At 36.2% G+C, this 72,089-nt stretch overlaps 2 pseudogenes; one reads left to right on the plus strand and one right to left on the minus strand.

Annotated features, from left to right (window-relative positions):
• Positions 1–2,272: 2,272 nt before the first annotated feature.
• LOC128588746 (neuromedin-K receptor-like) lies at positions 2,273–53,295 on the minus strand (annotated as a pseudogene).
• Positions 21,950–22,702, plus strand: LOC128589134 (polypeptide N-acetylgalactosaminyltransferase 1-like; annotated as a pseudogene).
• Positions 53,296–72,089: the final 18,794 nt, after the last annotated feature.

The following is a 72,089-nucleotide window of genomic DNA, read 5'->3' on the forward strand; positions in this document are numbered from 1 at the left end:
TTTGTTTTACCTATTTTCGGGTTCTATTGCTAAGTGCTTATATAGTTACTATTGTTATATCTCCCTGATGAATTGAGTCTTTGATATAAAGTGTCCTTTTTTGACTCTTGTAATAGTTTTTGACTGAAAGTCTATTCTGTCTGTCAGTATAGCTTCCTCAGTTCTCTTTGTGTTACTATATTAAATGAAACATATTTTATCCTACTTGTTTCTCTGGATCTAAAGTGAGAAATAGTGTAATTGGATCATTTTTTCCCTATTCCTTATGCCATTCTCAGTTTTTTGTTTAGAGAGTTTAATTTATTTACAATTAAAACAATTACCGATAAGAAAGGGCTAGTTTCAGCCATTTTACAATAGTTTTCTGTATATCTTATGCCATTTGGGATCAACAGATGTTAGAAACCTGAAAGACAAAACAAAACATAACAAAAACAAAAACAACAAAAAAATCCAACAAAAAATTTAAATAATATAGAGATTTATACAGAGAGAAAGAAGTAACATTATGCAGTTTTGAGATAATGAAAGGGAGGAAGAGATATTGCTAGACTGGGGACTCAGAGGAGGGACCCCAGTGCACTGCTGTTTGAGCATTTGAGAAGGCACCATGGTCTTCAGGTGAAGAAATGTGATGTGGTTGGTAATTTTATTACCAAAGGTGCACTGCATAATTGATACTGTTTTTTGGGAGATTACATGTAAAGCTAGTGCTGAGGATGTCAAAAGAAGATAGAGGTAGTTGTCAACTGTTCGCTGCTGCTGTAATGTCACTGGCCAGAACTGCTCGCCTTCATTCTGTCTTCCCTCCAGCGCCTCCTTCTGGTTACTTTATTGAAAATCAACTTGAGAGAGGGCATGGGGTGGAGGCTATTGTAAACAGTCCAGGTAGGAGATGACTGGAACTTGGATCAGGATTATAGCAGTTGATATAGCGTGAAGCAGTAGAGCCCTGAACGTATTTTAAGAGCTTGGAGGACTTCACAATACTTGGATGTGTGGTGGGCTATTATTGCTCCTTTCTTTCTTTTCCCTTTTGTGGTGAGTTGGTAAGGGATGCTTGGCTTGTATCTGAGTGGGGTTGAGACACTAGATCAGGGAACATGTCCCTGCAACTGGAGAAGTGTATGGGCAGTGTGGATCATTGCTCTGATGTGACATTGAAATGTTCCCGGTGACTCTTTTTCATAAGACCTGGGAGGAGATAGGGGTACCAGACTAGCATCAGGACTTCCATGGAAACCTTAAGAAATGCCCTGCTTTTTCTCCATCATCCATTATCCTCTGACATTTGACATTCTTGTTCCTCAACCTAAAAATTGCTACATTTAACTTCATCTTTTCCAAGTGAGTTCAGTTTCACATGATCAAAGCTATTCTTCCTGTTGATTAGCCATTTCTAATCCTGTTTTCCCCAAGTCAGGGCTCAGAGCCAGATAGCAAATTCCCATAACACTCATAAACAATCTTTGAGATCTTGTGGGAACTCTGGAGACAGCCCAGAACTAAATGATGGGAGTTGTAAGGCAAATTTTTGGCAGCCCAAAAAACTCTGGATGTGGGTGGAATGATAGGCAGAAGAGAGTTTCTCTAATGTTCTCTCCTATGTACAGAATAATATAAATAAAGAGGTTTTTCAATATTTATTCTTTGTTTGGCTCTACCCTACTCATGCCTTAGCTCACTGAAGCCTCACATCGGCTCTCTGAAAAATTATTACTTTCCCTTTTTTACTGATGACTTAAGTGAAGCTCAGAGCAGCAAACATATGCTTGAATTCCCCAACAAGCTGTTGGTGGAGCTCGCATTTAAATTCAAGTCTGTTAATTGGAATATCCCAGATCCCACAGCTCTAAAAAGCTATGCTCCGCACTCAGCTACATGCACCTTCCTCCCTACGTTCCAATTCATTTGCTCACTCTACAGAATAGTTTTCTGTGTTGTTTTGACAATTTTGCTTTCCTCTCTGAATCAAGCTAGCTTAGGAAAACCAGGCATTCATTCTTAAGAGGAAGGAAAAAGCACAACATAGTTTTTGAGGAATGATTTGGTATGTTTAGAAAAGATAGCCAATAAGAAAATACTAAGACTTCTTTTATTTTTAATATTATATTTAATATTTTTAAAGAAAAAATAGAAATGAAATCTGTCACGTTACCACATATGCAAAGGGTATAAATTTATTGTACATATTCAGTATAATTACTACAACATGAAAATATTTTATTTACTATCTACAAACTTAGTATACATTTACTACTTATGCACACAGATTTTCACAAATAGTTGTCAAACCACACAATTAATGACCTTTTATGGCCCTATTGGATTTATTCTGGATTCCTGCTTGGCCCTGAGGGAGGCTGTTTAAACCTTATTTTTCTACATGGTCAGTGTCATGCTTGATTTTCTTAACTTTTGGCACACTGTCAATGACAACTAGGGATTCCAGTTGTTACTCGTAGAAGTGTAAGAAATTGCAATTCTCCTGACTTTGTATTTGAGGGAATATTTTACCAGGTGCTAATCAGAAATTTTCAGAGGAAATTCTGCATTAACAAAAATTAAATGCAAATTTGGAGCTGAGCAGCATTGTTTTCTTATGTTTGTTTTGTGTTTCACAGGTTACTGTGAGGCTTCTTGGAATTCTCTGTGTGCTCTGTAAGGGTGGAAGTCACTTTGAAGTTTGGTTAGATCTCTGTTTTCAAGCAATTGGTAGGATCTGGAAAAGAACATGAATTCAGCTTCTGGGTCAGAAATGTCACCATCATGAGGTTGAAGATGAAATAATGCAGCAGTGTACTGAACTTGCCAAAAAAAGGTTAGATTGTAAGAATCAAGTTTGCTTTCAATTTTTTCCCATATAGGTAAGTTCAATATCTTGCATTTTGCCCAGATGCAAAATTATGAAAATACAATGTTTATTTTTTATTTGCTTTTGTCTTTTTTAAAAGAGTATGCTTTAGAAGATGCAAGACTTGATTTTTTTCAGATTTCTCTCAAAATATTTTGGATTTTTCTGGTCTTAATCAAAAATCTACAAAAACTTGAATGCTTTAACCATCTGTCTAGTATTCTAAGCCAGTGATTGCCTGCTAACAAGGAAAAAGATCCACACTGAACTTAAACACCAGGAGATAGAGTAGATTTTGAAGACAAATCCTTCCAAACCCTGGCAAATATGAAAACACTGGCGTAACTTTATTTACAATAAGTCCCACGAAAGCTGATTTCCATCTGCAATATTCTATAATTCTTACTGTCAAATGCAGACAAAAGGCTAAAATCTTACCTCTTTCATATTTTACTCTTATTTTATATTGTTGTTTAAATTTTTAAACTTATAAGAATCTGTCTATAAATTTTGGATTAAGGGCCATCATTATTCAATGAATGATGTCATTTTTTTCTTAAACAGCACTAAAAATAAACTATTTGTACCTCAGGCATTTCTTTCATATTAGAAGTGATGATGCTAGGTGAGTAAATCAACAATAAATCTACTAAAAAATAGTCCTGAACTAAATGAACAAAGCAATTAATTAGGGTGAAATTTGTCCTTATAAGTATTTTTACCAAATTCTCCCACATTTCCTTACCATGTGAGGAGGCCAGGAGTATTGTTTTTCAAATGTCCTTTGGGTGATGGTAACTGTATTAAATTGGAGGTCCCATCTTCATGTTAAGATTCTGCAGCTGAATATGGTCTCATATGTCTAGGACATTAATTAATGCTAGTATCATATAATTCATAAATTTAAGAAGAAAATAATACCTGTTTTTACATGTTAGGATTTTTCCTGACACTTTTACGTTGTATGATAAGCATTTACATTTTTGAGAATGAACATTCAAAAACATATTCATACAAGGAGATATGAAATAATAATGCATTTGCTTATCTAAAACATGCATGCAGGCTTCATAGCTGCATTGAGATGTTTGTGGCAACCTTGTAATGATCACTTACTATTTCAATATTTAATTTTTAATTTTAATTCTATGAAGTTGTCACATTCATTAAATTATTGTATGTATCTTCACACTTATAAGTGTTTATGAGTGTTTATGGGGTGTCACCCAAAGAAATTCAGCTCAAACACATATGGTTAGGCTGTTCAGACTTTTAAAACTTTGTAATAACTATATGGTTAAAAATAAAATGAGGTGAATTAGGAAATTAATGTAATAATAGACCATGACTTACCATTGAATAATTGCTTTTAGACTGTTCTTCAAAAAATATTTGGCTCTACTATTGATGAAGGCATAACAATCAAGCAAAGTGTTAGAGGAAATCATTTTAGAGAGACAGCTTTAAGAATTTAACAGTTTAAAGAAGTTTATACTACAAACCCATATTTTCAGAAGGTTTCTGCTTTCTTGAGTGGGATTGTTAGTATCTCTAAGTCAAGGAAAGGTGATTTATAAGCACTGAAGTCTGGAAAGTAAATTTTACACTTAAAGTGTTCCATGATCTGTTATATATCTCTGAAATGTGCAGGTACAGCTTTTTTCTTCTGGTAAAACGAGTGCTTTTTTGGGACTATTGCCATATTTCCTTTTGGTAAGCCTTCTGAATTATCTGAGCAGACAAAAGAGATGGTCTGTATGTGGAAGGCTGCGTGTTAGACTCACCCTCGCCTGGAATTAGTTCACATGTATCCAAACTATTGTGCAAGTTTTTTTCCTAACAGTTGGTACACATTTCTACACATAACCTGATTTACCTACATACCCTGTATATTGGTATTTCAACCACATTTTGTTTTGTATCACTTATGACTCTTTTCTCTATGGATCTGCATTTGAATATATTTTCTGATACTTTCCCCTACTGTTTATTTCTTTTTCAATGAGGGCAGAGGGAGAGGACACTATATAGTTGATAAAGTGCATATCCACCTTAAACTTTTTGCTTGGCTTAAAAGAAAAAAAAATCTTTGTTTGGAGCTAGGAGATTCCCCTGTCTACCTCAAAATAATGAATTACAACCTCAAAAAACTTAAAAAAAAAAACAAAACAAGTTTTTTTTTTTTTTTGCCTGAAGACTGATAGCCAGTTTCAGAGACAACCAAGATCCTTCCCTTCTGTATAGGAATGAATCTTTAAGGCCGGGCCTGTGGCTCAAGGGGTAGGGCGCTCCATATATCGGAGGTGGCGGGTTCAAACCCAGCCCCTGGCCAATAACTGCAAAAAAAAAAAAGGAATGCATCTTTAGTGTTTTATAATCTACCTATTTAAAAAAAAAATCTGTGAAAAATAAGGAATGGGAACTTTTTGTCTTTTTAATGTCCTGACTTTGACTATTTCCCAGCCTAGCATTTAAAGTATGTAATGTTTAAAAAGTGTCTGAATTTTTTTCCTTTGTGATCACTATCTCAGGAAAAATAATAAAGAGAATTACCTGTATACCTGCCTAATGATTTCAGTAGATTTTCTGTTCAGTTAAATGTCTTGGAATAAATTTATATGTTTTCCTACAAAATGAGTTTTCTTGAACAAAGATGTTTACTAATGCCTACCTTTTGTGGTTAATATTTGCTACTCTGGTAGGAAAATGGATCTTTTAACAATTTTCTGTCTTGTAGCTATAGATGAAAAAGTTCATTATGTACAGATTATATTTCTCTTCACTCACACTATTATATTTCAAAGCTTTTCAATCTTTTGGGAAAATCATATAAGATTTTAGTGTCACAATTACATATTGCAAATTTTAAATGAGATAAACTGGATGCTTTAAAAGACTTTTTCAGATGAATTTTCATGTGTGTATAATAATTTAGTGTTTTTAAGAAACCAATTTGAAGCCCGTCTTATTTTGGGGTGGGTATAGCGTATTAGGGTCTTCGTCACATTTATACTATGTGTGCTGCCTAAAAAATTCACTTCTGTTTCCAGAATGAATGTAGGAAAGGACGGATAAACGGGGGAGGGGGCCCTAAGCTGGCACCATGATGGCTGTACACTAACTTATCCCCTCAGGAAATGGATTTAAGAATATTCATCCACAGAGGTGTAGGGCAAGCTTAGGAAACTTGAAGTGGTGGAGGCGGATTTGGAATTCCCGCCGGAGCAGCCATTGAAGCTCGGGTCTCCTGGAAGGGCCCTTTTCTTCCGACTGGACTTGGCGCGGTCTGCATCATGAGGGTCAAACACCACGGTCATGGACTCCATCCTGGTCACTGTGTACAGGCTGCTTTGCTGAGTCGGATGAAATCTGGTGGTTTTGAGCTCTAGTTCATCATAGCTAGAAACTCTGATGAAGGGACACCAGCGAAATGCTCTCTTAAAGCCGGCTCGAAATCTGAGGAGAAGCAGGCCACAGAAAGAAGTTGTCAGGTTTTCAAGCAGGCATTTTCTGCAGCCGCCATAGAATACCCTACTTAAAGCAGAAATGCCAACTCAGTTTCTGATTTGATTTTCGAGTCAAAGGCTTGGAATTTGTGCCACAGTGTTGGTATTTGTTTTTAAAATTCTTGTTGTGTGAATTAAATCTTAATTTCCCATAAATTAGAAATCATTAAATAGCAAAAGTATAACACCAGGTAATTTACATGCCAAAGAAACTGTGTACTTTTCTGTCATAATTTTATACATTGATATAAGTCCAATTTAATTAGGCTGGCCTGTTAAGGCACTTAAAAATGACATTTCAAAATAGCTTCTTTCAGAAAGAATTATGAATTTATAAATGTAAGTCTTATTTATTTAATGTTAGAACTAATTGCTAATCTTGACTGTTTTTATATAATCTCTTAGAAGTGCAAAATCCTTATCTTTGTAAACCATTAAATGAAGTTGATTACCAGCAGATGCACTGAATTGAGATATGGCTTATGCAATTAGTACAAAATGTTAAGAATTAAGTAAGTATTTAACAAATCTGAAGGCTCAGAGTGATAAAGTCCCAACTGAGAAGAGAGCTTATTATTTAGCTCCTATAGTTACTTACAAGTCCTATTTCTACTCATGCACAAAACACGTTGGCTTATTAAGGGATTTATCAACCCTATGAAATTTAACTATTCCCCTCTATGTAGGGACAAACAACCAAAGTGTTTTTAATTGGAAACCACATCTTACCTTTTTTTCTAATCTTAAATTGGACTGAGCATACTCCTACTTTTTATTTTTTAACTTTATAAACATCTTTCCCCTAATGGCTCCACAAACCACCCCGTGGAGCCTGTCCTCTTTCTTACCCCACCTCACGATGCAGGAAGGATTGGTGTGCTCATCATCCTTACTTATCTTTACAAAATCATTTACTTTGAAGTCCAGCTACAATATATCCATTTAGAAGGCATCCACTCAGATTTGCCATCTTCTATCCTATATGCATTATTTATAAATTTCTAGGAAGTATCTTCATTTGCTTGAGGATTTGAGTATATTTTCAACCCTTAGGGCATTTCTTTTTCTTTGGCAGGTAAAATTCTGAAGGATTTGGAGGAAGAACATGGCCCATATTAATATTGCCCGGTTAGAATTTTTCAGATGGGATGTTTTATAAAGGATAAAGAATATTAAAAAAGTGAAGCTTTGTCCTCCTTTCAGTGAGTTTATAAATTTTCCCTTCCTCCTACTTTCTAAATTTGCATCATGAAGATGGAATAATATTTTGTGTTTCCAGATAAGGCAAGAATTGCAAGGAAGTTGGATTTGGTAGTTTTGTGTTTACCTCTTATTCAAACAGCAGTAGATGATGGGATTGTACATGGTTGAGCTCATTGCCAGCCAGAAGCTGGCCAGGTAGACCTGCTGGATGTATTTCCATCTATTTAATTGTTGATAGATTGCAGTGAGAATGAAGTAAATATGATAGGGCAGCCAGCAGATGGCGAATGTCATCACAACAATAATCGTCATTTTTACAACCTAGAAAGAAAAAAAAAAAGGGTCATTTTTTGAGAATTTATACAGGTCATTAAATATAATAGTTCCAATAGCTTACTACAAATCATACTTGGCTGCCAATTCAGTTAAATACACAGCCTGCCTAAGAAATAACCAATATATTTAATAGCAAAGCAATATAGGGACAGTCACCTACAGTTAAGTCTCAGGAAGTATGTTTGTGTTACCACTCATCTTCTCCCACCTAAGGCAGTGGGGAACACTAACACAAACATAGACAAATACATTTTGATTGTCTGGAAGAAAATGTAAGTGTTTACGAAGACCTAGTGAGCCTGAGGGAGAGCGAGGAAAGAGCTGGGATGTGGCTGTGTGCCTGCCCTGTATGAGAACGGAGACGGTCTGCCCAGGGAAACTCACTGTTAATTCACTATAGCGATATGCCAGGCTGCAAAGGCTGAGCTGCTTCCTCAGGATTCATTACAGCCCGGATAAAGCTTAAGACTCTCCAGACTTCTTTAATATCATGCTCACTAGGCAACCTATGAATATTAATTTGGTCTCCCTTGTAATCTTATATTAGGGAAGGTTTTCCCAAAGAATGATTGTAAATGTTCAAATTAACCTGAGAAAAAGTTACTAACTTTGCATTTGTAAATAAGCAATCGGCTTAAGCAACTGTTTTATACATCAGCTCTCTTATGGGTTTGGTAAGCGTAGGTCATTTCCTTTGATTTTACACTCTGGAATCTTAATATCCTAACCAAAGTAGAAAATCAACATCTATTTCTCCTCCACTGGGCCCTAAATTCCTGAAAGACAGAGAGAATGTCTCAATTATTTTAGTGATTTTTATTTTTATTTTTTTGAGACAGAGTCTCACTTTGTTGCCCTTGGTAGAGTGCTGTGGCATCATAGCTCACAGCAACTTCAGACTCTTGGGCTCAAGTGATAGTCTTGCCTCAGCCTCCCAAGTAACTGGGACTACAGGTGCCAGCCACAACGCCTGGCTATTTTTAGAGATGAGGTCTCTATCTGGCTCAGGCTGGTCTCAAACCATAAGCTCAGGCAATCCATCTGCCTTGGCCTTCCAGAGTGGTAGGGTTACAGCTGTGAGCCATAGCACCAAGCCTTCAATTATTTGAATACTCCTAGGATCTGGCATAGTCCAGTCTCTATTTTTCTTAGTAGCTGGAAATAGAGAAATATAGAATGAATGAATAATTGAATGGGAGATGTTTTTTCTGTCTCAGAATAAAATAAAATCTATGTCTGTTTATCAGAAAGGTAACATCAAAGAAAACAAACACTGAGCAGCTTGGTTTTATGTAAAAGGAAATTGATATAATATTCTCTGATTATCTCATTTAATATTTCTTGTCATTATTCTGTCTGCTATATTTGTTTACACTTCTTTTGGAAATTTGGAAATAGCAAAAATTGTTTAGAATAGCTAAATTAAAAAAAATAATGTTGAGGCTTGCCTACAGTCAAGTTAATACAAATTAGAGAAAGTCCTGACCCAATGTCCTATGAGGAATCTTAGAATTAGGAAAATACAACATTTATAAAATAGACTTAACATTCGTCTGGAAGTTTTGATTCAGATGAAAATTGACAAAATTGAATCATCATACTAGAAATAGACATAGCAAGAAATGGATCAATGTGAAAGGCAAAGCTCTCCTAAGGGCCTAATCACCGCGCCGTCCAGGTGACCAGCATGGAGCTGCTGGAAAATTGGCCAGCAGAGTTGAAAATTCAGGTCAATAGCTCACAAATGTCACCACTGGCAGCACTCTATAAAGAATTATGATTTTCTTAGTGTTTTTCAAATTGTATTGTTTTCTTCTGAAGAATTACATTCATGTTTATGCATCTTTTTTCTGGTATGTCTGACTTATATATTTGTGACATACAAGTAAAAGCCATACTATAATTTACATTTATGCCTATTTTACATATTTAGTAACTTATTATCTTTCAACTGCAAATTAGAAAACTGAGACAAAGACCAAAAGATTTGACCCCTGTGATTCATACAACTAAGTAAGGTGTTTAAAACTGAAACTTCTAGGTCCTTTTAAATTTCTCCTTAAAATTAAAAAAGTTATTGAATACCTCTTGGGTCTAGAAAATAATATTGGAGAAAAAAATGCTATGAAACCAATTCCTTACTCCCAAACTTAAAACAATGAAAAAAATATAAAATTTTGTAAAAATGCTTACATTGAAATGTGGTAAATATGAGCATGTGCCAATTAAATTAAAAATATTTATGAGAATGTAAGGATTTGTTGTAATAATAAATGATTCAATTCATGCGTGCTAACTGGATTCAGGGGATATTAGACTGAATGAAGTGAGTTCAACTGTTGTTTTCATTCTTTTTTTTTCTTTTTTACAGTTTTTGGCTTGGGCTGGGTTTGAACCCACCACCTCTGGCATATGGGGCCAGCGCCCTATCCCTTTGAGCCCTAGGCGCCACCCTGTTTTCATTCTTAAATATGTGAACATCCTACCATTCCTGAGCACTGCTGTGACCATTCTCCCTGGCTCCTCCCTGTACCTCCAGGATTCCTTTGACAATGATTTCCATTGCCTAACTCCCTCAGCTCCTTGAAGCCATGGTACAGCTGGCATTTTTTCTATGAATCCTATGCTGACTGATTTATTTCACATTGCAGTCTGCGCTTCCAACACTCCCAGAACCTTGGCTTGCTCTTTAATTTCAGTTTGTTATATTTATTCCTTACTTTCTGTCTCTTCATACTGGAATATAAAACAGCAAGAATTTTCTGCTTGTTTTGTTCATGTGTGTCTCTCCAGGCACTTAGAAGGGACTTCACACGTAACAGGTACTCAAAAATTTCTTAAATAAATGAAACTACTAAGTCATGTCCAAAATTTTACTCAGCCATTAACAAATGGTATCATTTGTTTTCCAAGTTTAAAATGGACATGTGCATATAAAAGGAGCATGTCATTTTCTGCCATTCCCCCTTTCAAGGCAAACAAATCCAGATAAAGAGGAGGAGTGTAAAAACAATACAACCATATTTGTTGTGAGTGCATAAAAGCTTTACATTTCATTCTGAATAATGTTAAGAGCAAGAAAAATACCTATGAGACCGTGAAAGTGGAGCTTATTTGAATCCTTTCAGACAGACTGATTACGAACCCCTACGCATAAAATTGTTTTCCAACAGCAAAGGAAGACCTACTAAAGCTCTTTTTAAGTGACTATCGGCTGTCAACATGGGAAATCCAGCTAAACATATACAAAATGGAAATGCACATGGAGAATGGAAGGGGGATTTTACATAACTTCTAACTCAAGTGTGCGGAGCCCGTATGACCTTGCTGCAAAAGATTTATAAGACCCTTAAAAATTCTTAAAAGACCCTTAACAAAGGAGTTCTTTAAGGTGAAAGAACTGCTATAATATAATTCCTTTACTTATTTCTATAACATACTGCCACCTTGACTCTCGGCTCACAAAATACTGTTGACTTATTTCAGATGTTGAACTCTGGGGACCTTAGGTATGATGTAAATGCAAAAGTAGACTCTTGGGTGGGAGAAATTGTCTTGCTTTGTAAAATGCTGAAATCACAAAATTGTAATCTTTTTCATAAAATGATAGGAAAAGAGCTCTTTGAAGTGCAAAGCTTGCGTGATGATGGATGTGCAAGTGCTGTGGGCAGTTATCACCACGGCACTCGCAGAGACAGGCTATGAATGCTGAACGGGAAAGGAAATTGGCTGGTAGAATTCTAGAAACGCCTGAGATGTTTCGGTGAGATGAGAGTATGGGATGGAGTGGATTCAAGTCTTTCATCGTGCCTTAAATTTTATTGTAAGTTGATATAAAGGCTGAATGATGTTTGACATGTCATAAAGCTGAAAGATGTTGCGTTTCTGAGGCAATGGGAGTTATTTTCCATGGCAGCATGTGGGGTTCTGGCCACCCATTGTCCTTAGTGTGGGAACTTACAAGCTGGAGAAAGGAGGGAAGTGGGGGCAAGGAATGTAGCCCTGAAAGCGATGATGCCTGTTTTTAGATGTTAAAAATGTACTTTGACCATACAGGCAGTCTGGAAAAGCCTGTCCTATGTTAGTGACAATAAGCTTTGGGCACTTTTCCTTCATGTATCAAAGGGGAATATAAACATTTCATTTTATATCCTGGACAGGTTATACTGAAATGCCTACAGCTGTTCTTATCTATCACATTAAATTATCATAGGGTGAATGACTTTGAGGTTTACATGGCAACAAAATTAGTGCAGGGAATTAAATAAACTACTGCCAACCATTTACAAAAATCTAGGTGTCCTATTTTTCAGTAAAGGATTTATTTATTCTTTTTTTACATGTCTGAAATAAAAATGATTGGTACTATGGGACAGAAAATTTCTTGTTCTCAGAGCGTATGTTTTAAAGACCCATCCGTGGATCCAACCCTACCACTCATCCATATTTTTCCTCTGTTCAGTTTTCTCAAATGTCATGGACCATGACATTTCTTTAAGTAGAAATCACAGACGAGCTTACTCTAAGCACCAATCAGAAGACTATTATAATATTTTCAAGAATAAGATTTACACCCCTGGCCAAAAACTGGGGGAAAAAATGAAATAAGAATAAGATTTACAAATTTTAATGAAAAGAACTAAAATTTATGGTTCTACTTCATGGGCCATTGAGATTTGGCTTTTTATGCTTCAGTTTGAAAGATGATGCGTAAGAATTTCAGTCACAAGGGAGAAAATAAGAACTAAGAACTACCTGTGAAAACAGCATAGGATGGCTCAGAAGACACATGGAATTCTGCTGGTAATTTCAGGATTGGGTGAGGACATAGACATATTATCCAAGTGTCATCCAAGAACTTGGGTGCTGTTGCCAAATCCAGCTCACATATACATTCAGTTAACATCAATCTAGAGAATTGCCTGTAAGAAATTATGCCAAGCCTATGTGCACATGTGTGCAAATATGAAAAATATTTGTGTGTATGTGTGTTTGTACTCTACTTCTTTGTATTTCATTGGTAACATTTTATTTTTAATGTGATTTTTTTGTTGTTGCAGTTTTTGGCTAAGGCCAGGTTTAAACCCACCACCTCCGGTATATGGGGCTGGTGCCCTACTCCTGGAGCCACAGGCGCTGCCTAATTTTTAATGTAATTTTACTGGAAACGATCTTTGAGAGCACTGGAAAATAATGAATGATCTGAAACCAAAGAGAAGAATGCAGCCACGAAGAGGAAGAAAAGGCTGATGACATTAGAAAGTTAAGTACCTTAAGACAGAAGGAATAAAGATTCACTTTATGGGATAATACAGAGAAAGAAAAACTTCGAGTGGCTTGTTATGACCTGAATTGTGTCCCCACTAGACTCAATATGTTAAAGTTCTGGCTCAGCACCTGTAGCTCAAGCAGTTGGGGCGCCAGCCACATACACTGGAGCTGGCAGATTCGAATCCAGCCCCAGCCTGCCAAACAGCAGTGGCAACTATAACCAAAAAATAGCTGGGCGTTGTGGCAGGGGCCTGTAGTCCCTGCTACGTGGGAGGCTGAAGCAAGAGGAGCACTTAAGCCCAAGAGTTTAAGGTCCTGTGAGCTGTGACGCCATGTACTCTACCTAAGGCGACTACTTGAGACTCTGTCTCAAAAAAAAAAATAAATAAATAAAATTAAAATTAAAAAAAAAAATGTTGAAGTTCTAACTCCCAAAACGCAAAGGTGTGACTATAATTAGAGATTGGGTGTTACAGTGAGGCTAGAAGTTGGGTCTTACAGTGAGGCTTATTATTGAACTCTAATTCAAGATCACTGGAGTCCTGACAAGAAGAAGAGATCATACTATAGATACACAAAGGGAAAGTCATGGGAAGACACAGGAGGAAAGACGGCCGTCTGGAGGCTAAGGAGCGATGCCTTGGAAGAAACCACCCCTGCTGCCACTTTGATCTTGCACTTTTAGCTTTCAGAATAGTCAGAAAGTAAACTACTGTTTAAGCCACCCAGCCTTTATTGGCATCCCTAAGGGAGTAAAATCAGGCTGGGCGCGGTGGCTCAGGCTTATAATCCTAGCACTCTGGGAGGCTGAAGTGGGTGGATTGCTTGAACTCAGGAGTTGGAGACAAGCCTGAGCAAGAGAGAGACCCTGTCTCTACTAAATCTAGAAAAGTTAGCTGGGCATTGTGACAGGTGCCTGCAGTCCCAGCTACTTGGGAGGCTGAGGCAAGAGGATTGCTCTAGCCTGGAGTTTGAGGGTACTGTGAGCTACAATGATGCCACGGCACTCTACTCAGGGTGACAGAGTGAGAATCTGTCTCAGAAAAACAAAGAAAAACTAAACAAACAGACAAATAACCCCCCCCCCAAAAGTAAAATCGACTTTGCTAATGGGATGCTGCTATATCAAATATCTAAACATGTGAAGGCAGCTTTGGAACTAGTTATAATACCCCAGATCTCTACCCTGAAGAGATTGGGTAGAAAAAAGGACATTTTTTTCTGGTGAGAGCTCAGAAAGGAAAGAGGAGAGCATAGAGGAAGAGTTTTACTGTCTTAGAGATCTATGTGTTGATAGAAATATGGACATTAACCTGCTTCAGATGAGGCCTTAGATGCAAATGAAGAACAAGTTACTGGACACTGGAGAAAATGCAGTTTTTGATATAAAACAAGAAAGAATTTGAACAAATTGTATTCTAATATTTTGTGTAAAGCAGAACTTGTAAGTGATGAATGTATATAGTTAGCTGAGATTTCCAAGCAAAATGTTGAAGGCATGGCCTGGTTTTTCCCTTGGTTCCTTTAGTAAAAAGTGTGAGGAGAGATAATTGAAGAACAAATTATTAAGCAAAAAGAAACCAGAACTTCAAGATTTGGAAAATTCTTAGCTTATCTATATTGTAAAAAATGAGACAAATGAGAAAATGCGTTCTGGAAGGAAGACTAAGGGAATGGACAATCACTTGGTGAAGAGATCACAGGTATGTGACAAAAGGATCAAACCAGGTAGCCCAGCAGAAGGCAGGGATAGAGGTGGGGTTATACTAGCAAAAGCTCTGCCTGCTTCGGACTAAAGGGGACAGGAACATGAAGAACTGAAGGAAGGCTGCCAGACTTCTATGCTTCTACAGGACAGGCCAACAGAGCCATCCAGCTGCAAGCACATTATCCTTCAAAAAAAGAGATCAGTCCTTTGATGGTGGTTCACAGGTTGGCAGGGATGCCAAAATTTAATGGAACTTGCCCTGGAAAATTTTCTGACTTGCTGAGAACCCATCACACCTTTTACCTCTCTGATCTCTCCCTTTAGGAAGGGGAATGTCTGTTCTATATCTTATCCACATTGTAATTTTGGAAGCAGGCAACTTGTCTGGTTTCAAAAGTTCACAGCTATAGAGGAATTTAGCTTTAGGATAAATCATATCTCAAGTCAGACCTCAGTTAGATGATGATATAAATGAACTTCTTGAACTGAGAGTTGATGCTGGAATGGGTTTGGAGTTTTGGGGCTCTTCAGATGAGGTGATCATGTTATGTTGCAGGTCAGAAGGACAGGGCTTTTGGAGAAACAGTGGCAGAGAATTAAATTCTAACATCTTAAAATTCATGTGTGGAAGTCTCAGTCCTCAGTACCTCAGAATGTGGTTGTATTTGAATGTAAACTCTTTTAAGGAGGTAAGTAAATTAAGATGCAGTTACTAGGGTAAGCCCTCATGCAATATAATGGGCCTACTTGCAAGGAGAAGAGATTAATGCACTGACGTGTTGAGGGAAGACCGTGTGAAGACAGGGGTCACAGACATCGGCAAACAAAGGAAGAGGCTTCAGAGAAACCAGCCCTGCAGACACATTGATCTCAGACTTCTAACCTTTGGAATTGTGAAACAGTAAATGTCTGTTGTTTAAGCCACTCAATTTATGGTATTTTGTGAAGGCAGCCTGAGCAGACATCTCAAATACAATGCTGGAGGTTCTGAGGATAGTGTATCACAGGGCTTCATTCCTGCAAAGTAAGCAGCATATTACTGTGCGTGGTTTCAGTGAACACAGACACTTCCAGAGTGGTTTGGATTCCCCCGTGGAATGGCTTTCAGTGACATAAGGCAGCAGTCCCCAAACTTTTTGGCACCAGGAACCAATTTCATGGAAGATAGTTTTTCCCTGGGGGGAGTGGTGGTGGTAATTTTGCTATGAGTCTGCAAACGATTGATTATGGTCTCTGCACAGTCAAACCTCTCTGCTATCGATAATCTGTATTTGCACTCATTCCCCAGTGCCTCGGCTCCACTTCAGCTCATCAGCCATCAGATTCTCATAAGGAGCACACAACCTAGAGCCCTTATTTGTACAGTTTATAGTATGGGTCACTCTACTCTGGGAACCTAATACACCCCCATATCACAGGAGGCGGAGTTCAGGTGTTGAGGCCAGCAGTGGGGAGGGACTGTAAGTACCTGAAGCTTTGCTCCCTGGCCTGCTGCTTACCAACTGCTCTAGGCATAGGGCCTAGTTCCTAACAGGCTGGGGACTGCAGATGTAAGGGATACATCAGGGCCCCCGTTCCTTTAGCTGAGGTTCTCTTAGGTTACATGTGGTTTTCCTCATAAGCACTATTTTTTATGCTAATTCCCTTGCAGTGGAAAGAATGACAAGCACAAAGAAATCATGCTTCCTGAGTGAGGTGATAGATTGGTTCTGGTTTTTATACAATTCAAAAATTCAACTGAATCTGTCACTTTAACTTAGACTGAAGAGTGTTCCCTTTGATTAAAGCAAAAGGCTTTCTGTTATCACACTGAGGTATTCACCTCTAAAGGAGTAGAGCTGATCTGACTTGCTTCTGGAGGAAGAGAATTAAAATAGAAAATATTCAGAAAACGACTTCTATACTTCCGTGAAACAACAGAAGTAGTGTATTCACTAGTTATTTCAGGTATCCAAATAATCAAGACCAATTTCAACAAGAATTTTTCAGAACAAATTCTCATATATAATGAATATTAGAGCCAATTCACAAGTTTTTATTTCAGTAGATTTAGGGGGTAAAGTTGGATTCTGCTACACACATACATACGTACATATGTATAGTGACGAAGTCTGGGCTTTCAGTGTACCCATCACTTGAATAGAGTACATTGTACCCAACAGGTAATTTTTCATCCCTCCTGCCTCCCTCCTTTTAAGTCTCCAGTGCCCACTATACCATTCTGCATGTCCTTGAGTAGTCGTAGTTCAGTTCACTTATAGTTCCTACTCATAACATGCAACATTTATTTTTCTGTTCCCGAGTTACTTAGGATAATAGCCTCCAGTTCTGTTCAAGTTGCTATACAAGGGGTTATTTCAGTCTTTCTCCTGGCTGAGTAGTACTTCACAGCATGTGTGCGTGCGTGTGTGTGTGTGTGTGTGTGTGTGTCTTTGTCTGATCATTGGTTGGTGGACACTTATGTTGATTTCATATTTTTGCAATTGTGAATTGTGCTGCAATAAACGTATGAGTACAGGTATCTTTAACTTTTCCTTTGGATAGATACCTAGCAGTAGGAGTGCAGGATCAAATGGTAGATTTACTTTTAGTCCTTTGAGAAATCTCCATGCTGATCTTCATGGAGGATGTACTAATTTACTTTCTCACCTAAAATATATAATTGATGTTTTTGAGGAATCTTAGAAAATGAAGGAAAGTAAATATGGTTAAATATGTTTATCTTAAAGTTATACATCTAGCAAATCAGCACAAAAATGTAACAGATACTTTTCACAACACGTAGACAAATATATATTCATAATAAACTATAAGAAAGTGGTCTTGTAATGGGAATGAAGTTTGGAATATTTATCTCCTACTCTTAATTTTGGAGATAGGCTGAGATATTACATTGTAGCTTGACTACAGTAGAGTTCACTCCTGCCTCTGCATTTCAAAGTTCTCTCTAGTAAATTCTAGGAGGTATAGTAGTGTTTTCAAATTTCAGATTTTCATCCTATGTTCTATTAAAACTTTTTCTTTTTTTCTTTCTTTTTTTTTTATGGTTAACTCGAAGCTGTGTACATTAGTGCAATCAAGGGGTACAATGTGCTGGTTTCATATACAATCTGAAATATTCTCATCAAACTGTTCAACGTAGCCTTCATGGCATTTTCTTAGTTATTGTATGTAGACATTTGTATTCTGCCTTTAGTAAGTTTCACCTGTACCCATTCTAAGATGCACCGTAGGTGTGGCCCCACCCATTACTCTCCCTCCACCCTAACCTCCCCACTCCCTTCCCCTCCTATTTACCAAACATCTATTTCTAGTTTTTTTTTTCTTTTTTTTTAAAGACAGAGTCTCACTTTATCATTCTCAGTAGGGTGCCGTGGTACCATAGCACACAGAAAACTCAAACTCTAAGGCTTAACTGATTTTCTTGCCTCAACCTCCCAAGTAGCTGGGACTACAGACATCTGCCTCAATGCCCAGCTGTTTTTTAGAGACAAGGTCTCTCTCTCTGGCTCAGGCTGGTCTTGAACTCATGAGCCACGGTCTCCCAGAGTGCTAGGATTATAGGTGGGAGCCAGGGCATCCGGCCTCAAACATCTATTTCTATTATCTTTCCTCTAACTACCTTTCTATGACCAATTTCTGTTGATACAGATCCTGTGTTACAGATTGCAATGCTAAGCACTTTGGAGTGTTTCACCCTATACCTCAGGAAGGTTGTTTGATATATGTATACATTGAACATTGATTACCATAATCATTTTTTTTCGGATTAATATAAGGGTACAAATGTTTAGGTTACATTGTTTTTATTTCTAAGGAGCAGTTCAACTTGTAGTTGATCCCTTCACCCAGGGGGGTGTGCTGAACACCCTCACATTGTGGCCATTAGGTGAGTTACCACCAATCACCCTCCTTCCTCTCCCCATAGGTCTCCCCTCCCCCTTGCTAGACTATACTTGTGTTTTTTCTTTTGTGTGGGTATGTAGTTGTTTATATATTGGTTTCATATTAATACTGCATACATTGGATACTTTCCACCCTAACTCCCCCCACCCCCCACCATTCTTGAGACACTTTACTAAGAAGAATATGTTTCAACTCCACCCAGGTAAACACAAAAGATGTAAAGTCTCCATCTTTTCTCATGCCTGAATAATACTCCGCGGTAGATATATAACATGGTTTGTTAATCCAGGCATGAGTTGATGGATGCTTGGGTTGATTCCATATCTTAGCCATTGTGAATTGAGCTGCATTAATCTACCACAGTCAGATTAATTAACATATTTATCACCACTTATTCTATTAGATCCTCAGAATTAGTCATCATAAAACTGAATGTTTGTACCCTTTGACCAACATCTTCCCATTTCCCCCACGGAAAGTATTGACTTAAAATATGCATTCCAGAGCCAGAGATATGTAGATGATATTTTAGTGTCATGGTAATGAATTAAATTACTCAGAGAATGAATAATAAGAAGTAGCCTAGCCCAAGCCCCGAATAACTCAGCTATTTTGAAGTCAGATAGAGGCAAAGACTTGGAAAGGATAGGAGGGAGGAACAGCTTTCCCCACTCCTTTAGGAAGGAGGATTGTCAATCTTGTGGAATGCAGCTCAGAGTTTTACTAAGAAATGGTAGTTTCTTATTTACTAAATTTCTCATTTACTATGAAATGACAGTTTCCATGGAAACAAGTGATGAACTGAATAAGAGCACCTCTGATGGAACTGTGGTGGCACAATCCAAAGTGAACAGTTTAAAGTGTGAACAAAATGTGAAGAAAGCACCTATAAGCAATTCTTCCAGTTATTTTGGTTGGTTATGATGGAGTGTTTCATTCAGGTTTGAATCTGGGTGAGGGAAGAATTAGAGGAACAAAAGATTAATTTATACAAGTAGACGTACTGAAAGATACTTGAATGCTATTGCAATAAGCCTTCTGTCATTGAGTACAACTGAAGGCTTATGCCTTCCAAGAGAATGTGAGAGAATGGAATCCCCGAATTTTGAGAGATAAGGCTTTCCTCACTATAATGAAATAGAAGAATGTGTAGGGTATATGTGGGTGGATTTGTGCATCACATGGTGGAAAATTTAGAGAACTTTTACCTTTTGCCTCTTTGTTTCTTAATGACTGGTGCTCAACATGCCTAGAGAGGTAGCTAACACACAGAATGTGCTCAATAACTATTTGTGAAATCAATGAATAAGTAAAGTATGAGGCAATGTCATTAGCTAAACTGCAGAGGAATGGATTTGGTCAGAAAACAGTATGTCCTCCACTAGATCATATATATTTTTTTTTTTTTTGTAGAGACAGAGTCTCACTTTATGGCCCTCGGTAGAGTGCCGTGGCCTCACACAGCTCACAACAACCTCCAACTCCTGGGCTTAAGCGATTCTCTTGCCTCAGCCTCCCGAGTAGCTGGGACTACAGGCGCCCGCCACAACGCCCGGCTATTTTTTGGTTGCAGTTTGGCCGGGGCCGGGTTTGAACCCGTCACCCTCGGTATATGGGGCCGGCGCCCTACCGACTGAGCCACAGGCGCCGCCCAGATCATATATATTTTTTATGAAAATGAAAGTGCTCAGAAATTGAGCTGCTTCTAGGGAGACCAAAAATATGAAGTTTATAAGAGGGAAGTGCACACTCTGATGGCTATCACAGCATAGGCTTCATTATGCTGCTGAGTTAGTTTGATTATGCTACTAATAAAGACACTTGGGTGCATTGTTCACCACATTCTGTTTCAGCAATGGGCACAAAAACTATTTCTGTTCACAAACTTAGTATATTTTTGTAGCATGTGATGTTGTATTAGTGTAGATTTATTTGCACCCTAAAGCAAACAGAAGTCAAAAAATATGTCCTAGAAGTATATGTTCTAGAAGGTTGTGCTGTTTTTTTAGTTAGTTTTTTTATTTTTTAGTGTACTGCAGTGCAAAGATAATTTGAGTCAAAGGCCTGTATTGAAATCTAAATCTGGGTCCTATTAGATTCAAGAGGCCTTTGCTAAATTACTTTATTTTTCTGAACATCAATAATCATATGATAAAGAAGAGACGGTGGTCCGAGAGTAGCGCCTGTGTTGAGATGTGAGACATATGGATTTGGGATATAATTGATTTAAAAAACCACTTTGGGGGTATGAAGGCGATTTCTGATGAAAATGGATTGCAATCATTTTCATGACCTTTGTATATTTGTATGTATATATTTTAAAATTTTGCATTTAACTTAAAGTGCTATGAGAAAATTGGCATATTGCAAGGCAGTTCTAGCCACCTCCTTGATTAGGGTACTCTTGGATATGTTCCTGCTGCTTTACTTCAGAGAATGCAACAAATGTCATGAGAAAAAGTAGAGGGGGCTTCCTGTGGGATGTTCTAGAACCAGTACAGAAGCTTCATGAAGGTCCTGGAGAAATGGAGAAGCCAGACGTCATTTCTAAAGAGCACCCAAAAAAGACGAAAGGGATGTTTAAAACCAGTAAGTTCAATTTAATGGTGAGTGAGATGATTGCTTTCAACAGATCTTCGCCAGATGTTAGGTTAGAAAGGTATAAAACAGGTGGATGCAGATAATCTTCCTACAACAAGTGTAGTGATTAGTTTCGCAATGAGGCTTGGAGCACACTTCTGCAAAGTGTCCGTGGTGTCACTGTTCGCTCTCCAAGACACATGGTAGAAGAAACTGTTCTAGTAGATGATGCCAGTGAAAGAGGCTTTTGGAAAAGGCCTCTAGAGAATTGTATGAAAAAAGTGAAAGTACCAGCTCATGTAATTCTAATAGAACAACGGTCTGGATTAATCAGGGCTAGATTAGAAGGAGCTGCCATGTCTAAAGGCCAAATGATCACCTTTCTGGATGCTCGTTCTGACTACCCAGTGGGGTGGCTGAAGACTCTCTTAGCCCAGGATCAAACATGACAGGAAAACAGTGGTATGTCCTATTACTGATGTGATCAGCAACAATACTTTTGAGTACATGGCAAGCTCTGACATGACCTATGGTAGATTCAAATGGAAGCACAATTTTCACCAGTATCCTGTTCCCTAAAGAGAAATGGACAGAAGGAAAGGTGATGGAACTCTTCCTGTCAGAACACCTACAATGGCAGGAGGCCTTTTCTCTATTGACAGAGATTACTTTCATTTGGAAAGCAATTTTTGTATACAAATTTCTTACCAGATTTTCAATTTGGAAAGGAAATTGGAGCATATGATGCTGGAACCAATATTTGGGGAGGGGAGCCTAGAAATTTCCTTTAGAACCTGGCCGTGGGGAGGGACTTTGGAAATTGTTACATGCTCACATGTGGGCCGTGTGTTTCAGAATGCTACACCTTACATGTTTCCACGAGGCACAGGGCAGATTATCGATAAAAATAACAGACGACTTGCAGAAGTGTGGATGGATGAAGTCAGGAATTTTTTCCATATAATTTATCCAGGCATTACAAAGGTAGATTATGGAGATACATCATCCAGACTTGGTCTAAGTAACACTACAATGCAGACCTTTCTCTTGGTACCTAGAGAATATTTATCCTGAGTCTCAAATTCCACATCATTATTTCTCATTGGGAGAGATACGAAATGTGGAAGTAAATCAATGTCTAGATGACATGGCTAGAAAAGAGAATGAAAAAATTGGAATTTTTAATAGTCACAGTATGGGAGATAATCAGGTTTTCTCTTAGACTGCCAACAGAGATATTAGAATGGATGACCTTTGCTTGAATTTTGCTAAACTTAATGGCCCAGTCATAATGCTCAAATGTCACCACCTAAAAGGCAATGAATGTTGGGAGTATGACCCAGGGAAGTTAACCTTGTAGCATGTGAACAGTAATCAGTGCTAGGATAAAGCCACAGAAGAGGACAGCCAGGTGCCCAGCATGAGGGGCTGCAATGGAAGCCAGTCCCAGCCGTGGCTTCTTTGAAATGTCACTCTGTCACTCTTCCAGAAATATTCTAAGACCAAATTTACAAAAAAAAAAAAAAAAAAGAAAGAAAGAAACGAGGATTGACTGGGCTACCTTAGCATACATTTCTGCCACAGTCTTAAATAACAAAAAAGGAAAAGTGCTTTCCTCCTTCCCAGGATGTAAGGTTTACAGCCATTAAAACTTGAACTTCTCTAGCATTTCACTAGCTGTGAACCAGCCTTCCTGTCCACGGATGTGAAACTGCATAGTAGTGAGAGTGTGCACTCTGATGTTTACAAGATTGAAAGAGTCTTTCACCAAGAATCATGGCAAAGAATATTTAGACAATGAAACAATCAACAGAATGTGCTTTCTGGGGAGCTGCATCTTTTATGGTTTGCTTGCACATCAGTAATTACTGCTGAACATGCTGTTGTAATGAAGAGATTTCCAAGAGTATTTTTTCCTGATTAGAACTGGTAGCCAGTATATTAAATATTGATATTAAAATAAGTGAAAAGAACTGGAACCAGATTCCAAATCATGAAAACATTTTTATAAAAATAAAAACTATATTAAACAGGGTTTAAAGAAAATTAAAATAGAACTATGAGAATTACAATTTGTTATAGTATAGTATCAAATTTCTTTCTTTTTTTTTTTGCAATCATGGGGCACCATATATTGGTTTTATATAGCATTTAAGATATTTTCATCTCACTAGTTAACATAGCCTTCCTGGCATTTTCTTAGTTATTGTGTTAAGACATTTATATTCTACATTTAGTAAGTTTCACATGTACCCTTGTAAGATGTACCGTAGGTGTGGTCCCACCAAACACCCCCCCTTCTCCTCCCTCCCTCTTCTTCTTCCCCATATTCTTTGGTTATAACTGGGTTATAGCTTTCATATGAAAGCCAAAATTAGTTTCATAGTAGGGCTGAGTACATTGGATTCTTTTCCTTCCATTCTTGGGTTACTGTACTAAGAATAAGTTCCAGGTCCATCCATATAAACATGAAAGAGGTAAAGCAGGGATCCTCAAACTTTTTAAACAAGGGGCCAGTTCACTGTCCCTCAGACCGTTGGAGGGCCGGATTATAGTTAAAAACAAACAAACAAACAACTATGAACAAATTCCTATGCACACTGCAAATATCTTATTTTGAAGTAAAAAAACAAAATGGTAACAAATACCATCACACCACCTCATGTGGCCCATGGGCCATAGTTTGAGGACCCCTGATAAAGTCTCCATCTTTCTTTAAGGTTGCATAATATTCCATGTGTACATATACCACAAATAATTAATCCATTCGTGGATGGATGGGCACTTGGGCAGTTTCCATGACTTAGCAATTATGAATTGGGCTGCAATAAACATTCTGGTACAAATATCTTTGTTATGATGTGATTTTTGATCTTCTGGGTATATACCTAGTAGAGAAATTATAGGATTGAATGGCAGGTCTATTTTTAGATCTCTAAGTGTTCTCCAAACATCTTTCCAAAATGAATGTATTAATTTGCATTCCCACCAGCAGTGTAGAAGTGTTCCCTTTTCTCCACATCCACGCGAACATCTCTGGTCTTGGGATTTTGTGATATGGGCTAATCTTACTGGAGTTAGATGATATTTCAAAGTAGTTTTGATGTACATTTCTCTGATAATTAAAGATGATGAGCATTTTTTTCGTATGTCTGTAGACCGTGCACCTGTCTTCTTCAGAGAAGTTTCTCTTCAAGTCCTTTGCCCATCCTGTGATGGGATCACTTGTTCTTTTCTTGATACTACGTTTGAGTTCTCTGTGGATTCTGGTTATTAAACCTTTGTTGGAGACATAACCTGCAAATATCTTCTCCCATTCTGAGGGCTGTTTGCTTGCTTTACTTACTGTGTTCTTAGCTGTGCAGAAGTTTTTTAGTTTGATAAGGTCCCAGTAGTGTATTTTTGAAGTTGCTTCAATTGCCCGGGGCGGGGGTCCTCCTCATAAAATATTCGCCCAGACCGATTTCTTCAAGAGTTTTCCCTACACTCTCTTCTAGTATGTTATAGTTTCATGTCTTAAGTTTAAATATTTAATCCAGTGAGAGTCTTAGTTAATGGTGAAAGGTGCGGGTCCTGTTTCAGTCTTCTACAGGTCGCCAGCCAGTTCACCCAGCACCATTTGTTAAATAGGGAATCTTTTCCCCACTGAATGTTTTTAATTGGCTTGTCAAAGATCAAATAATGGTAAGTAGCTGGGTTCATCTCTTGGTTCTCTATTCTGTTCCATATATCTACCTCTCTGTTTTTGTGCCAGTACCATACTGTTTTGATCACTATCAATTTATAGTATAGTCTGAGGTCTGGTAGCATGATTCCTCCTGCTTTGTTTTTATTTCTGAGTAATGTCTTGGCTATTCGAGGTTTTTTCTGATTCCATATAAAATGAAGTATTATTTTTTTTGAGATCTTTAAAGTATGACAGTGAAGCTTTAATAGGGATTGCATTAAAATTGTATCTTGCTTTGGGTAGTATGGACATTTTAACAATGTTGATGCCATGAACATGGTATGTTTTTCCATTTGTTACCATTTTCAGCTATTTCTTTTCTTAGAGTTTCATAGTTCTCTTTATAGAGATCTTTCATATCCTTTGTTAGATAAACTCCCAAATATTTCATCTTCTTTTGCATTACTGCGAACAGAATAGAGTCCTTGACTGTTTTTTCAGCTTGACTATTGTTGGTATATATAAAGGCTACTGATTTAAGGATGTTGATTATGTAACCTGAGATGCTGTTGTATTCCTTGATCACCTCTTAGAGTTTTGTAGTATTATCCCTGGTATTTTCCAGATATACAATCATATCATCTGCGAAGGCCAAAAGTTTGATCTCTTCTGACCCTATATGGATAGCCTTGATCACCTTTTCTTCCCTAATTGTGATGGCTAAAACTTCCATTAAAATGTTAAAGAGCAGTGGAGACAATGGGCAACCTTGCTTGGTTCCTGATCAGAGTGGAAATGATTTCAGTTTAACTCCATTCAATACAATATTGGCTATAGGTTTGCTGTAGATGGCCTCTATCAGTTTAAGAAATGTCCCTTGTATACCAATTTTCTTGAGTGTTCTGATCATGAAGGGATGCTGGATATTATCAAAAGCTTTTTCTGCATCAATTGAGAGAATCATATGGTCTTTTTTAGTTTGTTTATGTGCTGAACTACATTTATAGATTTACGAATATTGAACCAGCCTTGAGACCCTGGAATAAAACTGACGTGGTCATGATGTATAATTTGTTTTGTGTGTTGCTGGATTCTGTTTGTTAGGATCTTGTTGAATATTTTTGCATCTATATTCATTAGTGATATTGGTCTCTAATTTTCTTTTCTTGTTGGGTCTTTTCCTGGTTTGGGGATCAGGATGATGTTTGCTTCATAGAACATGTTGGGTAGTCTCCCTTCATTTTCTATATTTGGAACAGGTTGAGTAATATAGGTACTAGTGCCTCTTTAAAGGTTTGGTAGAATTCTAATGTGAAGCCATCTGGTCTCTGGCTTTTCTTTTTATGGAGATTTTGTATGGTTGATACTATTTCAGAACTTGATGTGGGCCTGTTCAACATTTCCACTTGATTCTGGATAAGTCTTGGAAGGTGACCTGCTTCCAAGTATTGGTCGATTTCCTTCAGATTTTCATATTTCTGAGAATAGATTTTCTTGTAATATTCATTAAGGATTTTTTGAATTTCTGAGGAGTCTGTTGTTGTTTCATCTTTGTCATTTCTGATTGATGAAATTAGAGAGAGATTTTACTCTTTTTGTTCCTGGATAGGTTAGCCAAAGGTTTATCTATTTATTGACATTTTCAAAAACCAACTTTTTGATTTATTGATCTGTTGTATAATTATTTTGTTTTCAATTTCATTTAATTCTTATGTAATTTTGGTTATTTCTTTTCTTCTACTGGGTTTGGGGTTGAAGTATTCTTCCTTTTCCATTTGCTTGAGATGTCCTATTAAGTTGTTAACATCCCCTCTCTCCGTTCTCTTGAGGAAGGCTTGCAGTGCTATAAATTTCCCTCTTAGGACTGCCTTTGTGGGATCCCAGAGGTTCTGATAATTCATGAATTCATTGTCACTTTGTTCCAAAAATTTGCCAATTTCCTTCTTAATCTCATCTCTGACCAAGCTATCATTCAGCATAAGGTTATTTAACTTCCATGTTTTTGTATTAGTATGCAGATTCCTGCTGTTACTGAGTTCAACTTTTATTCCACGGTGGTCCGAGAAGATGCAAGGAATAATTTCTATTCCTTTAAATTTACTGAGGTTAGACTCTTGTGACCTAAGATGTGATTGATTTTGTAGTATGGGCTGATAAGAAGTATGTTTATTCAGTTTTGTTGTGATGAAATGTTCTGTAGAAGTCTGTTAAATCCAAATGTTGGATGGGTAGGTTTAAATCTATAATTTGTTTGCTCAGCTTCTTATTGGAGGATCTATGCAACACTGCCAAAGGAGTGTTAAAAACTCTGACTATTATGGAGCTAGAGGAAATCTAGTTGCTCATGTCTGTTAGAGTTTCTCTTATAAATTTAGGTGCACTCTGGTTGGGCGCATAAATATTAATAATTGAAATTTCATCATATTCAATATTACCCTTAACAAATACGAAGTAACCATTCTTATCCTTCCTTTCTTTAGTTGCTTTAAAGCCTATTGTATCTGCAAATAGTATTGCAACACCTGCTTTTTTCTGATTTCCATTTGCCCGAAATATGGACGACCATTCTTTCACCCTGCATCTATATTTATTTTTTAAATTAAGATGAAATTCTTGTATGCAGCAAATATCTGGCCTGAGTTTTTGTATCCAGTCAGCCACTGTGTGCCTCTTTATAGGACAGTTTAAGCCATTCATTATAATGGAGAATATTGATAAGCCTGGTAAAATTTTGGGTATCGAGTTTTTCGAAAGTCCAGTGGACATTTTTAATCCTTTCCCGACTGTGGAAGTTGGAGTTTTATCAAAAGTTCTGAGTGAGTTTACTTTTGTGGTAGAGGATTGTGCTGGTCATTATGAAGGATAGGTCTGAGAATATCCTGAAGAGCTGGTTTAGTTATGGCAAATTTCTTCAACTTATGAATGTCATTAAAGTATTTAATTTCTCCATCATAAACGAATCTCAGTTTAGCTGGATACAGGATCCTGGGTTGAAAGTTATTTTGCTTTAGGAGATTAAAAGTCGGTGACCACCATCTTCTGGCTTGAAAAGTTTCAGCAGAGATATCTGCAGTCATTCTAATATTCTTCCCTTTGTACATAAGGGATTTCTTACATCTGGCTGCTTTCAGAATTTTCTCCTTCATATTAACTTTAGTTAAATTAATTATGATATGACAGGGGGATGTCTTATTTGCATTGAGTTGTGCTGGGGTTCTGAAACTGCTATCTGAATTTCAGAATCTCTTGGCATATCTGTAAAATTCTCTTTCATAATCATGGAGAGGAGCCTCGGTGCTTTGTGAAGCCACTTCATTTCTTTCAGGGATTCCAATGAGGTGGAAATTAGTCTTCTTCAAATTATCCCCAAGCTCTCTGAGAGAATGATTTGTTTTTGCTCTCCATTTTTCTTTCTCATTGAGAGTTTGGAAGCATTCAAAAGCTTTGTCTTCAATGTCATAAATCCGTTCTTCTACTTGTTCCACTCTGAGGGATTCTACTGTTACTGAGGGATTCTATTGTATTTTTCAGATCTTTGAGGGCTGCAAATTCTTGCCTCAATGTGTCAAAATCTTTGGTGATTTTGTCTTAAATTTGTTGATTTCTTGAGACAACTTTTGAATTGCTCCTCAAAGTTCTAATTCCAACTTTTCCTCCATTCTCTTAATCTTGTTTGCAATCCAAATACTGAATTTGATTTCTGACATCTCGGCCATCTGTTTATGAATGAGATCTTTAGTTACATCTGCCATTACTTTCCTTGGGGGTGGGGTGGGTGGGTTAATCTACTCTGGTTATTCACGTTACCAGAGTTTTTCTGGTAACATGATTCTGCCCTCTGATTATTTTACACCGTTTGACTAGATAAGTGGATAAAGAAAAGTTGCTCTTGGGGCTCCAGAAATAGTTATTAAGCAGCCCTTTTCCCAAAAGCTGGGACTGGTGTCTGTACCTTTTCCCCTGAAGCTTTGCTGATGATCCGTATAGTGCTATGGCTTGGGACCTGTTTGGTGTGTTGAGGCTAAGTGGCTCCATCTTGTTTTCAGCTGGTCTCTGTCTGACCCTAGTGAAACAGTTACTCTGGGTTGAAGTCTCAGCTGTGGAGAAATACCAGCAATTAAGTCACCCTGCCCCGCACAGGCAACAATTGGAAAAGGAAAATCAAACCTTCCTACAACCACACACCCAGGGTACCACTTGGATAGTCCTCAGGTGATTGGCTCAGTTCAAAAGATCCAAATCAATTGTTTCAGTCAGTATCTGTCTCAGGTGGGAGAGTTTAAAAGGTCTCTGTCAACTAGATCGCAGGGGTCTGCTGACAACTCAAAGATGACTTGGTCTGGTGCTCTGTGAGGTTAGGAGGACCCACCTTAAAAATAGATTAGTCTGGGAAGGTTGATGCCTCCTTCCCCTCCTTGTGTCTCTGTCACACCCAGTCACTGATAACCCCACAGGACTGTGACCCAGTTCCCTCCAATGAGCAGATATTCCAGGGGGTTGTGCCTGCCCTAATCACAAGGAGATCTGTGTCTCCTCAGCCAGGCCACTGCTCTTTGCCCCTATCCAGCATGGGGAGGTGAGGCCTGACAACCTCAGGTGCTTAATGGAGGCTGGGGCTGTTCACTCAGTTCCAGCCCCACCCCTGATTGATGTTAGTGACAGAACAGAACAACTTTGTGGAATTTGTTTCTGTCCCTGCTAAATTTTCCTGCAGAAGAGAAGCTGTTTTGAGTTCACAGAACTTGTGCCTCAGGCCCTGTCTGGTCTCAGCTATAGTTTGTATTCACAGCATGGTTACCTGTCAGTTCCAGCCTCTGCCTGCCCTCCTTTGTTTAGGCTGATCATCCCCTGAGGGCCAGTACATCCCAGGCTTAGTAAAGTGGTCCTCTGGGTCAGCCATGCCCTGGGAATATGCCAGCTCTGCATGTGCATTATCTAGTCCCCGTGCTTCACACAGGCCGGTACCACTTCAGGCAAACTCTTTACTCATGGTGCCTGAGTTTCCATCCCAGATCTGTTCTGCTAGTAGTTGCCACCCAAAAAGATGCCCAGCCTCCTCTGGTTGTCCACAGAGACAGGGGGTGTGACTCCAGAATATCCAGGGGTGAGTCCTATTATTGACAAAAATGGCTGCTGCTCTGCACCTGTGTGGTTCCCTCTCAGCCGACCATCCTCTCCTCACTCCTGTGCCACAGAATTAGTACTGACCAGCAGCAGTCCAGGCCATGTCCACACCTCTCGAGAAAACAACGAAGAATCTGGACTTCTGGGGGACAGGCTTCCAGACCTCAGAGTGAGAGTGGAGGGAAGTGCTGGGATCTTAGAATTGCAGGTAGAGCATATATACAGTTTTTCGGCCTGGCAGGAGAGCGCCATGGCACCCTAGTAGGGGAAGTAGGTCCAGTTTTTAGAGGATCTCTCCCATGGAGTATAATGGGAGGACTTTTGAACTCTGCTCGTTTGTTATGGGGTACTCTCAGCCTTTCTCATGGGGGAGGGAGCTCCTATCCACTTGGTGATGGATTTTGTACCTTTTGTTTGTATCCTTGATGTTGTGGCTTGCCTCTGTAGGGTTGATGTGCATTTTTCAACCTTCTCTCTTGGTGCAGCTCTAATCTGCCAGGTTACTTGCCAAATTTCTGTCTTTTAACTCTTCTTCTGGACAGGAGCCTCTGTGGAAATCTGGCTTCAGTCAGCCATCTTGTCTCCACCGCCTAGTATCAAATTTCTATATAAATTTTTGACCTCAGTGGGGAAAAATAACTGATTTCAATGACATTCGTTTAATTTTCATCTGTAATAGTCACGGATGCTTTTATTTTCTTCGGGGTCCTGAAATTGAGCTTTAAAATGGCTCTTTGAATATGGTTTTAATTTCTTTGTATAATTTTTAAAATTTGGTTTGTGTACTATCAGAATTGTGATTTTTAATTGCCTTCTAAAAAATGGAGATTTGACATCATGTCTGGGTTCAACTGAACAAGTTAGGTATTGAGTTGCTCTTCAGTCAACTGGCTTATAGAGTTTCTCTCACACACGCCCCCCCTCACAGAATTTGTGTATACAAATTTCTTACCAGATTTTCAACTTCTTAACTTGATTCAGCTGCTTATGCTTAATACCCAAGATTCATACTACCGTACTACAGATTTGTTTTCACAGCAATGAATCTTTAGTTCTTTATGATTCCACTTAATAGCCTACAGAAGTGACTTATTATTTGGGTACTTGGAGATAATATATTTGACGGTTTTTTGGAAGACCTTTTCCACTCCATACTCAGATGTGCTTCATTGTCAAGTGCATATTTAGATTAGATTCTTGAATTGTCATGTTTATCTGCTGCTTTTTTAAAAATAAAATTTGACTGAAAATGTTTAATTAGTATTTTTTAAGAAGTACAGCTATTATTCCTTATTTCTACATTTCTTCCCTAAATTACATTTAGGCAAAATTGATTTTATTTTTCTCTGATTTTTACTATCATGAAGCCACCTGAATGTAAATTAAAATGGATTATCAATTACAAGCTAATCTTTTAATCTCATAGATAATCTCATTGTGACATGTTTTCTGACATGTAAAACAGTTCTTGGTATTTGTTTTAACTTTACTGAAAAATTAGGAAAGTAAAACATTTTATAAAATGTTAATTGAATAATAAAAGGACATTAAATGTTTTTAAAGTGTCATAAAGTACAAAGACTGTAATGGCCCTTTAATTGTTAACTGATATATGGCGCACAAAAGGAAATGAAGGCAGTTTCCTTTTGTACAATGTCAATTTGTACTGGCTCATGAAGTTCATCTTAGGAAAAAAAATGTTTATATATTTGTTCTTTAGATTGTGAATATTTTCTGAGAAAGAGTAATACCTTTTGCTCTGACAATTCTAGAAATACATTTTACAACATCACATTCAAGACCTTCCCTTAGCATGTCAGAAGAACTGAAAGTGTCCCAGAAAATTAAATGTTATAGATTCACATAGAGCAAAAATGTCAGAAAATAGGTGACCTGTTCTAGAAGAAATGCCAAAATAGGATACTGAAGAACATGAAATTATAATTGAAACATTAATATGAGTTTATGGGTCACTGCACAATCCAAAGGTACATTCAAATAAGCAAGGACATATTATAAAGATACTCTCTAAAAAGGAAATTTAGGGTTTCTGCCTTCCCATAATGGCAGAGTAGCTTTTATGTATGTATGTATGTATATATATAAATAAGAAATAAGAAAAATACACATAAACATATATACATCATATATAGAGAGTATATATAATATATAAAGTATAGAGTATTGTACATAATATATAAAGAGTAGCAAAGGGCTTACACATCTACATAGACACACATATGTGTATATATACATATATCCATATATTTATGTGTATGTCTCTTATATATATCTATATATATATGTCTCTTGTACAGAGGAGATAGTTCAGAGTTTGGGTCCCACCAAACTACAAAGTGTCAGTAAAAATCTTGGATTTTTCCCAGTCTGTATTTTAGAAAACATATTATGCCCATGACTAAAATATTAATCCTAAATCCAAGGGCAAAATTAAAATACATTTATCCTCACAAAATGTAAAACCAAATCTCCATCAATATGAATTTTTCAGATTAAGATATTATTCAGTCTCAATATGTTTTCTTATAATGCTGTCCAGCATGCAACCAAAAATTATCATACCTATGAAAAAATAGAAAAATGTAATTTATACTCAAGAAAAGAAATGAGACAAAATGAATTATGTAGTTCTGTAAAAAGAATAGTTCAGGAATTTAGGAAAGAAGGAAATCTATTTGATTGCTTTTAGAGTTAATTTGAAGGATCTGTCATTGATTGGATATTGATTAAGAAAAGGAAGAAATTGGGCAGCGCCTGTGGCTCAGTGAGTAGGGCGTTGGCCCCATATGCTGAGGGTGGCAGGTTCAAGCCCAGCCCTGGCCAAACTGCAACAAAAAAATAGCTGGGTGTTGTGGCGGGTGCCTGTAGTCCCAGCTGCTTGGGAGGCTGAGGCAAGAGAATCGTGTAAGCCCAAGAGCTGGAGGTTGCTGTGAGCCATGTGATGCCACGGCACTCTACCAAGGGCAATAAAGTGAGACTCTGTCTCTACAAAAAAAAAAAAATAAATAAATAAAAGGAAGAAATTATAGATTAGTTTAGATTTTGTGTCTGGAGCAAAATCTATTATTCTATTCTATTATTATTCTTAATAGAATAAGTTAATATGCTTATAGAGTATTAATAACATTCTATAGATGGGAAGAAGGATTTCAGAGACAAAGATCATTATTTAGTTTGACCAGGTTAATTTGAAGTGTCTATTGCACAGGTCTGGAGTGAGAGATGGTTAACAGAATTTTGATATAAATCTCTATTGCATAGGTCTGGAGTGAGAGATGGTTAACAGAATTTTGATATAAATCTCAGGGGACTCCAGTAGAGAAATCTACATATAAGCATAATATAAATGCAGATTTGAAAGTTATTTTCAAGAGTGTTGCTTGTCCTGAGAGTGGATGAGATTATCCAACTGGAACTCTCCTACTGAAGAGAAATGGCCTGAGGAGAGAAAAAAAGCAAATATCATGGAAGGGGAGACTTCACAAGTGGGGAGTGATCAAAGAATTTCTCTGTTTCAATATAGTCAAGGACTAAAAGTATCCAGCCAATGTGGCTGCAAAGATGTCAAAGGTAACTTTGCAAGGGTAGTTTCTGTGGAATGGTGTGTTGGAACACATGCACAATTGACCAGAGGGGTGAAAGATAGATGGAAGCAAATGTAGAGTACAAGATAGAAAGATGTGAGCATGCTGACATTCGGAGCGAGAACACATTCAGGAGACACAGGCTGTAGTTGAGAAGATGGGTTTAATTGATGGAGGAATGCTCTTGAACAGGAAATGGCAAAGACTGATCTAGAAGCAGAGACCAGAGGAAGATGGAGGATCTTAATGAGGTATTTGGATAGTGAGGCTGGTCAACAATTTGTGGCCCATTGAACCTCCAGGGCCCACATTAGAGAATTCAAATACAATTCTAGGAATTATGCACATGCTGCAGAAATGTTGTATTGCCATTGCCATGTATTGTGAAGCTCAGTAGCAAAGAGCTGTCAAACCCAAAAAAGATCATTGTCCGGGTGGCTAGAGAAGGGCGTTCAGCAGTTTTAAGAAACCACACTTCCAAAAATAAATGCAAAGTTCTAATCAAAATGAATTGGAAGGCAAAATTAAAGATGGAAATGCCATGACGTCATTTGCCAGATTTCTCTGTCCTCAAATTGAAGTATATTTGCCACTCCCTTATAAAAAGGATTCAGAATAAATAAATTAATCCTTTCTCATCACATTTAAAATTTGTTTACACAAATAAAACTATAAACTTTTCCCCATTTAAGTAGTATAATCTAGAATTTTAGTTGGATGAAAAAATGTGTGCAAAACTACAGATTTCTGAGAGATGAGAATCTTATCTGTGCTCTTAAATTATGTAAAGACAGAGACTCTAAGACTTTCCTCTAAAATTAAAAAAAAACTACTTCATATGCTAGAAAATAGTTATTTTGTGGTAAAGTTTCTTTTGGTTTGTAATCATAGATTATAATAAAGTAACAACTTTTGTGTCTTATGTATATTAAACATTTAATAACATTATTATAGAAAAGTTTCTGGACTATGCTGTCCATTTTAGGCCATGACCCTTAAGGAAGATGTGCGTTAAATCCTTCTTTTTAAAATCATTTGGTCAAAGTTACTTACATCCTAATATGTATTATGCAAAAAACAGACAGCAATAGCAACTGAATTGTAAAATGTGCAGTTCTTCAATCAGTGTTTTATAGGTAATCTCTAAATAAATGCGAGCTTATCAGATGCTTAAATGCACTGGATTTAGAAGTCCTTGTTCGGATTCTGATTTTATCATACACAACCAAGTAAATTACTTAACCCTTATAAATATTTTTTCCTTAATCTGTAATGAGAAAATAGCAATAGTGTCTTTCTCTTCTGGTTGTCAGGATTTAATTGCCCAATCTAACTTAACGACCTACATCAAGTGGCTGGCACATAATAAGCACCAGTAAATGCTGGTTGCATTCATAGAGCTATCACAAGCATTATCCTTTTTATTAGCGATCATAATTAGGTTTATTTTTGTTTCATGGACAGGCTAAATTAAGGGCAGTTTGGATTTGCATATTTAACAGCATTAGGTTTTTTGACACATACATTATCTTGACTAACCTTCGTCAAAATACACAAAAAAGAAATGTTATTTTAGTATTTTATAAACAAGATAATGGAGGATAAGAGATCATGAAGCAGGAAATCAGAAATTGACAATGCAGAAATCCAGTCATCCTGTCTGACTCTACAGTTTATGTTTTTCTCCATTTTATAACACTGCACAGACGTGGATATGTGTTTGTAACAGATATGAAGTCAGAAAGAACTTAGTTACTAGCTTCTGCACAGCCAAAAAATAATCAACAGAGTGAATTTCAGAGTGAGAAAATGTTTGTGAAGCATACATTCAGCAAAAGACTAGTTCTAGAATCTCTGAGGAATTCAAACCATTCAGCAGAACTAGAGAAAACAAACCCATTAAGAAATGGCAAAGGACATGAACTGGCATTTTCTAAAAGACATGCAAATGGCCAATAAATACTTAAAAATACATGCAACATCACTAATCAGAGAAATGCAAATTGAAATCACAATGAGATACAATTTTACATCAGTCAGAATGGATATTTTTAAAAAGTAAAAAAACAACAGATGTAGGTGATGCCGTGGAGATGCCCTTTTTGACAATCGTAAGCATTTATCACTATGGTTGGATAAAGATGAAATGCCGAAACACAGTCCCAAACCGAATATTTACCAAAAAAAGCGAATGGTATCTGTTTGGTGGTCCAGCACTGGTATTACTCACTACGGCGTCATGAAACCTGGTGAAACGATTACAGGAGATGTCTATTGCAACTAATTGGATGAAATGATGAGGATGCCTGTGATTAAACAGCCAGAATTACTCCATAGAAACAGGCCAATCTGCCTGCAAGACAATGTTGTCACACGACACTGTCAAGCTACAAAAGCTGAACTTGGAAACTTTCTGTCATCCACCCACCTTGCACCAGCTACCACTTCTTCCAAGCTTTGGACAATTTTTTTCAAATGAAAAATATTCAATTTTCAACAACCTTATGGAAAACACCTTTCATAATTTACTGCCACTTGTTCTCCAGGCTTCTTTGCTGCCGGCATAAACAAGCTACTCTTAAAATGGTAAAACTGTGTTAACAGTTTAGGTGCATACTTTGATTAATTGTACTGCTTCTTGTTTGAGATATGATAAACTCAACTTTTGACTTGAAATCGACATTTCATATTTAATGACCTAAATACAATGACTTACAATACAATTTTTTTTTTTTTTTTTGCAAAGGAAATCTTGATTTGGGGCCCAGTTCAGTTAAGATACTCACAACATGTACTAAGAATCAAGGATAGAGGGGAAAATGTGCATGTCTCTAATGATTAGTGACTTTGAACAATTTTCAATATGCTTTTGGGGCCATTTGTCAGGTATTTTGCATTTTAAATCAATTTATTTATTTTATTGTATTGAGTTATTAAAGCTTTTTATATATTTTGGATGTTAACCCCTTATCATACATACGGTTTGCAAATAATTTCTGCCTATCTGTAGGTTGTATAATTACTCCATTAATTGTTTTTTGCATTTTTTTTTTTTTTTTGGCTGGGGTTGGGTTTGAACCCTCCACCTCTGGTATATGGGGCCGGTGCCCTACTCCTTTGAGTCAAAGGCGCCACCCCTCCATTAATTGTTTACTTTGCAATGTAGCTTTTTAGTTTGTTGCAATCCTATTTGTCTATTCTCACCTTTTTTGCCTGTACTAGTGGGGTCAAACCTGCTAAAATGACTACACAGATAAATGTAGTGAAAGTTCTCTTTGTTTTATTCTAGCGGCTTTACAGTTTCATGTCTTACATTTAAGGCTTATTCTTCTTTGATTTGATTTTGGTATATGGTGAAATAAGGGTCCAATTTTATTCTTCTGAATAGGAATACTCAGTTTCTCCAACATCATCTACTGAGGAAACTTTTTATTTTTTCCAATGTGAGTGTTCCTTGTAGCTTTGTCAAGACTAATTTCTTGCAAATGTGCGGGTATATTTTTGGGCTCTCTCTTCTTTCCCATTGGTATATGTGGTTTTTTTTATTTCTAGTATGGTGTTGGTTTGATAATTATAGCTTGCTACAACCAGTAGTATTATTTTTAAACTACATATACTTAGTCTGGACATAAGTATAAATCAAGCAGGGGTAGTTAATGATAATTTTATATTAGTTAAATTTTGAAACATGGTAGGTTTTATATAACTTAGAAATATATTTCTGCTGGCAAGGGAAATTATAGCAGCTGCAAAAATAAATAAGGGGGACTTATTTAAATTAAAAAGCTTCGGCATAGCAAAGGACATAGTCAACAGAGCAAATAGACATCCTAGAGAATGGGAGAAAATGGGTACAGGCTATACATCTGACAACGTGCTTATATCCACTCTGGTAGTAATTGGTCGATAATCTCGCCAAAGCTGTCCTTCAGGAAATACATATTGTTCAGTACATTGCTATGGTCTTCACATTGGAAATAGAAACCAAGAGCTCAGAAAGAGCTCAGAGAAATCAAACAATAGCAAGTACAACAACACCCCCCTCCCCCGAAACAAACCTCCATTAAAAACTGTGCAAAAGGCATGAACAGAAGTTTTTCAAAAAAGATAGATAAATGGTCAATAAGCATATGAAAATATTCTCACCAGTCCCAACCATCAGGGGAAGGCAGATCAAAATCACAATGAGATATCACTTTATCCCTGTTAGAATGGCTTGTATGAAAAAGTAAAAGAAAAAAAAGGATCCTGGCATGGATGCAGAGAAAGGAATGCTCATACTCTGTTTGTAGGACTTCAGACTAGTACAACCTCTATGGAAAACAGCAGCGGACCTGACGTTCAATCCAGCAATCCCACTAGTAGGTATTTACCCAAAGGAAAAGAGTTCATTTTATCAAAAAGACACCTGCACTCAAATGTTTACTGTGCCACAATCCACAATCGCAAAGATGTGGAATCAAACTAAGTGTACATCCATCCTCCCCACCCACCCCCATACCAGCCATAAGGAGAAATGGAGTAATGTCTTTTGCAGCAATTGGGATGAAACTGGAGACCATTATCCTAAGTACCTCAGGAATGCAAAAACAAAGACCACATGTACTCTTTATTAATTTGGAACTAATTGGCTGGCACACATGGGCACAGAGAAAAGTGAAAGTCATTGGAAATCAAGAAGTGGAAAGAGGGGAGGGGTAAGGGCCTACCCAGCAGGTACAATGAACATCATTTGGGTGATAGGGACACTAACAGCCTTGACTTGAGCATTACAAAATCTGTCTATGTAACAAAAACATTTTGAAATAAAAAAACAACAAAGAAAGAACAAAAGAAATATATTTCTGCTAGCTATTCTTCAAAGAAGAAGATTTGGTGTACAAGTCTTGCATTTGAATACAATTCCTAAAGATTTGGGGAGAATGAGAAATGGAAGCAAGGCTGCTCAATATTGACAAAGATCTCCTGTTAGTGATCTGCCTAAAATTTGTTTATCTTTTATTTCTTTGTATACACATGCATTTGGGAGTTCAATCAATATCTGCTACTTTTACTGTTAAGAGGCTGGCTTACAACGGTGTATACAATTGTTTTTCTCAATAATCATGATTAATTTGCATTATGGTAGCCAATACTTTTGAATTCTGTCTGTCCAATCTAATCTGTAATATTAGACATGCATTTTCTTGCAGACAAAATAAATGACCAGGTAGGACTAAATGGTCATATGAAAAACATGACAATAGCATCAATTAATAGTAATAACTGTATAACTAACGATTCCAGAATAACATTTTAACTTTAGATAAAAAGAAATGAGCTAACTGTGGTCTGATATTTAAAAAATTCTGAACAAAATGAGGATTACTGCCTAAATACTGATAGTCACACCAATAAGTAACTGTGAAAGACATCCAAGGACAAGGTGATTTATTATGAAAAATCCATGACACAAATGTCATTTTGTATTATTTCAACCCAGAACACAACCCAGGAGAGACATGTGGACTACAACTTTTAAATAACTTACTTTTAAAAAATATTCTAGAATGGTCACACTCCCAGTTTGAGTTGGTATTTCCACTTTGAAACTGTACGGTAGTGAAATCAAAAGGGAATATCGATGCCTTACTTTTCCCAGTTATGTAGCAGTAAAGTAAAAAACAAACAGAAAAACATTCCCCTCTAGCTTTGCTCTCTCTGAAATGCTAAATCAAAAAAATAAGAGCACTCAGATTAAATTTTTATTTCTTCCTAATTTTTTTACATGTATATGAAAAATAAATAACTATAATTTACTATTACTGGACTTATTTTAGTTTCTCAGTGAACAGGGAAAATGTTAAAAAGAAAAAACGATACCTGAACCAATAAGAAAAAAATAAAAGGCAAGAAAGTCGGTACTATAAACGGAGAAATTGTTCTGAAATATGTTGAACATCCCATCAGTTATTTAGTGTGATGACAGCCAAAACACAGGGATGAGAAATTGCCCCCAGAAGAAAGTGTCTTGCGATATTAGCAAGATGATAATAAAGGAGGGTTAAAATTACAAAGAGGAGACAGACATCGTTCATGTAAGATGACCACGTACTGACGAGCTTCTCATTTTAAGATGCTGTTTTAGGTGCTAATGCCATCGTTGGGCTGTTGGGACACAGTGTTTTGAACGTATTTTAAATTTTTTCAAAGAGAAATAAAATGAAATTGTGTGTACAAGTCAAAATATAATGAATGTGGGAATGATCATGCTTATTTTTTTGTTTTCAAATACTAGAGAGCATGATAAATGTTAACCAGGAATAGATTTTGCTTACTATTATTTGTCAACATCAGAGAAAAAACATAGTTAAAATAGAATCCATTTTCTGTGTTTTATTTTTAAACGGAATCACCATTTTTAAGAGAGTGTTTGTGGTTAAGTGGTTTTAAGATTGATCCATTTAGTTAGTTGTAGTTTTACATATAAATAAAATAACCATAAATTGAATGAATAATAATGGCGAACATAATCAGTTGGAGTCACTTTTCCCTGGGGAAAACCCTCCAAGATCATTAGGCACACATCAGTAAAGAGATGAGGATGAAATAAGATTGCTTTCAACTCCACAAATTTAGGAGAAATCTCACTTATGGAATCACATAATGGTAATAAGAAAAACTATCATAAAATAGTTCTAGTAAAATGTCAATATCTTATTTTTAGAGTTTTTGTTTAATATAAGTAAGTCAAAAAGTCTTTTTAATGTCACCCAATAAATTATAGAAGAGTATTAATATAATTTTCATTATTTAACAGGTATTCCTGATAGCTTATTAGAAAGAAGAACAGACAGAGAAAGAGAGGATAAAGAGGGAGGAAGGAGAAAAGGTGAGCAGGAGATGGAGGAGAGATCGATATAGATTGAGGAAAAATAGCACTTTCTAGAAAAGATGTCACTTCTGGGATAAAACATGCTTTGGGCAGATTATAGAGTATATCAGAGGCATTCTGCTTAATAAAGGATAAAGATAACTAGAGTTTCAAAAATACAATCAACTGGAATCTCATTTATAGTGAAATTTCAGCAATTTCAGGCAGAATAATTTAAGAATACTCTGCAAAAGGTTATAAAAACAAGTCCTGCTGTAAGGACGTAAGATTTCCATCACAGACTGATATGGTATGTGGCAGTGGCTTAAATAAAAACAAACATTTTAAAAAGTAGGCGGTGATCAAGTCATATTAGGTTCAAATGCTCTGAATAGGTAGCTTTCCTCTCTGATGGACCGCAGTCTACACAAATGCTAGGTCAACTACATGAAACCATACCTTTCTCTTGGCTTTGAGCTGCTCGTGATACTTGTCACAGGTGTCTCCTGGGATTTCTCCTCCCCAGAGAGTAATTCCAACAATGGTGTATGTGATACCCATGACGAGCAATGGGAAACAGTACACCAGAATAATGACAACAATGTGGTAACTGTAAGAAATGAGAACAACACTTACTGAAGCACCTGTTGGGTTGAAATACATGGGACTTTGAATTTGTTCAGATTTAAATCATGATTAAACTGCCAGAGATTATTTACACATTATCTCTGTGCCCCTTTTCACAAAATCCATCAAAGTATCATGCTGTAGTCATATTTCAAATGCTGCCAGTTGAGTTTTGTCAGTCTTTACATTGTGTATGAATGCAATAAACTGAAGCGTTCATTTAAACTACATACAATCTCCCTGCTTAGAGGTTGAGGGTCCATATCTTTCCCCTGCTCGGTACTCTTCTTGGGCTAAACTAATTAAATGTGTCCTCTGAGGAAAAGGGTCAGGGCATAACAAACTAATGAACTGGCACATATTTTCTTCTATGTAGGACTATTTTATACATCCTTGCAATGTAAGATATATTTGAAATAAATTGTTTTTTATCTACACAGAAAAAAAAACTGTAGATGGCTAATCTAAGCCGTATTGGATCTATAAGTTACTTGACGGTGATTTAAAAAAAATTAAGTAAGGACATTTACAAGTATCTTTCCAAACTCCTGGTGCACTAGATTGCATCATTAGCTTGGTAAAAAAAACACGTAGAATTTACTGTTAGTCACACCAAAGTCATGTTACTATAAATTACCAAATTAAATTCCAGGATTTCATAGCTTTCAATCAAAATTATAAGAATGCAGTTAGGAAGAGAAATGAAGATAAATCACAATAAGAATAGCCCAAATTGAATTTTATGTAATTCATGTGTGAATTCCACTGTCTTATGACCCTTCAAAGTAGTTAAAGAGTTATACTAGTCTTTCCAGCAGTGTTTTTTGTAAGGTGAATCTTAAATCTCCTTGTCATCCTTCTATAGCTTACTAAGTATAAATTTAAAGTAAATGGAGAGTAATTTGGTCCCCAAAGAACATGGCTGATAACATTATCATGCAACTAAGATTTATTCATAATAATGGGTGGAATTTGGTAGTCAATTTAATAATATCTGCCTGATTTTCCTAAAATAAGTGCTTCCTCATATTTTTATTAAAAAAAAATCTGGGCTCTGAGTAGTTAGAAAAAATGATTACTTTAAAAGGTGACAATTATTCACACCATTCGATGTGCTTTTTAAATTTTATTTTAATGAACATAGGGGTTACAATGTTGTTACATAGATGAACTGCATATTGAGAAGCCCGGACTTTTCGCATACCAGTTCACCTGAATAATGTACATTGCATCCAACAGGTAATTTGTTAGTTTTAAAGGGAAACCATTGGGTGCTAATTAGGAAAATAAGCTTTTTGTTGAAATAAGAATGAAATAACAAATCAGAATGAAAAAACAGAATCCAGTCCATTACACTTTATCCTTTTTTCCCTTTTTGTTCTTTTTAAGGTGGGTGAAAAATATGAAACACCAAATTACGTCACATGACATTTCAATTTCCTTTTTGCCCAGTGCTCAGGTTTTTTAATGCTGCGACAAAGGAACACAAACCACATCAAACCAAACAGAAAGATTAAAGAACCTACCAGGCTGTCCCTCCTCCTAAAGCTGTGCTTAAAAGAGCAATCATCACTTTGGGGATTTGGTTTCTTCTTTCTCACTCAATAAACCCCTGGTTTTCTTTGCACATGGCTCTTCTCACTTCTCACTTCCTCCAGGAAACTCTCCAATACTACCTCATAGAGAAGTCCTCATGTTTCCAATCATGATTTTAGTAACTTACACAAATTTACTGACCTTTCTGTCATACCGTATTATCGTATTTTTACCTGTTTCTTTTGCCAACAATTATGTGAGCCCTGAGAGAAATATCTATGTCTTATTTGCTTACTTGTTGCTCTTCATCTATAGTTTCCTAAATGTTTGATAAATTGAGTTGAAAATCACTACAGAGAAATAACTTACGTAAAATGTTGTTTGGGACCTTCTGGCCACTGCACGTAGCAAAGAGTATGGCCTGGCATGACCTTGGTTTTTGAGTAAAGACACTGAGGGAAGGCGAGCAGAAATGCCAGGATCCAAATGCTTCCAATGACAATCTTGGTAGCTGTGGCAGAGTCTGGGTTTCAAAGGTTCAATAATGGCCATATACCTACGTAGAAACAAACAAAATGATTTTGTTGGTTCTGTTGTTAACAGAGTTTAACAAAGAACTTCAAAGGCTACAGTTATCCCTGTTTTGGTGAACACGCTGATAAGGACTTTGCCTGTGCACAGCCAGCGTAGAAGGGTAAACAGCTTTGTCTTAGGAATCAGACAGATCTAGGTGTAAACCTATTCTGACATTGTTTAATAACCTTTTGAACCTCAGCTCCATTATCGTTAATATTAGAATAAGAACACTCACCTTTTGAGGTAAAGTAAGGATCAATAGAAATAACGTGTGACCCAGTTACAACCTAACAATAGGGGGAAGTGGGAAAGGGAGGGGAGGGAGGGGGTGGTGGGTAGTGGGAGGGGGAATGGTGGGATCATACCTGTGGTGCATCTTACAGGGGTATTTGCGAAACTTGGTAAATGTAGAATGTAAATGTTTTGGCATGGTAACTGAGATAATGCCAGGAAGGCTGTGTTAACCTTTGTGATGAAAATGTGTCAAATGGTCTATGAAGCGAGTGTATGATGCCCCATGATCATATCAATGTATACAGTTATGATTTAATAAAACAAACAAAAAACAAACAAAAAAAAATCACATTGTACCCCACAAATATACACAATTATTATTTGCTAATTAACAACATATAAATAAATATTTTTAAAAGGATAAAAAAAAAAAAGAAAGAACGTGTGAGTAAAAAGTATTGGTTACTTGGGGCTGTGTTGAACACACCAGAATTCATAAATGTTTGTGGAATTGAATTGGAAAGGCCCTTAAAAAGTGGTTAAATTATACTGGTTGCACCACTCAAAACCTTCATTTCTCTTCTGTATGTTTAACTTTTTCAAAGAAAGTTAATGGAGAAATAATATGAATAATTCCTACATAATAGACAAAGATGAGAAACCTCCTCTGAAAGTTATGGTCAACATACCCATTTATAAGCAGCAAGAGACGGGTTCAGGATTTAGATAAGCACAAATTAAGTTTGATTGAGGCTATGAGTTCCTATAACACCCCCTATCAAATTCATACTGTATCATGAAAATTTTCATGATGTTATCTGTGTAATTATGCATAAGACAGTTGTAATGGGGAAATATATTTGAATCTCTAAAACACGTATTAACATACAACTTTTGGAATAAAACTTTTTGGGACGTTGAGAACTCTGTAAACATAGTTAAGAATCAAGTCAAGCTTCATTCATTTGGTAAATAAAGGTAGTAACACTATATCTCGAAGAAGTAATTTTCAGTTTTAACTGTATATAATAGGTTAATTATGAGAATTTAACCACTGTTCAGAGCTAAAAATAATGCATATCAAAAATACTTATATTTTTGTACTTATATGTATAAAACAACATACATTGCTTCAAGTTTACTTTTAGCTATTCAGTGTTTGTAGAATATATTTTGATTTATGCAAAAATTTCAAAGGTAATGATTTCATTAAGAACAGATATTACCTAAGCCAAAACATTTTAATCTTAAGGATAAATATTTCAAAATAAGGATATTTTCTTATATCAATATATCAATCTTTGCTTCAGTAACTATTAGGCAGAATTAACTCTTCAGTGACTATTTTGGAAATTATCCATATACTATTTTGGGGGGTGTTAAGACATTTATATTCTACATTTAGTAAATTTCACAGCTTAAATTTCACGGTAGGTGTGGTCCCATCAATTACCCTCACTCCACCCATCCTCCCTCTCCCCTCCCCCCATTCCCTTTCCCCATAACATATACTATTTTTAATAATAAACATAGTCATAATTTACCTAAAGAAAATATTCTAATTCATTGTGTATAAGAGCTAATAGGTAAACATGATACTTACATATAAAAAAAAAACATATTTGTCCTTTTGTGACTGGCTTATTTCACTTAACAGCATAATTTCACATAAATGAGGTATCTAAAATAGTCAAACTCATAGAAGTAGAGAATAAAATGCTGGTTTCCAGGGGCCCAAGGGGTATAAAGTGTAAGTTATGCAAGATGAATAAATTCTAGAAATCTAGTATATATAACATGGCATATATTTAGTTAACAATATGATATTCTGGAATTTAAAATATGTCAAAAGGGTATTGTTAACTAACATATTTATGTGGTCCCATCAATTACCCTCACTCCACCCATCCTCCCTCTCCCCTCCCCCCATTCCCTTTCCCCATAACATATACTATTTTTAATAATAAACGTAGTCATAATTTACCTATAATTCATTATGTATAAGAGCTAATAGGTAAACATGATACTTACATATAATAAAAAAAAAACATATTTGTCCTTTTGTGACCAATAAAACTCACTAACATATTTAGTTAACAATATGGTATTCTGGAATTTAAAATATGTCAAAAGGATAGATCTCAAGTTAAATGTTCTTACTAAACACACACACACACACGAAAATTTTAGAAGTGATGGGCACGTTTAATACCTTGACTGTGGTCATGGCATCATAATGTATACATGTGTACAAACTCATCAAGATGCATACCTTAAATATGTGCAATTTCTGTATGTAAAGCATACTTCAATAAAACTCACAAAAAAGGGAGAAAAGAAAAAATAATTATGAAAACAGTATTTTGGTTTAGGTAAACAGAGTGAATCATACAAAAAGAAAGTAAAACTCACATGTTTGAAATGGAAGATTTTAAAATTTATCTCTTTTGCTTATTGGTAAAGACAATAGATGCTTTTATTGACTATTAACCATAGCCAGCCACTTCATTACATACATTATGTGTATTTAATATCTACAATAATCTGACCAAATTATACTGTTGTTTTGATTTTATGGAAAATAAAACAGGTTTAAAAAGATTAAATAAATCGTTTATAATAACCCAGATAGTAAGGGAAATAATAATAATTCAAAATAAACTGCAAATTTCATATTGGTTCTTTTGGTCAGTTAGTCTAATGTAGATAAATTATTTCCTGACAAAAAAGTTCTAAACTAGTTCTGGCAGGCCCAAAGACAATTTTGATATAGATTATGGCTTTTAAATATAACCATTGATGCCAGAAATTATGAAAGAGAAAGAAAAGACGGTAAAGATATCTTCCAAAGAATCAGAAGTAGCATTAGCCTTTTGAAGCTATAAGAATTTGTATGTAAACAAAAACAAAAACAGAAACAAAAGTCAAACATATACAGGAAGCAATAGTAGGTGGGTATTTCTGTTCTCAGTTCTGTAGATTATATAACTCATACAGCATTTTTCACAATATAGGAATTATTTTTTATTAGTGTTTCCAGAGTCAAACACGGCACTTGGCAATATGTTTTGTTGTACTGAGCCAAATATCCCTTGACTTTATCATAATCTTTTGCTTTTTTGTTTGCTCTGTTATTTTATGAGTGTAATTTGAATATTCAGACAGTTAATTTTTTTGAAGTTGAAAAGAGAAGGTGATGGACATGAGGAGGGTTAGATAGAGCACTGCTCAGGCATTATAGCACAGATAATTCAAAATAAACTGCAAATTTCTTATTGGTTCTTTTGGTCAGTTAGTCTAATGTAGAGACATTATTTCCTGACAGGTATTGTTTTATTTGCATTATATGAAACTAATAAATTCTTGTTCTCACTAACATTTTAGTGAAAGTAGAGATATTGAAACCTCTAGGTTTCATTTTGTCATTTCTGGCCTGATCCATTATTCATTTGTCCAATAAAACATTTTGAATGCCTATTATGGTATTCAAAACACTAATTATACAACAGTGAGCGAAAAAACCTTCACAGAATATTCAGTGAAGTAGATAAATACTCATCAAGTAATCTCACCAATATGTGTAAATTACAAATGTGACAAGTGTTACAAAGGCAAGTGATTGTACTAAGTGGGAAAAATATGTTTAGATTTTACATCAATCTTCCCTAAGGAAAGTCATTCTGGGTTGAAACTTGGAACAGTGACAAGGCAAGGTTGCAAAAGGGAAAGGGTTACAAAGATTTCTGAGAGAACAAATAGTAGGAAAACTTCTGTGTTCACAGGGCATTTTTATGGGATAGATCACATCTTTACCAAAAAAAGAAACGTATTGAGCTCCCAATCCCAGTGTCACAGAATGAGACCTTGTTTGGAAAGAGGGGAGAGTCCCTGCATAGGTAACGAAGCTAAAAAGAAGTCATGAGGGTCGGTCTTAACCCAACATGACTGGTGTCCTTGTATAAAGGGAAAATTTGGAAACAGAAAGCGACTCCTGGACAGAAGGCCACATGAAGTTGGAGGACTAGAGGGATATAGCAGCAAATGAAGGAAAACCACAGATTCCCAGAAAAAACACCAGAAGGAATGTGAAGGAAGGATTTCCCTATAAGTTTTTGAGGGAGCATTGCCTGGCCAATAAATAGATTTCAAACTTGCAGCTTCCAAAACTATGACACAATTTGTTTCTATTGTTTTAGGTCACCTAGTTTGCAATTCTTGTTTTATGGCAGCCCAAGAAAATGAATGCAGTCAACAGGGGTGGGAGAAGTGTTAGGGTCTTGGGGGATGAAAGGCTTCTGCAACTGAAACATAGAAACTAAGGAAGGAAAGTGGTTTGAGATAATGAGAAGGTTCAGGTGATGGATGTTTTTGCCCCATGGAGGGTAACTGAGGAGGTGATTTAACCAGGTGAGTAGAATAGCCATATTATTTTTAGAAAAGAGCACCTGGCTTCAGTCTGGAAAATGGACCAGAGGAGGAAAAGAGTGCAAGCAGGGAAGTGAGTAACCCAGCTAAGATTTTTTTTTTTTTTTTTTTTTTTTGTAGAGACAGAGTCTCACTGTACCGCCCTCGGGTAGAGTGCCGTGGCGTCACACGGCTCACAGCAACCTCTAACTCTTGGGCTTACGCGATTCTCTTGCCTCAGCCTCCCGAGCAGCTGGGACTACAGGCGCCCGCCACAACGCCCGGCTATTTTTTTTTGTTGCAGTTTGGCCGGGGCTGGGTCCGAACCCGCTACCCTCGGCATATGGGGCCGGCGCCCCACTCACTGAGCCACAGGCGCCGCCCCCAGCTAAGATTTTAATTTGAGTAAGAGATGATTATAGCTTGAAAAGGGTATTATCCCTGAGGGCCGAGTTAAGTAGACGGTTTGGGAAAAGTAAAATGATGCTGGAATATTGTTCTAATAAAGGAGACACACACAGTTGGTGAAAAAAGTAGGTAGAATTACCAGGCTCTGCTGAAGATGGATTTAGAATTGGTGATTAGGAATTCATTCTGGTATTAATATTTTCTATTATGCAACTTTCTCTAGCAACCATAATTTGCTCACGGATTCTTAGAATCATCTGGACAAATATTCTCTGGACCTTGAGAAGAAATGATCAAATCTGAGATATAATTTCACTCAAATAATTTTCAGTACTTTATTCCTTAAATATATGTCTTTTATGTGATTACATCAGTTTTTCCTAGGTTTTGGGGGTGAGCTTCTCACTACCATTCCTCCCTCACCAGATTCTTTCTCCTTAGAACGGCTATTTCCTAAGTAGTAAATAAGATTGGATTCTTTTTTTTTTTTTTTTTTTTGTAGAGACAGAGTCTCACTGTACCGCCCTCGGGTAGAGTGCCCTGGCGTCACACAGCTCACAGCAACCTCCAGCTCTTGGGCTTATGTGATTCTCTTGCCTCAGCCTCCTGAGCAGCTGGGACTACAGGCGCCTGCCACAACGCCCGGCTAGTTTTTTGTTGCAGTTTGGCCAGGGCCGGGTTTGAACCCACCACTCTCGGCATATGGGGCCGGCACCCTGCTCACTGAGCCACAGGCGCCGCCCAATAAGATTGGATTCTTTACTCTTCAGATTAGCAGGTCACCCAAACAAGTCTTAAAGTCACCCCAAATTATCACTTAATAGAGGCTAAAATTCTCAGAAACATCTGTTAAAAGTTCATGTTTTCTGTGCCATCTCTCATCAGTTTTCCTTCCACTCCAAGAGTAAACTATATTCCTTTATCATGTACTTTTTTCCTAGGCAAGTGAGGGGGTCTTTTATTTTACTTTGATGTCCTTTGAAAAATAGCATTTTTTGACAGAAATTTTGTTTGCCTACTCTCCATAAATATGCTTTTTCAATTTGCAATTTTTACTGGTCTCTGGTATGATTCTTCTTTTTGTTGGCATTTTTATTAAGCTCTGTCTCTGGAGATTTATGTACTTCTACACACTTTTAAGTTTTGCAATGAAGATACAGTACAGCCTTCAGATATTTACTTGATTGTACTTCCCAGGCAAAGAAAATTTGTCTGAAATTATAATGGATTTGACTCTATTCTAACATCTTTCTGAACACAGTAGAAAAGCGCCTTACACCATAAGTCCCAAGTATAAAATGTTGTCTGGCTACGATCTGTGAAAAATAAAGATTAGTTCTAACAGCTATTTATGACCCTTAAAATTTCAATTTCTGGTCTTGGGTGCTACAGTTTTTTATGCTTTGACAAATCATTTGAAAGGTACACAACATTTTGCAAAATTGAATTTTTCTGAATAAATTTTATTTTGTGTTTTTCCGTAAACATCTTAAGCAAACAAAAAAAGTTAATAAATTGGTTGATTATAAGTGTTGTCTTAATAAATTTCAAAGTGAACAAGCTTTTATTAAAATAAACGTATATACACATACATTTATCACATACATTAATATGAATATACACATATAATAGGATATTGTCTGATAAGAAAATCATTCATGCACTTACGCAAATTCTTTGAGTTTTATAAGTAAAATTTATACAGTGGCATGTTAAGGAAATTATATAAACCTAAAACAGTTTCATAATGTGAAAGTACTTATGGTTTTTTGTATATTCTGTCAATTTGGATTTAACATTAGGTTTATCTTCTCATTTATTTCTATATTTATTAGTTATTCCTTGAATGCCAACTATTTTCTTGGATTATATTACATACTTTGGCCATGTTGATGAACATGAACAAAATAGATTAGCTCCTGCCCTTATGGAGTTTAGACTCTAATGCAAAATAAATATATTTCTCAAATAGGGAGAATTGGTTAGAAACTATTACCCAAATGTTTCTGAATTAATACCACCTCCTGGCTATTTGGATAAAAGTGTTGGGGGTTTATTTTGTTTTGTTTTTGTTATGATACATGCATTTCTTCCTTGCACTTGAACACAGAGAGCCATTGTAGGGTTATTAATGGCTCTACTTTCAATGTTGTTTCATATGGAATAGGGAGGCCACAAGAGAGGGAGAGAGATAGGGAACAGTTGGTCAGTGGGGCAGTGAAAACAAGCACAACATTTACTAAGTCTGCTCTTCTCTGGGTATGATGCATAGAGCCCTAAAACAATTATAACATAAATGATCACTGATCACAGATTCATAGGCCACCAAAACGGATATAATAAAAACCTTTGAAATATTTTACAAATTATCAAAATGCAACGAGACAGGAAGTGAACACGTGGTGTTGGAAACAATAGCATCGAAAGACTTGCTGGATGCAGGGTTGCTACACATCTCAATTTGTAAAAAATATATATTTGCAAAGTGTTACAAAGTGAAATGTGATAAAATGAGATATGCTCATACATGATAAGTTGAAATTGATCTATAACAATATTTCCAGTATTCAATGCTTTGTAGACATGACACAAAAAAATAGACATAATCAGGTATGTATAATATTCTACTTGGATTATAAAGTAATATTCTTTCTCAAATATATACAATACTCTTTACAGGGCAATAGAAAAACCATTTAAGTCAGTATTATTTCATTTTTGTAGGAGAAAGAGTTTTTAAATGAGAAGAGAATGCAAAAGATTTGCTTGGCTCTAAGGTGAAGGAGTTAGAATAAGAACTAAAAGGAACTTTCATTTAGGACACAGAGACACATCACAGGGTTCTTGGTGGGTAAAAGGAAGTGAAACTTATAGCCAAGAAAAGAGGCTGGACACGTGGTAGCTTTAGTTAAATATATAACCATATAGTGTAGAACAGATATTGGAACAGTGTTTTGCAGAGAGAGCAAAGACTACATGGTTTCTGTGAGAAAGACAACTCACAAATGTCCAACACAGGATGGATTGTCTCCAGTGCTATTGAACTTTTTTTGAGTGGGGGGGACTCTGTTAGTGGAAATAGAAATATAGTAAATAACCATCTATTGGGTGAATTAAAGAGCTATAAATTACCAGATGAATTGTTGAAATAGATGAAAGGGGACTCCTTTAGAATCGGAGGACTCTCATCTTAAAGCTCATAATGCCATGTCCTTATCTCCAGGAAGAGATACGGCAGGAAGCAGATTGATGGGGACAAGATGGTGTTTTGGAAATTGTGTATTTTAGAAGCAACTGTTACTGCTTTGCATAATTTGCAGAGTGCCTCAAGCATGACTCATATTTCCCAAAGTACTAAACCAAGATTCCTTTCCATCTACTAACTCTCCCTTTTAATTATTTGGCTCTGTGGGTTTGTTCTGAAGTTGAATTTGTATGTAAGTTGGAACAGGTACATAATCTCCACTCCTAAGTGTGAGTCATATGGAAATTGTATGCTTGTAACTCAGGGACTGCCTGTATTGTAAATGACATTGCGAGTTAGTAGTTATGGTAGGTATTTTTATTAACCTATAGCAACAAGAAACATCTTGTGAAAGTAGATTTAAACTATTCTCTATCTCCTCTCCTAAAGTAGATGACTTCAAAAAAAATCTTACCATACTTAAATAAAAATATAGGTTTTTTGCCTCAGTGCCTATAACTCAGTGGTTAGGGTGCCAGCCACATACACTGGCAGGTTTGAACCCACCCCAGGCCTGCTAACAACAATGATGACAATAACAACAACAACAACAACAATAGTAAAAAAAGCCAGCTGTTGTGGTGGGTGCCTGTAGTCCCAGCTACATGGGAGGCTGAGGCAAGAGAATTGCTTAAGCTCAAGAGTTTGAGGTTGCGGTGAGCTGTGAGGCCGCAGCACTCTACTGAGGGCGACATAGTGAGACTGTCTCAAAAAAGGTTTTTTTATGCATGAAAAACTGAACTCATGCTTTTTTGAGCACCCTCATTCTAAACATTTTTCATACAGACGTAAGAGTTATTCTAAACCAGTGGTTCTCAATCTGTGGGTCACGACCCACAGGAACTGTATTAAAGGGCCACGGCATTAGGAAGTTTGAGAACCACTGTGAATCTAAACTCTTTCCTTTTTCTTCTTTTTTTTTTTTTTTTTTTTTTTTTTGGCCAGGGCTGGGTTTGAACCCGCCACCTCTGGCATATGGGACTGGCGCCCTACTCCTTGAGCCGCAGGCGCTGCCCTCTTTCCTTTTTCTTACTTCCTTTACACAGTTACAAATCTTGTCAGTTTCTGATGTCACCAAATATGTTCTTTCTCTCTCTCTCAACTATCAATGCCTGAACCGTGAAACATTGACATCATGACTCTCCCTGCTGCTACATGTTCTTAGCTTTCTCCACAATATTTTCAAGGTCTTCTTTCTAAAATATTACTTTGTCTTTTCACTTCCTACATGATTAACTGCAAGTCTGCATTCCCTTTACCTCAGTAATACCAAACATCTTATTTTGCCCACGCCAACTAACTATAATTGTATCAGCCAGATTTCCAAGGATAATAGGTAATGCCTTAAAAGGGGCAAACTGAAAAGAGGTTAATAAAAGAGGCTATTTACAAGGGTGTAAGTGACATTGAAGGAGACCAACTTATAACAAATGTTCCCCAGGACTAGCAATACCAGGGAGGGGGGCTCCCCCTTCTCCAAGCCTGAGGAATGAAAGAATCTGAGGGTCTGATAGGAGGGGAAGCAGGCTTAAGGTAACAACACCTGATGGGAGATGTGGATGCGTCTGTGTAGCCAGTTTGTAGCACTCTCGAAGGAGTGATAGACATATCCCAGTCTCTCTCATCTCTTCCTCCCATTTCCTCATTTCTCATTAGGGCAAGAAAAGTTCAGAAAGCAAGATACTTTTTTGAGACATTCCATACGGGGACTCAGCCTGGCGTGAAGGAGGCAGAGAAAGAATGGAGTTGAGACAGAGGAGGTCTGAAATGAAATATTGAAACTATCCCTTTGCTCATAACTTTAATCTAAAGTTCTACAATCACACAATTTCTACCCAGCCTTTAATTTCCACACAGATATAGAATTTTATCACTGTGGATTTTCTCCATTCTCTTCTTCAGGAGCTAGTCTTTGCACATTAAATGATCCAAAAGCATTACCTTCATACTGTGATTTTACTATGTCCCTCTAAATGCCCTACTGGAGGTCAGACCTCTGTGTTCTGTAGCATCTTGCCGAATGACCTTGTTGAATGGGATCCGGATGTTGAGTGGTTGTTGGATATTTGGACAGATAAATGAATGAATAATCATTTACAAAGAAGAACTTGAGCAGGTAGATAGCTTTTTAAATAAATAGTTTCCCTAACTTTGCTAAATGGGAATAATAAATATAACAGTATATAATTATGATCCTAAATTATATTAAATAATAATGTATTCAAAGATGGTTCTATAATTTCTGGCACAATATACACTCAGTCTAAATCATCCTAAACTATGCTAAATATAATAATGAAATGAACATTTGGATCTTAGCACTCTGGGAGGCTGAGGAGATGGGTGGCTTGCTTGAGCTCAGGGATTCAAGACCAGCCTGAGTAAGAGCAAAAACCTGTCTCTAAAACTAGCTGGGCATGGTGGTGGGTGCTTCTAGTCCCTGCTACTTGGGAGGCTGAGTCAAGAGGATGGCTTGAGCCCAAGGTTGAGGTTGCCGTGAGTTGTGAAGCCATGGGCATTCTACCCAGGGTGACAGAGTGAGACTCTGTTTCCAAAAAAGAAAGGAAGGAAGGAAGGAAGGAAGGAAGGAAGGAAGGAAGGAAGGAAGGAAAATGAAGGAAGGGAAATGAAGGAAGGGAAGGAAGGAAGGAAAGGAAGGAAGGAAAGGAAGGAAGGAAGGAAAGAGAGAAAGGAAGGAAGGAAGGAAGGAAGGAAGGGAAAAGAAAAGAAAAGAAAAGAAAAGAAAAGAAAAGAAAAGAAAAGAAAAAGAAAAAGAAAAGAAAAAGAAAGAAAGAAAGAAAGAAAAAGAAAGAAAGAAAGAAAGAAAGAAAGAAAGAAAGAAAGAAAGAAAGAAAGAAAGAAAGAAAGAAAGAAAGAAAGAAAGAAAGAAAGAAAGAAGCACTTGGGAAGAACAACAGTTATAAATGTAAGATTAATACCAAAAACCCCCAAGTAATTGGTTAATTAATTTATTTACTTTTGAGACAGAATCTCACTATGTGGCCCTTGGTACAGTGCTGTGGTGTCATAGCTCACAGCAACCTCAGATGTTGGGCTTAAGCGATTCTCTTGCCTCAGCTTCTCAAGTAGCTGGGATTACAAGTGCCCGCCAAAATGCCTGGCTACAAATAATTGGTTTAAAGTGGTTCTTAGGTAGTTGTGATTGGCATAAAAGAAGAATAATTTTATGACCAAATTCTGATCTAAGGATTGAAAATAAATCGAGCTTTTGATATTGTCCTTAGTTCTTCAACATAAACCTATTAATCCCTTATCAGGGTAATATAATCTAGATTATCCTGCTTCTAAATCTTTCCTTTAAAAACACTTTATTTTTCTTGGGACAGAGAACAGTAAGATTTTGTATGCATCTTCATTAAGGGCAACTAGTGTTTCAGCGAGTCCATGATTAAATGGAAATATTCAATGTTACAATTGGATACTTTGTAAGTTCCCTTCAATTTTTTCTTATATGGATCTACACCTGTCAAACTCCTTTATCAAGTCAATAGTAGCCTTTGGTCCACAGAGATGATGATGCAAGCAGAAGGACTTTGAAATCTTAAGGATATTTAAGTTGTGATGATGCTTAGTTAACTGCAAGTGGAAGAACGTAGGTATTAGATAACCTCAAAACTTTAGGGGTAAGAAATACAAGATTTTTTCACAGTTGAATTGCCTTAATTATACTTTCCTGACCTTATTAAAGTTGATTTGAGCAAAACTATTCAATGATAAAAAATAACTTTAAAATTTGCCTTCATTCATCCCTCCATTCATTTAGTCAAACTGTAAATAAGCCCTGAAGGCCAAAATAAGTGCAGGTATTATTCCAGGTGCTAAATCCATGGTAATAAACAAAATAAGTAGTAGTGGGTACCATGAAGAAAAATAAAACAGAATAAATGGATAGAAAATGACATGAGCTTGCTGCTTTAGAAAGTGGTCAGTTTGTATGTGAGATAAAATTAGAAACAAAAGGTAGCTAATTTTTTTTTTTTTGTAAAAGCTGTTTCTCTGCCCTCACATCACACCTACAAATACAGTGTGTAAGACTATGTTATTTTAATAACTTTTGCTCTTAAATGGGACATAATACTTCCAAGACTTTCTGAGCTGATGGGAGACAAATGATTTAATAATCATATATTCTGAATTCAAAGAGCATGTGTTTTCCAGTTCTTCCAGGTCTCACCACTGAAGCAAATCAGCAGTGTCAAATAGCTCACATTGATTATCAATATCCTGTATGTTGGGTTTCATGTCCATTGATTTCCGAACGTTATTACGCTCATCTTACAAACTTCATGAAATGTTAATTGACATCTCCTATGATGCATTATTATGTAATAAAATTTAATTCTGGATGCCCTAACTCTTCCCTGTTGTGTTGTTTTCTTTCTGTTAAAAATCAGTCATAATTCTTAATTTGCAATATCCTGTTTCAAAATAGTAAAATAGAATTCATATCTTCTTTGGGTAGAAGTTTGTCTATGTCTTTGAAGTGACACTATAGCATATAAATAATGACTTTGAGGCTTAGTAGCGGTACATTTCAAACCTTAGGACTGGAATTGTTAGGCAGGCGGGCTGAGGGGGTCATCATATCTGCTTTTTAGGAGCCAAGAATTTCAAATAAATGTTAGAATTTTTAGTAATGCTTTTGGTTTTCATGAAATGGGTGCTGAGAGGCTCTTACTTTAGATGCCCTTTCATTCTCAGGCTTTAAATGAACTAAAAAAAAAAATCTCAATAACAAGCCTCATGTGGAGTAACTGCTGAGTTTGGGAAAGTTGAGTGAGAGGAGACGGTATGAATCATTTTAATTGAGCTCTACTTGCTTTACAAGAATAAAATAACACCTCTTTAAACTTTAGTTTGTAGATAAAAATTTAAATTTATTTAACAACATCTTATAATGTATTTCCTGATATACTATCAGGAAAAGTAACTAGAATGCTAGTTTGTAATGAAAGCTCTCCATTGCCAGGGGAGTAAAGAATTGGATAACAATGTTTTCTAACAAAAGACACATTGGATCGCATAGAATGCAGGTGCTGGGGCAGGAAAACATACAAATTCTATTATCTTAGGCTTTTTGTTTCCAACATGGAGTAGTTTGGTGTGATTAAACAGGATTTGTAGCTTCCTAAATTTCATGCAATGAGAAGCCAAATTATTATATTGATAAACAATTATGTTTATTTTTAAACATAATTATAAAAACATATTTATGTTTCTTATTTAATTGAAAGCACTCTTTAACTCTTGTCAAGTTATGCTTCAATTTATACTGTTAGACACATTCAAACAATGTGCAGCACTTGACAACTGTGGAAAGTAGGATCCTCTCCATGGTGCTGAGTGAGGGTTATGGGTCAGTGGAAGTCTTTTGCAAATAGTTCTGAGTGGTTTGTATAGTTACATGAGTTAAGGAGTTTAGAAGTCAAAGCAAATAGCCTCTGAGGATGACAGATGAATGGCCAAGTAACACATGAAAAAAATCATCATCTTAATCATCCAAGAAATGCAAATCAAAACCACTCTAAGATATCACCTAACCCCAGCAAGATTAGCACACATCACAATGTCATAAAACACCAGATGGTGCTGTGGATGTGGAGAAAAGGGAACACTTCTACACTGCTGGTGGGATTGCAAACTAATACAGCCTTTTTGGAGAGAAGTATGGAGAATCCTCAAAGATCTAAAAGTAGACCTTCCATTTGACACTGCAATCCCATTCCTAGGTATACACTCAGAATAACAAAAATCATTTTACAAAAACACAAAAACATTTGCATTAGAATGTTTACTGCAGCTCAATTCATAATTGCCAAGTTGTGGAAGCAAACCAAGTGCCCATCAACCCATGAATGGATTAACAAACTGTGGTATATGTACACAATGGATTCTTATTCAGCTGTTAAAAAAGATGGAGACTTTCCATCTTTTACATTTACCTGGATGGAGTTGAAATACATTCTTCTTAGTAAAGTATAGCAAGAAGGGAAAAATGTCCAATGTATTCCATACTAATATGAAACCAATATATAAATAATTACATGTTCATAAAAACAATACAACAGTAATAAAGACCAGTTTGGAGGTAGAGGGAAGTGGGAGGACATTTGCCAGAAGAAGGGAGGGCATGAGGTAGGATCTCACCTAATGTGCACATTGTGAGGGTGTATAACAGGCCTCCTGGGTGAGGGGCTCTTTTACAATTGGAACTTGAAGTGAGAACAATGTAACCCAAAATTTGTACCCTCATATTATTTTGAAAAAAATAAAAATACTTAAAGAATTTTCAAAGTCTAATACTTATTTAATATTTTATCTTTAACCATCAAGTACATATTATTTATTGAAAAATTGAGCCATTAAAATCTGTCTCAAGAGTGTCTAGTCTGACAATACTCCACTATCCTTTTCAGTATAAAATACAGGATGGACATAAAGTTCACGTGCAATTTAAAAGAGTTTAACATAGTAAATTGCACATAGATTTGGGCCCCCTGTATGTACAGTATTCACCCACTTGAAAACCTTCAGTTAGCCAGTCAGCCACGCTTTGGCAAGAGAGGGTCAGTTACAGCAGGGAATAATTCGACTCCCAAACGGTGAAGTTAGTAACTGTTATATATGTATGCATCCTGATGCTACAGACAGAGCGACAGATACTACTTAGAGTTTATGTAACTATTATTATATTATCGGTACCTTACCTCAAACTGAAGTTCTAAATTCTACCACATTTGCATCTTCTATAACAGCACTATCAGGCATTCATTTCAATATATGAAGAAATATATTAGATGTTTATTGCTATTCAAATATTTAATGCTGCTTCAGCTACATGACAAATATCTTCAAGCACTTTACAATCTATTTCTTGAAGAATATGAAGATAATTTTATGAGCTTGTTGTCACTATAGCTGTGCTTTGAGTTATTTTTCTAAAGAGGAAATAAACTTCGGTGAATATATTTCCTGCTCCATTTTCTTTGTTACCAGTATCATGACTTTCTGAGTGTACTGATTGGATCTAGGGGTAAAATTGACTTCTTGAAAACAAAAGGAGTTAATTAGCTCTAATGAGCTTGGGTACTTTTGCTATTTTTAGTATGAAGAACTAATCAGTTGAGGTAACAGTCATACCCATAGAGCACAAAGAAAATTTGCTTAATCTATACAAATTTTTATTCTGTTGAGAAAAGGAGATATGTTTAAGTTAGAATGGGAGTGAAAAATCTGAGCATAACTAGTAAAAATGAAGGAACATTTAATGTATAAGAGGAATACTACAGAAATTTGCTCTGGTAACAGTATTTTAAAATTTGGTTTTTGGATTAATTTAAAGGACATACTATTCTCATCCAAGTGAAAATTCAAATTCTGCTAGATAGAGAATAGCATCTTATTTGTTCTTGAACATGTAGCTAAGACTATCAATAGAAGTCTGTTCAGAAGGCTAGTTTCTTAGTTCTCAGCATACTTTACCCATACTGAGATTATTGATGACTGCTATAAACTTTCTAATTTAGTTTTCTCACCATGTGAGTATCCTTTCAACTCATAAGAGATTTCATTTATATTCTCACTTTGTAGGGCTAATAGTGCTTTTAGGGAATTGTATATCGTTTTGATAGATAGGCTGACTGTCCACCTATTTGATAAAATTAGTCACATTTTTTCAAAAGAAAATTCTAATTTTTTTGGATAGTTTTCTTCATGGTTGAATTAATTTTTCTCTAAGATTAGTCTCTTTCTCTTTTAATTTTTCTGTTTTAGTGAGTTAGTTTTCTCTTACTAAAATATTTTATTCAAAACAGAAAGTGTTATTCTTCCTCTTGAAATATTATTGCCAATAGATTTTCCTATTTTTTTTTGTTATTTTTTTAAACATGTGAAATAGGGCATTCAAAAAATTATTTACTAAACTCAGGGTGAAATTTAACTTCAGAACTTCATAAGAGGTCAAATCACGTACAGCATTCTGAAGCCAGTAGACTTTTTGCGGCTGTAGAATTCATGTCAACTTGCTCCTTTATATGCTAGTGAGATGGAACCTCAGATAACATAATGTATCACTATGCGTGACATCCTATCACATTTGCCAGATTTTATTGGTTAGATATAAACCATGGGGTCAGCCTCCAGTCAATGGGGAAATATTATAAAGAGAATAAAGACTGGGAGGCAGAGATCATGAGGATAAAGTCTCAAGGGAATTAAAAACATATTTTGAATAAGTTATGTAAATATAAAATATCAAAGCCTATGGAATTCAACCAAAATAGTGCTTAGATATAAATTTATAGAATTAATATTTACATCATGAAATAAAAAGTCTTCTAATAAAGACTCTAATGTTCCATCTTAAGGAACTAGAAAAAATTGGAGCAAAATAAACCTAAAGTAAGGAAAAGAAAGGAAATTAAATAATAGAGAAAATCATAAAAATCGAAGTGTAATGACAAGATAAAGATCAATGAATTCAAAACCCAAGTCTTTGGGAAGATTGCTAAAATTGATAATACACTAGCAAGACTGACAAAAGTAATAAAGGAGACACTAATTAGCAATATCTGAAATATAATAAGTGATATAGACACAAGCATTTGAAAGAGTATAAGAGAATACTATGATCAATACAACACATGTATATTCTTGACTAATTTCTTATCTTCTGAAATCTAAACAACCTTACCCCAGTTGAGTTTCATATATATTACACTTCCAAAATATGAATGTGTAGAACCCGATGGTTTCACTGATGAATTCTATTAAATATTTAAAGAAAACACCAACACTCTATAATTGAAAAGAAAACTTTATAATTCACTGAAGGGGAAGAACACATCATCCACAAATGGTACTTATTCACATAATTCGAAGCTGGTTTTAATATTCAAAAATCAATCAATTTAACCTAATATCACATGATGATATTGATTGAAGCAGAAAATGCATTTTGAAAAGTTCAACACTCATTCATTATAAACTCTCAGTACACTCAAATAGAAGTGAATTTCCTAAATCTAATAAAGAGAATCTACACATAAACTAATATTACATGTAATGGTAATATTTATCCATTTATCCCCTATGGTCTGAATAATGTAAGGATGTCCATTCTTTCCACTCTTGTTCAACATTGTGTTGGAAGTAGAATAAGTCATTAAAAAGGATTGAAAACATACAGATTCAAAGAAAGAAATAAACTCCCCACCTACACAAAAGATGGTTGTCTATGTAGATAATCCCAAGACATCTATATAATTAAAGAAAACTTAGAAATAATGAGTTCAGGAAGAGTATAAGGTCAACCACACACACAAAAAAAAATCAATGAATGATTATATATATATATTTGTAATGAGCAATTTGAAACCAAATATTAAAAAGATATTATACTAGTTTGATCAGGTCCCAGTAATATAATTTTGGTGTTGCTGCAATTGCCTGGGGTGGGGGGGGGTCCTCCTCATGACAAATTCTCCCAGGACAATTTGTTCAAGTGTTTTCCCTGCACTATCTTCTAATATTTTTATAGTTTCATGTCTTAAGTTTAAATCTTTTATCCAGTGAGAATCAATCTATGTTAATGGTGAGAGATGGGGGTCCAGTTTCATTCTTCTACAGGTTGCCAGCCAGTTCACCCAGCACCATTTGTTAAATAGGGAATCTTTCTGCCATTGAATGTTTTTGAAAGATCTGTCAAAGGTCAAATGACTATAAGTGTCTGAGTTCATCTCTTGGTTCTCTATTCTGTTCCCATCCATCTACCTCTCTATTTTTGTGCCAGTACCAGGCTGTTTTGATCACTACAGATACAGCCTGAAGTCTGATAACATGATACCTCCTGATCTGAAGGCAGACTTCCACTCTGAATAGCAGTGTAGACAACAGACATCCTTGCCTAGTTCCAGATCTGAATGGAAATGTTTTTAATTTTACTCCAATCAGTATGATATTGGCTATGAGTTTGCTGTATATGGCCTCTATCAGTTTCAGACGTGACTCTTCTAAGCCTATTTTCTTCCTCAAGGAAATAGAAAGAAAGGAAAACAACAATTTAATGGGACATCTCAAGCAACTGGCAAAGGACGAACATTCCAACTCCAATCCCAGCAGAAGAAAGGACATAACCAAAATTAGGGCAGAATTAAATGAAACTGAAAACAAAAGAATCATTCAGAAGACGAACAAAACAAAAAGTTGTTTTTTTTAAACCTTTGGCTAATCCAACCAGAAACAGAAAAGTAAAATCTCTAATATCAGCATCGGAAATTATAAAGGAGAAATAACAACAGACACCTCAGAAATCCAAAAAATCCTCAATGATTATTATAAAAAACTCTATTCTCAGAAATATGAAAATATGGTGGAAATGGACCAATACCTGGAAGCATGTCACTTTCCTAGACTCAGTCAGAAAGAATTAGAAACACTGAATAGACCGATATCGAGCAATGAAATGGCATCAACAATGTGAAGTCTCCTAAAAAGGAAAAGTGTGGGACCAGATGGCTTCACATCAGAATTCTACTAAACCTTCAAAGAGGAACTAGTATCTATATTATATAACTTTTTCCAAAATGTAGAAAAGAAAGGAATAATCCCTAACACACTCTATGAGGCAGATGTCACCCTGATCTCCAAACCAGGAAAAGACACAACAAAAAAAGAAAACTATAGACCAATATCATTAACGTATATTAATCAAAAAATATTCAATAGGATCCTAGTAAACAATTCAACAACACATCTTAAATTAATTATACACATGATCAAGTCAGTTTTATTCCAGGATTACAAGGCTTGTTCAACACACATAAATCCACAAATATAATACATCACATAAATAAAATAAAAAAAAAGACCACATGATTCTCTCAATTGATGCAGAAAAAGCTTTTGATAATAACAGCTATTTTAAAGTTCAATGTAATCCCAATAAAATCACAGGGGACGTTTAATAGAACTTATAAAATAGTCTAAAGTTTTTCTGATTATAAAGTTCTGACATTAACCAAGAAACATTTGTTAGTAATAATAACAATAGTAATAGAGGGAATTGACTGAGATAGGAAAATAATACAAATTTATAATAGAAAATATATGAGATTCTTACAATGAAAGTAACACAAATCAATAAGAATTCTTCATTGCTCAAAATAAGAAATTTGGAATTAAGCCAATTATTTGAGGAATACGTTAGAGTGTCAATTTACATTATGAGCTAATAAAAATCACACCGACTATTTAAAATACAATAATAAAATAATGAGAAAAATACAACAATTTAATCCTTGAACTCTTCATTTTATCTAGAGAAAAAATTTCTAAGAATAAGAGATGAATACAGAAAGAAATCAAGTCATCTGATTAAATAAAACTGTATAACCAAAGCATTATATAATTTTTACCAAAAAATAAAAATCATCAAGGTATCATTAAATAGTAAGAAAAATTTTTAAGTGTTTACAATATAAATAACAGACATGGAGCTAATAACTTTAAATTATAATAAGTTCCTACCACTCAGTAAGAAAATATTACTGCAAATATGTGAAAGATGATAATTTTCAGAAAAATAAAACATACATGAATAGATGAAAAGTATTCACATTTACAATAATCAAAGAAATGCTTTTTTATGTTAATGCAATGCTGATGAAAGTCAGAGAAGTGGGCCTTCTAATTTTCTCCTGGTAGAAATAGAAATCAGACCAACCTTTTGAGAAATGAACTTGGTCAAATGACTAAGTGTCTGGGTTTCTCATTTCCCTAGACACAGCAATTTCACCTTCAGGTATCCACAAAAAAATGCAAAGGAATATTTTATTGCTTGCAATTTTTAGCATTATCAATACTTCTGGAATAGATTCCCTCATACATCTTTTAGAATGCCCATTAAGAATAATTTAAAATCCATTTTGAGAGCATTGATATGAAAAAAGATAAACAGTAAAATATTAATTTTAAAGGCTGTAGAAATTATAAACATGCAAGATATAATATCATATGTATAGTGATATGAATACAAGTTTGTGCACAAAGGAAATAGTGAAAGGAAACAAAATGAATGAGGATGTTTAGCAATGTTGTCTTTTAGTATGAGGATTGTGGGGAATTTTTATTTTCTTATTTATACTTGTCCGTATTTCAAAAATATGTTTGTAATAATATAGAGGAAAATGTAACTTTTCTGTAAAATAAAGCAAGATCATTATACTTTCTCAATTTCATTTTGTACAATGACCTGAATGCTCATATGCTTTCTCCTTCTTCTGTAATCCTGTTGTTGATTCACTCCTATAAGAGCCAGGACAATGAGTTCTCTTAGTGACCAGGCCCTTAAAACTCACACTGAGGTTCACTGCTCATCCCTATTTCTGAGAGCCTCTGCAATTGTGTAATAGAGGATATTTAATAACACTTTGGACAGTGTTTTCTGTTAATTTTGTATCTGGACATGGTTCCACTATTGGATTTGTTAATGTTTAAAGAAAAAACATTTAAAAACTCAGACAAAAAAATCCTTTATCAGCACATATACATATAACATTTCAAAACAAATAGAATTGTTGGAATTATCTGATGTGATAAACTCCTCTTTTTTTGTTTGTTTTTTTTTTTTCTGTAGAGACAGAGTCTCACTGTACCGCCCTCGGGTAGAGTGCCGTGGTGTCACACGGCTCACAGCAACTTCTAACTCTTGGGCTTACGCGATTCTCTTGCCTCAGCCTCCGGAGCAGCTGGGACTACAGGCGCCAGCCACAACGCCGGGCTATTTTTCGGTTGCAGTTTGGCCCTCGGCATATGGGGCCGGCGCCCTACTCACTGAGCCACAGGCGCCGCCCAAACTCTCCTCTTAATTATGGCAATGAATCACGTTATTCAAATTGTTATCTTTACTGTTAACATTGTGATTGTTAATTTGTTTTCTTTTTTATTGTCTGCCAAGAGACTATGATTGAGGATTATTTTTCATTTTAGTTAGGTCAAGTTTGCTTTGTACTTTTTGACGCAATGTTAATACAAATCTAGAATTTTTATGTCATCCTGTTGAATTGATCCCTTTTATCATTATTAAATGTTCCTCTTCGTATTTAATAACATAAGTCTTAAAGTCTAAAGTTTATGATATTCATATAGACTGTTTTTTCTTTTGGTGAAAATTTCATATAAACATTTAAATACCAAGAATGCCTAATGTTATTATAAGAAATCACAAATTTGATCTCATGACAATGGGTTATGTACTATAAATTTCAATTGCATATTTTTTAACATTTAAATTGATATACAGCAAAATTTATAATGTACAGACCTAGGCTTTTTAATGCATGGATATGTTCATATAAAAACCATCATAATCAGGATACAGGACAGTTTCATCACCAGAAAGGAACTCTATCAGCTGTAACTTTATATTCACACCCTCTCCCTGACCCCAAACTAGGGGCACCACTGATCTATTCTCTTTCACTACTGTTTAGCTTCTTGTCATATTAATATAATGTCATATTAATATAATCATACAATATGTAAACTCTGAGTCCGGCTATTTTCACTTGCCACAACATCTGTGACATTGTCCAGTTATGGAGGGTATGGAGTTTGTTTCTTTTTTTTGCTGAGGTCATTCCATGGTAGGGCCGCTACATGGTCTATTCATTCGCTCTCTGGAGGACAGTTGGGTTGTTTCTAATTTTTTTTTTTTTTTTTTGGAGAGACAGAGTTTATGGCCCTCGGTAAAGTGCCATGGCATCACACAGCTCACAGCAACCTCCAACTCCTGGGCTTAAGGGATTCTCTTGCCTCAGCCTCCCGAGTAGCTGGGACTACAGGCACCCACCACAACACCCGGCTATTTTTTGGTTGCAGTTTGGCCGGGGCCGTGTTTGAACCCGCCACCCTCAGTATATGGGGCCGGCGCCTTACTGACTGAGCCACAGGCGCCGCCCCCATTGTGGTATGTTTTTAGAAAATTCCACTTCTAGTATGTACCCCAAAGAACTAAAAAAACATGTTCTCAACAAGTACATGTACACAAGGACAGCCTTATTTTGTCAAGAGTATTAGACTGCAGCACATTTCCAAAAAATGAATTTCCTGAAAGATAATACAAAATTCTATTTGGGAACATTATCTTATGCATCAAACCAAACTTTGATGTATCTAACAGTCCAGTTCTAAAATTATTTGGGAATGGGGCGGTGCCTGTGTCTCAAAGGGTTAGGGCTGTCTCCTGCAGGGATCACTGGCAACCATAAAGGCTGTCCACTGCAGGGTTCACCGGGAACCATAAAGGCTGTCTCCTACAGGGATCACTGGGAACCACAAAGGCTGTCCACTGCAGGGATCACTGGGAACCATAAAGGCTATCTCCTGCAGGGATCAGTGGGACCCATAAAGGCTGTCCACTGCAGGGATCACTGGGACCCATAAAGGCTGCCCACTGCAGGGATCACTGGGAACTTTTAAAGGCTGTCCACTGCAAGGATCACTGAGAACCATAAAGGCTGTCTCCTGCAGGGATCACTGGGAACCATAAAGGCTGTCTCCTGCAGGGATCACTGGCAACCATAAAGGCTATCTCCTGCAGGGATCACTGGGAACTTTTAAAGGCTGTCCACTGCAAGGATCACTGAGAACCATAAAGGCTGTCTCCTGCAGGGATCACTGGGAACCATAAAGGCTGTCCACTGCAGGGATCACTGGGACCCACTAAAGCTGTCTCCTGCAGGGATCACTGGGAACTGTTAAAGGCTGTCGACTGCAGGGATCACTGAGAACCATAAAGGCTGTCTCCTGCAGGGATCACTGGGAACCATAAAGGCTGCCCACTGCAGGGATCACGGGGACCCACTAAGGCTGTCCACTGCAGGGATCACTGGGAACTGTTAAAGGCTGTCTAATGCAGGGAAAAGTGAATTCTGGAGGATGAAGGCCCAGAGCATGAAGACTGGTTAAGGGGTCTGGGTGGAGAATTTGGGGAAATACTACAATCTAGGTACCAACATACTACAAACACATTCCCCTAAATAATTGTTTATATCTGCCCTTGGAAAATATTACTGTTATTATTTCCAATTCTGGAACAACCATCCAGTGTTTCAGAGCCCCTAGGAGTAATGCTGGAATATGGATCAAAGCACTTTGATGTGAGGGCCAACATTTCACCATTGCACTGTACTAGAAGGAGGGAAGCAAGAAAAGTTGGAGAAAGCTGTACAAGTACCGGCAGTAAATCATTCTGTTTATTAGATGTTACTGTAAGTGTTATCGAACAGGAGAAATTTCTTATTTTTTACCTCCCTGTTCTTTAGCTTTCATGCTTCACGGCAACTTGAATTGGCATTCTTCATACTGGAGATCAGATTCCTAATGTTTTTAATTGAAAATATTACTCAGATAATTATCCATTTACATGAAACTGTAAGGACTAATATAGGGAGATGCCACAGGTTATTTTAGTCTCCTGTTGCTGCTGATATACACGACCACGTACTTGGTGGCTTAAATCATCAGAAATTTATTATCTGAAATTTCCAGAGAACATTGATCTAAGGTGGGTTTTGCTAGACTAAAATTAAAGGGATGGTGTGATTGCCTTCTTTCTGTGGACTTTAGGGGAAAATCCGTGTCCTTACTCTTTCTGGCTTTGAAGGCCACCCGCATTCCTGGGATTGTGGTCTCTGCCAGTCACCGGATCACTCCAGCCTCTACTTCATCCTCACATCCATTTCTCTTACTTTTCTACCTCCTTTCTTTCCCTTATAAAAACCTTGTGCTTACACTGGACCCACCTGAATGATGCAGGATAATCTCCCCATTGAAAGATCCTTAACTTAATCACATCTGCCAAGTCCCTTTTGCCATCCCAGGGAACATATTCACAGGTTCCAGGGATTAGAACATGGCACTTGGGGGGACCATTTTTCGGCTTGTCACACCTGGTCCCCCTCAATGATAACTTTGCACGATTATAGTGCAACGTCTCAGCCTATTGAATTTGATGCAGTGCACCAATCTTTGATTCTCCTATCAGGTGTACAGATGTGTCCTATCCACTCCCAAAGTCAGTACATTAAACACGATGCTACCTCATTTTGCTCATTTATAACCAACCACATCACCCTCCTTCCTGATCTTTCCCTCATTTCTAACCCCTGAATCACTCACTTGTTATTTATTCTAAACTTTTTTTCCATTCCAAAAATATTATATAGATAAAATCACATATGGTATAACCTTGCAACCTTTGGGTTTAACCTTTTTCATTAAGCATAATTCCTGAGAGAAGCATCCAAATAGTTATTTGTGTCAACACTTCTTCTCTTCTCACTGCTAAGCTTTGGTAACTAGCACATACCGCACACTTTTTAACCAGTCACACAGAGAAGGATATCTGAAGCTTTTACTCTGGGGTTATTATAAAGGAAACTGCTATGAATATCTGCGTCCAGGTTTCCTTGTAAATATACGTTTTCATTTTTCTAAGATAAATGCCAAGAGGAGAATTGTTACATTCTGTGGCTACATGTTTGGTGTACAAGAAACTGACAAACTGTCTTCTGTTACAGAATGGCTATACCATTCTGCATTCTTACCAACAATATGGGAGTGGCCCTGCTTCTCTGCATTCTTGGCAACATTTTGTGTTGTCCCTTTTTTTTTTATTTTAGGCATTCTGATAGGTGGGATGGGTATGTAGTGATATCTCATTTGGTTTTAATTTGGATTTTTCTAAAGGCTAATAGCGTGGGCTGTATTTTTACATTCTTATCTGCTATCTGTATATCCTCTTCAGGGAAAACTCTTTTGATGTTTTCATTTTTAACTGGATTGTTTATGGCTTTTGTCCTTGTGTTTTAATGTTGAGGCTTAGGGATTCTTTACCTGTTTTGGATACTAGTCTTTTAGGTATGTGTTTGCAAATATTTTCTCCCTATATCAGTAGTTTGTTTCTTCCTATATCCACATCTATATCAGGACTTTTATAGAGCAAAAGGTTTCAATTTTAATGAGGTCTGATTTATAAAAAGTTTCTTTTGATTCATTGTGCTTTTGTTGTCCAGACTAAAAACTCTTTGATTGGACTTAGATCCTAAAGATTTTCTCTTAGTGTTTCTTTTATAAACCTCTTAAAGGGTTTATATTTTGTGTTTTAAATGGAAGTGTCAATATATGACCCCTTCCATAGCATTTTATCATTTAACTCTTGCATAGAGTGTGACACTTGGGTGGGGCTTTATTATTCTGCCTATGGATGTCCAATTACTTTGACTGCATTTGTATTAAAGTTTCTCTATCCTTCCCTGATTTGCTTTGTACTGATGTCAAAAATCTGTTGGCCATATGGTTTGGGGCTATTTCTAAGTTCTTTCTTCTATTCCTTTGATCTATGCCTCAATCCCCCTCTCATACAGCACTGACTGTAATACTGTAAGCCTAAATATTGAGTAAAATAATCCCTCCCACTTTCAATTTTGTCAGAATGATTTTACTTATTCTAGGACCTATACTTTTTCATACACATTTTAGAAAAAGCCTATCCATGCTTACATTATAATAAAACTTGGGATTCAGATAGTTATTGCAACTAAATCTGTTTCCAAATTTGGGGAGAACTGACATCTTCTCCATGTTGAGTCTTCCCAAGCATGAACACAATATGTCTCTCCGTTTGGATAAACACATTCCTTGAGCCTTTTTAATCAACATTTTGTAATAGTCAGCACACACACCCTGCACATTTTGTTTAATAGTGTACCTAAGAATTTTCTTATCTTTAGAGGGGTTGTAAATAGTACTATGTTTTTAATTTCAGTTTCCAATGTTTATTGCTAGTATATGGAAATGTGATGAATTTTTATGAGTTGACCATGTATCTTGAAATCTAGCTGAATTCATTTTTTAATTATAGAAGTTTTTCTATATTATTTTGATTTTTTTATTTCTCCCTTTCTCACCTGTGTGCATTACTACAGTAGCTAACACCTCCATACAACATGGAATAAAAGCGGTAAAAGTGAGTATCCTTGTCTACTCTTCAATCTCAAGGGAAAAGTGTTCAGTTTTCCCCAAACAAGAATGATGGTAGCTGTAGGTGTTTTATTGTTTCTCATTATTAAATTGAAATGTTCCCCCATATTGCTAATTTCCTGGGTATCTTTAATGTGAAAGAGTGTTTAATTTTCTTTATGCTTTTTTTCTGCATCAACCAATAGGATTATATAACTGTTCATTAACTTGTTATGTGATGGACTTTTATTAACTTATCTCTTTCTTTTTTTGAAGAAGTATAATAAAATTTGTATCGTGATGAGAAGCTGTCAACTTAAACAGCAGCAAATGGAGAGAATAAGGACATTTCCTGTTATAATAAGTCTACATAACCTTCATAATATACTATGTAGTAGGCATTTTCAATATGTGACTGTCAGTCTAGAACTGCCAAATACTTTTTCATTTAACCTAATACAACTGCATACCTACTAAAAAGAAATGCATTAAGAAAGCATGAAAACTTTGTTTGTTGAAAAAACAAAACCTGAAGGGAAGGAATATAGAAATTATGAAGTTATGCAGAACACTTAATGTAATTAAGTATATGTTCATATCTTTATAGGAATATAAAACCCAATCATTTGCAGAATGGACTCAGATTGCTGAAATACTATATATACTTTAGACCTCTACATAAGCATTTTAGACCTACTTTTTGATCCACTATTCCCACTTCTAGGTATGTACTCAAAGGAAATGACTTCTATTTATACAAAATAAGTTATGAATACTTTTCTGCAGTGGTAACTGCATACCAGTAAGACCAAAACAAACATAAATCAAGCAATGGAGTGTTCTCAAAGCTGTGATGTTTGAAGACTACAAACTGCTAATTCTATATAGAATGGGTTTTGTTGTTACATGAAATTCAAGTTGACGCATAAATTGAGATATATAGAGATCAAATTAAATGATTGCTCCACAGCCAAGGAATAAATAGACAACCTACCAAAAGAGGAAAAATATGCACATGCTGTTCATCCGATACAGAGCAGATGACCAGAATCTACAAAGAACTCAAGCACATAAACAAGGGAGAAATCAAACAACTCCATCAAAAAAAGGGCAAAAGACTTGAGCAGAAAGATTTCAATTGAAGATAGTTTAATGGTCAAGAAACACATGAAAAAAGGCTCATTGTCTCTAATCATCAGGTAGTTGCAAATAAAAACCACAGGGAGATTATTACCTAATTCTAGGGAGAATGGTTTATAATAAGCTGAATCAGAAATGAAAAGGGTAACATTGCAGAAATACATACTACAAAAATAAACACCATCCATGAATACTAGATAAATCACTATGCACATAATGTAGAAAACAGACATTTTCAGACATACAGTTGGATGACGGTTTGCCTTGCTAACATATCCATGTTGATATGTTGAATTTCTTTTCAAACATATTATTTTAAAAATTATAAGCATTTGTTGTTAAGTTCACAGAAACGAAATTATGTTCAAATTCTCAGGAATTTTGGACTAACCATAACATTGTCAGTTATATTTAAATTTTGATGGCAAGTTTGTTACCTCACTTGAGTGGGGCCTTCCCCTTCCCCTCAGTTCTGAGAGAATACAATATGTATAGTAAAACATTAATAATTTCAAAATTTTCATTAAAAAAATCATCCATGAATACTAGATAAATCGCTATGCACATAATCTAGAGAACAGAGAGAAAATAGAAAAGTTCCTAGAAACACACAACCTCCAACACTGAACCAGAAAGAAAGAAAACTGAGTAGACCAAAAAAAAGAAAGAAAAGTGAGATTAAACCAGTAAGGAAAAATCTAGTCAAAAAAGAGAAGCCCTGCACAAGATATGTTCATAACTGAATTCTGTCAAACCTACAATGAATACCGGGCACATATAACGTAGAAATTACTCCATAATATTGAGAAAAAGGGAAACCTCCCCAACTCATTCTATGAAGCTAATGTTATAGTTATACAAAAGCCAGGGAAAGACACAATGATAACAAAAGAAAAGTAGAAACCAATATCCCTTATGAATACAGGTGCAAAAACCCTCAAAAAAAAAAACAACAAAAACTAGCAGTCTGAATAAAACAGCATACTAAAAAAAAAAAAAAAAAATGAAGCGCCAAGATGACTTCATTCCATATGCAAGGATAGCAAACAAGGCATGATAAAAACCCCGAACAAACTAGGCATAGAAAGAAAATATCTCAGAATTATAAAGTCATATTTGGAAAACACACAACTAACATATTCAACGGAGAAAAGTTGAAAGCATTGCCCATAAGAACTGGAGTAAGACAAGGATTCCCACTATCACCACTCTTTTTTGACATAGTGCTAGAAGTCCTAGGCAAGATAAAAAAGAGGAGAATATTA

The sequence above is a fragment of the Nycticebus coucang genome, chromosome 6 (genome assembly GCF_027406575.1).
Source record: "Nycticebus coucang isolate mNycCou1 chromosome 6, mNycCou1.pri, whole genome shotgun sequence".
Taxonomy (NCBI): domain Eukaryota; kingdom Metazoa; phylum Chordata; class Mammalia; order Primates; family Lorisidae; genus Nycticebus; species Nycticebus coucang.